This window comes from Cottoperca gobio, chromosome 9 (genome assembly GCF_900634415.1).
Source record: "Cottoperca gobio chromosome 9, fCotGob3.1, whole genome shotgun sequence".
In the NCBI taxonomy this organism is placed as follows: domain Eukaryota; kingdom Metazoa; phylum Chordata; class Actinopteri; order Perciformes; family Bovichtidae; genus Cottoperca; species Cottoperca gobio.
The window spans coordinates 27829565-27901653 of NC_041363.1; positions in this window are offsets into that span (position 1 = coordinate 27829565).

A 72089-nucleotide genomic window follows, 5' to 3' on the forward strand; every position below is an offset into this window, starting at 1 on the left:
AGGTAGTTTGTTCAGGCTGCTCTGAGATAACAGCAGACATGACACACTGGGGGATAGTGCTTTATTAGACTCTTTCCTAAAGAGAATGTCTCCTGTCCTGGTCCATAAAGTGACACAGGATTAGTTTGACATACAGTAAATTGTTGCAAACTCATCTGGAACAAGCAGGTCTGACGCTTAAAAGTGAAAAGTGCGTATTCTCCAAAAACTCTCTCAAGTTTCTGGGACACATATTAAAGGGACTGGAGTGGGAGCTGGCCCAGACAAGGCGAAGGCTGTCATCAACATGGAGGAGCCCACTGATGTGAGCAGGGTGAGAAGGTTTCTGGTTAATCATCCCTAACCTAGCAGAGAAGACACAACCACGAAAGGAGCAACTGAGTGCAACAAATGTGTGGATCTGGGTAGATGCACAACAGAGGGATTTTGTACATTGACTTACATGTTTAATCTTTAATGAATTAGTCTTGGAATTAGTCTATGAAATTGCTTCAAGGGCCATCACCAGGGAACAAGAACAAAATATTGTACAAGACCTACACTATCGATCAGTTGCCTAAGTAATGCATTCTTAAATAGTATTTCAATGAGGATTAGCTATAGGATTCACATACAGTATGTAAAGGGGGCAGCTATTACAATGATTGATGGCACACTAAATGTATTTTTTAAGGCATTTGACTTTGTAAAAATTTGGCAAGGCACTTTCTTGCTATGGAGATGCATTTGCGCATTTTCCAACAATAGTGTCAATGTGTTCTAGCCATGACTGTTGACTCTCTTATATTATCCCTCTGTTGTATTGGTTGTATACAGGAGTGGTCCGAGACAGATACAGTTAGATATGCTGCCGTTATACACCCGCTGTGTTCTGAATGAAAGATACTTAGAGTCCTAGAGTTTTCTGTCTCTTTTAACCAATCGCCAAACAAGTGGGGTAGTTGTGTGAATAAGCGTGTTGAAATATAATATTCAAACCATTACAGTTTAAGTAATCCTGCATTTGTAAATTTATAAATTATTCTCATTACATTTTACATTACATTATTCTTCCCATCAGTTTGCTGAGTACTGGGAGAATAGTGAGGGGTCTGCTGTTCTGCCCAGTATGTTCATCTTCCATCTTCAGGTAAAATACATATGTTCCCTTCTTTTCAGATACTATGATATATAACTTCCGTTAGACATTTCTTTAGTATATGACATACAAGGCCAGAAATGTAGTCAGCTGTGAGATCTTATCACTTGGTTTCTCAATTGACATTATTTTAGTCTGTCCTCCACTGAAGCTGACTTTGCAAATGTGAATTTGGCTTCACCTCTCTCAGTAGAACTGAAAAAAATAAAATAACATGTGAGCTTTGATATCAGACTTTATTAGTCTATTAACAGAGTGATAATAAAATGGGATAAGACTAATAGACCGTAATCATAATTAAACTAATAAATGACTCTGTATAAACATAAACAGTATTATTGAACCTAGAAGAGGTGATGTAGTGTCAGAGTATCTACAGAAGAGTGATGTTTCAGTACCAACCCTTTACCAAGATGTCATTATGTTGCTTTGTGTTCAATGCTTAATCAAGTTATAAATAGCTCACAACCATAATGTAACATATGTCATACATACTCAGCTGCATCTGCAGTTTATCAATTTTTATAACTATTTATTGACATTAACAACTGCAGAAAAACCCTTATACCCTTATAACTGCAGACAACTTACTCATTTTATTTGGTGGCTTATTAGAAAGCCATCCTTTAATAATTGTAAATGTAGAAGATAGTTTATTACCCTTTACATTCTGACAAGCAAAACATTTGTTTTAGTGTTGCCGTAAATGTGATAAATAAAGTATTGGTAATTGATTTATAAATAATCAATAAAGCCATTAGTTACCAAGTATGAACTTTATGTTAAGGTCCTTGTGGAAAAGCAGTATAGTTCTGGCCATAATTTAAATTGTCTTTCAAATTTTACATCCAAGCTACAACATCCAGACAAGCTTTTGATAATATGGATTATTTAATTTAGTGAGGAAAAAGAAAAAGAACTAAATCTGAGAGGAAAAATGACTGACTGAAGCTAATACTATGATGTACCTTCTTAAGGCTCTAAGATCTTTTTAATGTATTCTCCTCTGTGGCTGGGGCCTGAAAGGAAAAAGAAAAGAGGAGAGCTGAATGGATTTCATTAATTTAATTGAAGCCCTGACAAGAGATAAAACATCTTGGGCCCACATCTCTTCAGGGTTGGCGCTGGGCTTCATAGTAAACAAGCCGTGATCCGTAAACAAAGCCCAGAGAGCACCACCTCGCTCTGCAGAGACTTCAAGGCCATGGAATATGTCAGAGATGGGCTTGAATGGATACTGAAGTGCCCCCCTCCCCACTGACCACCCCTTTTGCACACACACACATACACACACACACACACACACACACACACACACACACACACACACACACACACACACACACACACACACACACACACTTCAGTATTCAAGCTGTATTCTGACCATTGTGCCTCAGCTTGTGGATATTTTGATGCTGGTAGCTAGCTATTTCAGTGACAGTACCTGCAGTGGATCAAGCAGAAAGAGGGACATCCACTCCAACAAGGGCATTGAAATATGGATAGCATTGTTGAAACCTACAGATAAGAACCACTTCCACTTTGACGTGTCCCCATCAGATATTATACACCCGCACAATAATGCCATGTAAGCTGATGTACTGCACTTCATATGCAAGCTTCATGACAAATATGTCCTCTAATTCCACAGATGTTCATTTCATACGAAGAAAGACAAGGTACATGCTGTATCTGACAGTCTATACTGGTGAAATACTATACTAGGTGAAAACTGTATATCTGGTAATCCAGCCCGCTGGTGTTGAAAGCTCTGTAAATGGGGGGTGCTGAATACTGAGCGTTTAAAGCGCATGTTGTTTGGCCACTCAAAAAGCAACTGGTATTTGGATATGTCACATTCTTCCATGAATTGTTCCTCAGCAGGCAGTGGCTTTTCACTCAGGTTGAATTGCAACACAAAACCCAGCAGAATCCATTAATGGAGGAATAGCTTTATCTCCAGAACAGTGAGAGTAGCTGGATCGGACAATACAAGCCATCTACCACAAACTGGGCCTGCATGGCCCAGAAATGTGGCTTATGAACAGAATGCCAAGGTTACAGCCTTTGTACACATTTCTATAAGCTCTGCTGGCAAATCTGCTACAATGTGAACGTGACCTACCTCGCCTCTGTAGTTTGATATTAAATGTATCCTGGTTTGAAGAATAGTTTCCTGCTTCATAAACAATAAATTGATCCAAATGACATATTTGCTACTGGCACATTAAGCAGGATAAAAACTCCATTGCTATCAATCAAATATTGTCAAATATTGTCACCAGATATTCTGTTACATAATGACAAAATGACAAATTGAGATTAGATTTCCCTATTGTGTCATTAATTACAAATATGATGCTTTGTCTCCTGCCACTTTTATCATTGTTACAGGAAATAAAAAACATCCTGCTGTGAACTAGCACTCACAATGCTTCAAGTCTTTGTGTTGAACACACTACAGAGACTACAGCCAAACACCAGCTGGACAACAACATGGACACACTGCATGCTCTTCAGCGTTGTCAAACTCCATTTCATCCCGGGCCACATCAGCATTATGGTTGTTACTGTAAGACTATATAAATATACATACTCTTTATCATATTACATAATTTCCTCTGCATTTGATTATTATTGTTTTCAGTAATAACTCTGAAAGCAGAAGTCACATGCTTGTGCCTCCACATATATGTGGGCACACACTCACATTACTATGTGTTGTTATAACATCAATCCCATGAATTTATGAGATTAGGAAACCCTCATCATTACTCCCCATCAAAGATCAACATTTTCAAGTGAATAATAAACTTCTTCTTTTTTTTACCATCATGTGTGATAGATCACAGTGGTGTGGCATTATAAAAGAAATAGTGCAGATAGCCCAAGTATTGAGGAATGGCTTTGATTATTTTAAACATGTAACTGCACGAACACACACCTACACACACACTGAGTACACATACAAAGTACTAAACTAATAAAGTCAAAATAAAAATAAGGGTTGTTTCAGTTCATACTGGTCAGGTTCTGGTTGAGGTTACTCAGACATAATGTGGAAGTGATGCGGCTTGGCCCTGGACTCACCAAGTAGCCTCATCACACCCTGAAACTCCATATTACACACCATCGTAATCCGTGGATCAATCCCTGCACATAACAACAAACACCAAACAAACAAAATGCAAGCACAACCATGATAATGCACGCATATTACATTTAACCTATTCTTGATTGAAATACATTTCATGATATTGTATATACCTGAAGGTTTTTAAAAATGCTCAACTATCTGGCTGATCCTTGTTCTGTGTTCCTCAACCAGAATACAATATTTACATTGCGTCAGTCCAATGATAATTTTTCAAATTCTATCTTCAATTCCCTACCACTGTATTGTATGTTAGTGTGACGAACTGGCAGTAAAGCGATATTCATACAGTAGTATATTAGAAAATAAATTATAATGTGCTAATTTGAAACTACTTTAAAAACATTAATGCAAAATTACTTTATATTTAGAGGTTTTAACAGAGTCTACATTTCCTTTTTTTTTCTTCAGATTTTCGTTTTCTTTTCTATCGAGCAGTAGCTAGCTAATTGAGTTGGCCAACGCAACGGTAAGCTTGTTGTAGCAGCCCTGAAGGACTGTAAGCTAACGGAGAGAATTGATTTGGAGGGTGTCACAACAGCATGATGCTGCCGGGGAGCAGATGGAGAGCTCCACAATGCTGGAACCGCCTCTGGCCTCGCTCTGTTGTCCGGGATGGACCAAAGAAGGGACTATGGTGGTGTGCGGCCAATCAACGTGCTGCTGTCCCTCCGATCACCCGGGACTGGATCCCGGTATGAGCGACAGACTGCTGCACATGCTGTACGGCTTAAGTAATCAAGTATAGTATTACAGAGTGTATCAGTTTTAGTCAGGGAGGTTTGATAATGCCTCTCTGATCTGGTTCGTTCTACAGGTGTATTTTTAAAGGTTATGTTGAATTATGAGTTATGTGCAATGTATACAGTCCCAGGGACAACATAATACTTCACTTTGCTATGGGTTTTCCATTTAATTCACAAAAAAATAGTAGATAGTGAAGTAAGAATGGGTACTGAAGGTCTGTAGGAGTGATGTCTACTAGCTAGTGTTTCAGTGTCGAGTATCTAACTCAAAAAACCAATACAATTTACATAACGCTATTCTGTTTCTCTCTATTTTCGGGAACTCATCGGGGCAATGTACATGTGCCCTGCGCAGTGCGTCTGGGATGTGCCAAGCCACACTTTTGATAAGTTCATGGCCACGCTCATCTGGCACACCTGTGGCGCACTTGGATATGGGGTGGGATCAGAAAGAATACACAATCATTCATTATGGATAGGTGTGATAGAGACTTATTGTTGTCTGAGACCTGCAGTTTCGAATATGACTACAGCGGCTCAAATATACTGCCAAGAGTGAGTAGTGACTCTTTTAAAGTTGAATTCACATTTTTGGATACTTTTAAGATCATACGGTCATCATGTTCTATGTGTTTAATGACGTATACAATTTTGCCATCTCAATGAGCCATACAATCACCATCTGCGCTTAAATACCACTGTAGCGCCATATATTCAATTAAGGGCTACAGCACTCACACTGCACTGCACATTGTACAATCTGCTCAGATCCTCTTCACTTGTTCTGCACAGGATGCAGCACTGATGTAGTTCGTATGCTCTACATTTGTTTTTGCATCTTCTAACTTCCTAGACTTAAAAGTGCAACATGTGTGGACTGAGACTAGAAAAAAGAGTCTTGGAGTGACCTTCATCCCTCTGGCCAGTGTTGAACGTAGGTTGTCAGAGGTTTATGTCACAAACTGTTCTTGCTACAATGCATATTTATTTTGTCATGTCTGTTTGTGTTATGCACTTAAGCTCTTTTGTAGATGCGTTCTGTACCTTTTGTATGAACAGAGAACTTTTATGCCAGCCGGAATTTTTTGGGGTAGTTTTTGTGGTATAAAGACAATCTGACGATACTGAAGACTTTCAAAACACTTTAGGATGTCTTGCTGACACCTGCCTCATCAGTTTGTATAAGCACGTCACCACTGCACTGAATCAAACAAGACCAGGACAGGCAAGCTCAGGTGAGCGGGAACAGCCAGTCACACTAAACGGCCAACCACTTACTTCTGTACTAAAACGTATACAGTCAGTCAATAGAGTGCTAAAATAGATGCACATGCTCACTCATATATACAGGACTGTCTCAGAAAATTAGAATATTGTGATAAAGTTCTTTATTTTCTGTAATGCAATTAAAAAAACAAAAATGTCATGCATTCTGGATTCATTACAAATCAACTGAAATATTGCAAGCCTTTTATTATTTTAATATTGCTGATTATGGCTTACAGCTTAAGAAAACTCAAAAATCCTATCTCAAAAAATTAGAATAGTTCCTCAGACCAAGTAAAAAAAAAAGATTTATAACAGCAAAACAAAATCAAACATTTGAAAATGTCCATTAATGCACTCAGTACTTGGTTGGGAATCCTTTTGCACGGATTACTGCATCAATGCGGCGTGGCATGAAGGCAATCAGCCTGTGGCATTGCTGAGGTGTTATGGATGCCCAGGATGCTTCAATAGCGGCCTTTAGCTCATTAGCATTGTTGGGTCTGGTGTCTTTCAGCTTCTTCTTCACAATACCCCACATATTCTCTATGGGGTTCAGGTCAGGGGAATTGGCAGGCCAATCGAGGACAGTAATGCCATGGTCAGTACACCAGTTACTGGTGGTTTTGGCACTGTGGGCAGGTGCCAGATCATGCTGGAAAATGAATTCCTCATCTCCATAGAGCTTTTCAGCAGACGGAAGCATGTAGTGCTCTAAAATCTCTTGGTACACAGCTGCATTTACTCTGGGCTTGATGAAACACAGTGGACCAACACCAGCAGCTGACATGGCTCCCCAAACCATCGCTGACTGTGGGAACTTCACACTGGATTTCAAGCAACTTGGATTTTGCTCCTCTCCAGCCTTTCTCCAGACTCTGGCGCCTTGACTTCCAAATGAAATACAAAACTTGCTTTCGTCTGAAAAGAGGACTTTGGACCACTCTGCAACTGTCCAGTGCTTCTTTTCCATAGCCCAAGTCAGACGCTTCTTCCGTTGTCTTGAGTTCAGAAGTGGCTTGACCATGGGAATATGGCTATTGTAGCCCATTTCCCGGACACGTCTGTGAACAGTGGCTTTTGATACCTGGACTCCAGCTTCAGTCCACTGTCTTTGAAGCTCCCCCAAATTCTGGAAGCGACTCTTCTTCACAATGCTGTTAAGGCTGCGGTCATCTCTCTTGGTTGTGCAGCGTTTCCTGCCACATTTCCCCCTTCCAACAGACTTTTTGTGGATGTGCTTTGAAACTGCACTCTGTGAACAGCTTGCTCTTTGAGACATTTCTTTTTGTGTCTTACCCTCCTGATGGAGGGTGTCAATGATGGTCCTCTGGACAGCAGTCAGATCAGCAGTCTTCCCCATACTTGTGATTTAGTTTACTGAACCAAGCTGAGTGTTTTTCAAGGCTCAGGAAACCCTTGCAGGTGTTTCGAGTTAATTAGACGATTAGACTAGTATACTTTTTCATGATATTCTAATATTTAGAGATAGGATATTTGAGTTTTCTTAAGCTGTATGCCATAATCAGCAATATTAAAATAATAAAAGGCTTGCAATATTTCAGTTGATTTGTAATGAATCCAGAATGTATGACATTTTTGTTTTTTTAATTGCATTACAGAAAATAAAGAACTTTATCACAATATTCTAATTTTCTGAGACAGTCCTGTACACACTCACATACTCAATGTTTTTATTATATATACTGTATATATAAAAATATATATGTATGCAAGCCTATACCTTCTCAAGCCCCAAAATAAATGTAGACAGTCCTACCTCACACCACCAGTAAGCGTTGGAGCAGTTCACCGGTCTCTGAGACTCTGTCTATGACTCCATCGTTGTCTAACGTGATCAGGATCTCTTTCTCTGTGCACATTAGACACTCCAGTGTCGTCCGTCTGTTTTTTACAAATGTGAGGGCAGAAAAGTCCTCTCACATCCACCTCTCCGTTCTCCTCCTGCTCATTGTAGCTGATTCAACAAAGACATATCAGCTTTCGTGACACCATCAATGTCCCTGGTGCATGTTTTTAGGCTATCTTGGGCACTCATTAAGAGCCGATTGAGCAGTGATTAGGTCCGTACTAGTCTGAAGGTATCTAGAGAGTGGTGACGTGATCTCAAAGATCCTCAAGAATATCTAACCTGTCAACCCAATGTACCCCTGAGCTCTGGCTCTGACATCTGCTTCCACTATCTTTTTCAATGTTATTATTAAATCAACAAACAAGGCATTTCCTTGGTTACCAAAACAGCCAAATATCTTGCTTAGATGGCCCACATATTCATACGCTTGTATGAGTCCTTAATAAATACAGCAACATCATTCACAATGGAGAAAATGGAGGAACTTGGCGTCCTTTCACAACACCTTTGGTTTCTCCCTGAATGACATTAAACACATGTGCATAGTATCAGATGTCACTTTGTTAGGAGACTCTGATTACAGTAAAGTATAGAACCCTTTGTATGTTGCATGTTTACGGTTCCATCTGTTGAGTTGCCTACACAATCCAAAATATCAATGCCAACCTTTTCCAGGGTTTCTTTCAGTAGCTCCACAAAATACTCTCCAGTTGATGACTCACGTACAACCACATCTCTGAGCTTCTCATGGACGACATTAGTCACATACTTGAGAATAACAGCACACTGGTGGTAACATCCTTCACTATCTCTGTACACTTGATTTCTTTCTGTGCTCTTCTATTCTCTGATGTTCATGCTTCCAGGCTGTCAATCCCTCTGTCAGGACAGAAAGACGAGGACCCAGGAGCGCAATTTCGAGATCAAGGATTTATTGAAACACACACACAACAGGGCCGAATGAGGCACGGCAGTAGTACAGTTCAGGGATATTCAAAACTTGTAGTCGTAAGGCGGAAGACAAGTCGGGTTTACCGGGGCTGGAGATCAGAGTAGTAGTAACAGGTCCGGATCACAGATCAGGAGTCAGAGTTGAAAGCAGACAGGCAGGCAGGCAGGCAGGCAGGCAGGATTCCGATGCAGGCTTGCAGACGATCTGACAAGTGTGGACAGGCAGGGAGAGGGCTCATGACACCCTCCTTAATGAGTGCAATGTCATTTTCATCTTTCCTGGTCCCATGTGCTGGACCCTGCCTCTGCCTGTGCAGATTGTACTGCTAAACCTGCCTGAGAATAAAATCAGTAATCAATAATCAGTCATTTTATCATTGGAAAGGAACATAAATATCTAATTAAGATGGCCATTAAAATAAAGGCAAAGGTGCATTGGTCTTCAACAGGGGGTCTGTGACCCCTAAAGGATCCTCAGAATTACTGCAGGGGAGCAACCAAATGATTTGATTTGGTGATGTTTGATAATGTTTTTATGTCACCCAAAAATGTATTAACCCAACCCATTCAATTTATACAACATTGATGTTAGTCTACCGCAGGGGTAGCCAACACGGTGCCCGCGGCACTTGGTCGCTTGCAGGGACTACGTGAGTCGCACACATAGCATGTTCTAGGTCACCATGAAGCTCCGTCTAAAATGTGTATTTAATTGTTTTGCTGTTCTTTTTAAATCAATAACAGTTTAATTATTCTTTATTTTAAAATGACAATATTGAATATAGAATAAAAAAAAATGTTTTATGTATATATGAACTCTGACCCTGTAAGCCAAATCTCCATTTCCCTTTTTGCAGAGACAAGCTAGCAGGAGCAGCTACGATGGGGCGCTAGGTGCGTTTTTACGCTAAACATGGCAGAAAAGCGAAAGAAAACTTTTCACAATGATTGGGAGGAAGAATTATTTTTTTCAACAGTGAAATTAAAGTGTGTATGTCTCATTTGCGGGGCAACGGCAAAGCGGCACATTGTAGAGACACTTCGGTACGTGTCACAAAAGCTACCATGCTAACTAACTAACTAACTAACTAACTAACTAACTAACTAACTAACTAACTAACTAACTGACTAACTAACTAACTAACTAACTAACTAACTAACTAACTAACTACCACCTGCAGCACTGCGGGCAGAACAAGCCGTGAGTTAAAGGCAGCTTTAGGGCAGCAGCATCTCTTTTCATGAGGCCGGTGAACAAGTCACAGAAAGCATCGGAAGCTTAATTTAGAGCTGCACATTATTAAATAAAGTACAAGAAAGCCTTTTCGGACGGAGAGGTTTTGAAAGGTGCAATGATGTTATTGAAAACACTGTTCTAAGACGAGAAAAAAGGTTCTGATGTGATCTCCACTCTCTCCTGTGTTACACAGTTGTGACAAGATGTGACATTTAAAGATAAAGAAAAAGTCCTACAGAGTAGGCCCGGTTAGCTATCGGTTGAAACGTAAAAAGTCAAAGGGAGTAAACCAGTTGAAAGGCCACAGGGGCCCATTGTTGATTTCATGCTTTCAAAATATGGCTCTGATAGTTTTCCCGACACAGATGGGGAAACTTGCCATGATTTCCAATGCTATTTTATATCATCTTTATTCTGCTATTTCATACTATTCTTTAATGCTATTTACGTTTTTTATTCTGCTATTTCATACTATTTTTAATGCTATATTATTATTAATGTTGCATGTTTAAATCTATCTGTGTTTCTTACCATGGTAAATCATTGTTAATAATTATTGTGAGGAATAATTAACATTAACATGTGATCAGACAGTCTCTTCACATATATGAATATGTATTATGATTATGATTATTAATGATAAAATTATCATTAAAGGTGAACCGTGCAACTATGTTATTCAGGAAGTTTTTATCAAACAAGTAGCCCTTCGTATTATTCAGTACCCTTGAAGTAGCTCTCAGTTTCAAACAGGTTGGTGACCCCTGGTCTAACTGTTACCCATGTATCCTCGTGCAATCATGTGTGCTAAATCACTGTGTTGCACCTTTCCATAATGTCAAACTAGTTATGGCTACATATTATTATTTCATCGGTTAGTATTGTATGCACCATAAAAAGGTTTTTTTAAAGGTTGGCACTTTAGGCTGCCATACACGTAGGCCCAGTTTTATATGCGACTACATTTTATAGATATGAAGTAGGGGGCCCCTGCGCCCTCCCTCCTTCAGCTAAGGGGTCCTTGGCCTGAAAAACGTTGAAGACCCCTGCAGCAGTGGATAGACTCCTAATTTCTATGTAATTGAACTTGGAACCTAATATATGACTCTATCCTAATATATCTAAATCTATGCATATTATGATTGCCTTCACAACCCTGCACACTGCATCCGTACCTGTATGCCTTAATTAGCTAGGCCTAGTAGCTAGCCCTCTTGAAACTGCTTTCTAATACACACAATATTGCCCACCGGCCCAATAGTGCACCTGTCGTGTCCCTGCTGCTCTGTCCTGAAGCTGCCTCATCAGTAGCCACAGTAACCTTGGCCCTTCCACCACGGAAAAGATCTGTCAATTTGGTGCATTTAACTGCTTCTTGCACCAATATTTTTAATTTTTTAGCGCATAGTTTTTTGCACCAACCATTTCGTTTCCATATTCTGTTTTTTTTTTTTTTTCGCCATTTTCACTAGAAATAACATTTACCACAAAAACGTCTGCCTTCACATGGATGGAGACTCTTCACCATGAAAATGACTCAGCCAATTAGATTTTCTTTTAAACAAGTCCAAATTGGGAGGAGTTGTCTGCGGCTGCGAGGGCCATGCTGGCTCATGACAGGGCTACAGACATCAGAAATAAAAAAAATAAGAGCTCTATGATCCACTAGCTGGTAAGTCCTGAAATGAATGCTCTGGGCTTGGCAAGCAGCGGACTATGCAATGTTCACTCACTCTTGGCACCAAGATTTCAGCATGACATTGGATTGACACGCTGCACCGCGCCTCTACTCCCACTGTAGTGCAAGGCAATTCACCGAGGTACCAAACTGGCACAGTCGAAGACATAACCCCAGGAAAAGGCTTGTTTGCTTGTGCAACACAGCATTTTGCACCGTGGGCTAACATGAGCTCTTAATGCGTGTGGTGACCAACCACTTGCTTTCCGTACTGGTAGCTGAGCTGCACAGAGGTCAATAATGAGATGTCAAAGTAAACGTAAGATAAATCCTAAATAACATGTCATCGAGGTGTGTTGGGCGACAGCCGTTCGAAAGTTCAGTTCACATTGAAAGCTTTCATGCCTCCAGTGTTTAAACCCGTATGTGTGAACAGAATGATAGAGATCTGTCGGAAGTCTTTTTGTTAGACCACTGCATGTATTGTTTGTATTTGTGGAGTCAGCAATGACAGCGAGTAGAAGATGGAACAAGTTTGCTCCCGAGAACACATCCTGCCCCTTAAATTGCACCGCAAGTTCATTGCTTGATTAATTAATCGCTACCAAATGTTTACCCCCACTTAATCTGATGTTTGTTTCTTACTTAATAATAAATACTTATCTAAATTATTATGTCATATTGATTCTGCAACTTTTCCCAAGTTCAATAAAAGCAAATGTCACATGTACCGTAAGTGCTTATTTTAATACATTGCGCTTTACAATTGATCTATTTACCACGACCATAGCTACACAGATTAGTACACTGAATTAAAGTAAAGTAAAATATTGCCCATTGTGCTTTTTGTGCATACTATTAGCCCCAAACTGTGTGGAGGTTAAAGATAGGCATTGATGCTGACAAATGTATCCGCCTCCTGATCCACTTATTTTCATCTATTTGACATCACATTCTCAGAAATAATACAGTAGGACCTAAAAGGGCTTGTGAAATCAGAGTATATTGACATTGTGCAATCATTTAGCCTTTTAGGACCTCTAAAAGTAACTTAAGAATATTGTGGTGAATCAATAATTGAACTATCTAATCTGTTTTACCGTCCACCTATGCTTGTTTTTACGTCAGATAGATATCACAGTGTGGGGCGCAGGTTGTAAAGTGGATTCTTGCTCTGGAACAGCAATCCAGTAATAGAGCAGAAGATGCAACAGAATCCAGTAATATGTTGTTCAGGTGGTAGACCCTGAGTAGTTCATATATCACTGTTAAGTGATCTGAGACGGTCTACAGTATCTCTCAAACCCTTTTTATCTTATTTTGTGGTGCGTCTTCTCTCTCTGTATTACCTCATTAGATCACATCTCTTTGTCATGCTAAGGCTGACCTTGCAGCCATTTAGAGGGAAAGGCTAACAGATCATGCATCTCAGCTGAACTTTTGTTTCATTGCATATCGGTCCTGAAAAGAACGCTGCACTATTGCCAACAGAGAAGTTGTTAGATTTTTGCTCATAAGGAATGCTTCACAGTAACCTTATCAGCATCACACTGGATAGTTTTGTGATAATCTTCCTATTACAAACAATGGAAATCCTTATCAGCAGCATTTCTTTAAACGTTGGAGTGATTACAATGTTTGCAAAGCCGCGTGTACAGTGTATCCAAAAGATAACATTTACACACCTGTGAAAAGCACAAACACATGCTGAGATTATGCCTTTTCAATGTGGCATTTTTTTTTTATCACCTCTGACGTCTAATCTCATCTGAGAACGCCAGCCTTCTCCTCTTTGCTCTTTCGTAGGATTGTTTGTTTTCCCACATCCAAGCTTAACTTACTTTTATTGGCCCTTGAATACACAGCAATGTAACATATGTATTAACCTGTTTGAAGTTATTTAAGCAGGTTATAGCGGGTCACCTCTCACTGTTTGATAGACATTTGTGATCCTTTGTCTTAACTTTTCACACATTGCAGGCAGGCCGCCTCAATAGAGGAATGAAGGTGTTTGTGTTTTACAGAATTGTTGTTTGGGTTATTCTCAGTATGTTGTCTATTTAACAAATTAATTTCCTTGTGCATAATAACTGTTTATGAAATATAAAATGTAGTGGTAATATAGTTGTTCACACTTCAGCTATGTAGGAAGAGGTTGGCTCTTTATACATGGTCAGATCAGAAATCCTGAAATGACGAAATGCCAGTACCTCTCTTTGTGAGAAACTGAAATACTTAACTCACATTCTCTGCAAGCCTTGTTGCACTGTTATTTAAATGTTTTCCAATGCTTTACCGCTACATGACTTGACGCACAACATCTTTTATCTCGGTTTGCTTGATCCTTGTATCAGGGCAAATCAAATTACAGCGCAGTGTCTTTGCAAATGTTGAAAGTCTGCGATATCTATCTGACAGGAGGACACTGTCACAGATTCAGATCTGCAGCTTGGTCATGTTGCTCCCTGTCTTCAGAGATCACTGCTCATCTTTCAAAGCAGACCTGATGCTGGTGTTGTGGAACCCCCCCCTCCCATTTCACCTGTTGGGCGTCTAATCAGATCCAACCACGCTGTGGCCCACACCTTGGCCCGCTTTATCTGTTCCTGTATCATCTGATAACCTCTTCCTCAATCAGCCTCCATAACTGGATGAAAAGGAGAAACAGATCAGTAACACTTGAATGCTTGCATGACCTTTATTTCTTGCTTAACATCTGTGTGCAGAGTGCAGCGGGGAGAAGGAAACACCAGCACTTGTGTTGATTGAGCTGAGATTGGATTCACAACCAGAACAAAGAGGAGAAGTTGAGACAGGGAGACTGAGACCAGAGACGTGTGTGTGCCTGTGCCTGTGCATGTGTGTGTGTGTGTGTGTGTGTGTGTGTGTGTGTGTGTGTGTGTGTGTGTGTGTGTGTGTGTGTGTGTGTGTGTGTGTCTGTGCAGTTTGATGTTATGTGTGTCTGAATGTAGTTGGAGAACTGTTCTTAGTTTTTTATGTGCATGTATGTATTTCAGCTACTGTGAATGGCATGCCCACTGTAATACAATCTGAACTATCTGTAATAAATGTACTCAAAAAGATGCAAAGATAAGAAAAACATTTCGTAGTGAGGGGCCATTGACTAGTTTTTACATACAAAAGTTATTTAGGTTCAAGACTAGGAAATCAGTTCTAACTGGTCAACAATCTTAGTGACATATTTGCTGTCTTACTTTCAGAACTAGGAGGAACAGCATTTTATCAAATTCCATAATTTTAAGAATTCTATATCTGCTGTTATTAAGCGGGACTCCAGAGGTGCTTGGAGATGATGTTCAAGCAGAGATAATCTGGGTGGAGAGATGTTTTGGGAAAGGTTGACGACAACCAAAACTAATATTATTTTTTGTGTCAGGTGCCAAAATCAACACTGCCTGTCTGGTCATTTGTTTTCCCTGTATATGCTTCCCCTTGGTCAAATAATTATTGGTTTTAAAAGTATATTCTATAATAAATCAATCAATCAATTCCAGTGAAATGGTATCCCAGCAGCTTCTTCAATGTGTGCACTACAAATAGATATTGAATTGCACATTTAATCCTTAAAAACATAACAAAGTTGTCTATACTGCATACCTGCGCTAATAAAATAAATGTAAGTTCAGCTGGCCTTCTCCCTAAATTGAAGGAACTCCTTTGTTCCCTTTCGTCATTTGTTAAATATTCCTTCAGGTGGTAAATTAACTAATGAGGTGGATAGTAAGGGGTGAGTAGTTGGATGGGTAAAACATTTTAAAGAAAATAAATCCTAGTAAAAATGTTGTCAAGTTTACATAGTCTTGCATTTAACACTTGTGTACATTGTGTGTGATAAGATGACCAGATATATTCCATTACTCTAACAACTACAGTTACACAGCAGTCAAATGCTGCTATTGTTGTCAGCCTCAGTCTTACCCTCTGCCCATCTCATTTGTGGTGTGCAACAAGGCTTAGTTTTAGGTCCACTACTGTTTTCTGTTTACATGACATCTTTTGGGGATCTTTAATTGCAAATATAGAATTAATTATAATATTATGCTGATGACACCTGTAACATCCGGCACATTTTGTAACTCTCATGAACAAGATCAAGTCATGGATGTACAGCAATTTCCTGCAGCTAAATGACAACAAATCAAAGATAATAATATTCAGTCTTCCAAACTCCTTCCAGATGATCCATAATAACCTTGGCAGTCTATATATTAACGTTAAACAATAGCTAGAAACTGTTTGACTGCGACCTCTGTTTTTATTCCCAAATCAAGAAGAAGATGTTCTGCTTTCCTTCCACAAATTAGGATTAACAAATGCTTTTTTTCCATCCCATTTGGACAACTGTGATTCTGTTTATTCCAAAGTAAAGCCCTTAGACTGCCTTCACATGGTAGGAAATGTGCTCTGCATTCACCGTGAGGTCGGGTGCAGAGCCTTGCGGGGAAGACAGCTAGTTTTAGTTTTGTTTCTATGTTTACCTCATCTGCTTGCCCGAGCCACTTCATACAGCTGTTATATGCTTTGAAAGGTCAGTGGCAATTGAGGTCAAAGTCGAAATTATTAGGACTTCGAGCGCAGCGATCGTGGCAAAACAAGCATAGCCAGCACAGAGTGGTTTTTACTGCTGATCATGTGAAGGTAGCTTTAGTGTAAACGTTCAAGCCTCTTCATAAGACTTATTTCTTCAGACAGGTAGTTCTCTGTTCATGATTCACAGACTGCTATTAGGCTCTGAATTTTCTGGTATGATGTTTTTTGTTTGTTTGTTTTTTTTACTTAAAAATACATTTTCTGTCTTGTGTTTTATATCTCATAACAAAACCTTGCTTTTTCTGCAGAACAAAGGTTTGAAGAAGCTTAGGTCTGATGAAACACGATGGAAAAGCCGAAGACTTATGTCAGCTCTCTTCAACTTATTTAATCACAAGGAGTGCACGGGGAAGACCGACTTTGATTAAGACCACCTCACCGATCAATAAAGTCCTTGAACTTGCATAAGTCACTGCTGGCCACTCTCAATATTACTGATAACTGCCCCCAACACACACACACGCACGCACACACACACACACACACACACACACACACACGCACACACACACACACACACACACACACACACACACACACACACACACACACACACAGTCCCTGTCTGGCCACCTCACCTGAGTGATTTTCCCATTGATGAATAGATTCTTTTGACCTCGGCTTTCAGGGTAAACACAAGTTTAAGGAATATTTCAGAATAAAAAGGGACACAGCTGCATCTGAAATGCCCTCTGCTGGCCTCAGCCAATGTCACAGACAGCTCTTGCAGCTTGCCAATATAAATATGTCCACCTCTGAAACAGCTACAGAGCTGTGACATCGCACAGGAAGAGGAGGGGGAGTTCCTTTTCCATTAGTCTGACCCAGCTGAAATGACTTAGCCTCCATATAAAGGTTTCGGACGAAGCAAAGGTTGAGGTCTTTTACAGTGCAGTGCCCTTATTCACTCTGCCACCTGTCCCAGATGTGCATCCTAAAACAAACAAGGGATTACTTTCATTGATTGAATGCAGATTGAACGAGTCCCCTGGCAAAAAATGTTGTGTGCTGTCAGAGGTGGCTAACCCTCATCATTGGTTAACACAGGCTGACAGATTCAATCTGTTTCAACCTGCCACCGGGGTTATACAGTATGTGTCACTCAAACAGGAGCTCAAACAAACAAAAGCCAAGTGTTGACCACCTATCATCCGAGCTCCGAGACACATGCTTGCTTGCTCTCTCTCTCTCTCTCTCTCTTTCTCCCTCTCTCTCTCTCTCTCTCTCTCTCTCTCTCTCTCTCTCTCTCTCTCTCTCTCTCTCTCTCTCTCTCGCTCTCTCTCTCTCACACATTCACACTCACACTCACTCTCACACTCACACTCACACACACACGCTAGCTCAGCAGACTCAAAGTTCAGAGGTCATTCCACCCCACAGTCGCCATGCCCTGAACCCCTCTGTCTAATAAAGTGGCCTGTGTTTGTTTAGCAGTCACAAAATATCTGACAGTGGCTGTTAATATATAATATATTTTATATATATATATTTACTCACACAAATCACAACTGTGTACTTGAAACATGCTGTTGAGTGTTCACCACACCTCTGTAATACCCAAAGATACCTTTATAGTGAAAATATTAATAGTGAACATAATAATATAATAATAATTTCTAAGCAATATATCACACCATTTTACTACTGCATCTGTATAGAGCTCTCTGGGAACCATCACCTTATCGTGATGGAGAGGTTTGTGTGTCCCTATGAACCTGAGAGCTGTGTTGTCTGGAACCTAGTGCTCCTGGTAGGGTGTCCCAAGGCAAATTGGTCTTAGGCGAGGGGCCTGACTAAGAATGGTTCAAAACGACTAGATGAAAAAAAGGGAAAGGAAAGGAGAGACCCTGGGCCCCCGTCTGGAGCCGGGCCCAGAGGGAGAGCCCGACATGAGCGCCTGGGGGCTGGGTTTGCCACGGAGCCCGGTCGGGCCCAGCCCAAAGAAGCTACGTGGTGCCTCCCATTCATCCATCCATCCTGTGGGCCCACCACTCATGGGAAAAACCAGACCCGGGCAATAGAGGTTGGCTCTGGGGACGTGGAACATCACCTCTCTGTGGGGGAAGGACCGGAACTAGTGCGGGAGGTGGAGCGCTACCAGTTGGATCTGGCGGGGCTTACATCTGGTGGGGCTTACATCTACGCACAGTCTTGGCTCTGGAACCGTACTCCTGGATAGGGGTTGGACTCTATTCTTCTCCGGAGTTGCCCAAGGTGTGAGGCGTCGGGCGGGTGTGGGGATACTCACAAGTCCCCGGCTGAGCGCCGCTACGTTGGAGTTCACCCCGGTGGACGAGAGGGTCGCCTCCCTACGCCTTCGGGTTATGGGGGGGAAAACTCTGACTGTTGTTTGTGCCTATGCCCCAAACCGTAGTTCGGAGTATTCAGCCTTCTTGGAGACCCTGAATGGAGCCCTGCAGGGGGCTCCAGTAGGGGACTCCGTAGTCTTGCTGGGAGACTTCAACGCACACGTGGGAAACGATGGAAACACCTGGAGAGGCGTGATTGGGAAGAACAGCCTCCCTGATCTAAACCCGAATGGTCGTTTGTTGTTGAACTTCTGTGCTAGTCATGGAATGACCATAACAAACACCATGTTCGAACATAAGGATGCTCATAAGTGTACGTGGTACCAGAGCACCCTAGGCCAAAGGTCAATGATCGATTTTGTAATCGTATCATCTGATCTGAGGCCACATGTTTTGGACACTCGGGGGAAGAGCGGGGCGGAGCTGTCAACTGATGGTGAGTTGGATCAAGACAAACCTGGTAAGCCCAAACGGGTAGTGCGGGTGAACTGGGAACGTCTGGAGGAAGCCCCTGTCCTGGAGATCTTCAACTCACACCTCCGGCGGAGCTTTTCAGACATCCCTGTCGAGGTTGGGGGCATTGAACCTGAGTGGGCGATGTTCAAAACCTCTATTGCTGAAGCTGAGGTGCTGAGCTGTGGTCTCAAGGTCTTAGGTGCCTCAAGGGGCGGTGAACCTCGAACACCGGTGGTCAGGGAAGCCGTCCGACTGAAGAAGGAGTCCTTCCGGGTTATGTTATCCGAGAGGAACAACCGACCAAGTCTTCACTCTCGCAAGGATCCTGGAGGGGGCCTGGGAGTACGCCCATCCGGTCTACATGTGTTTTGTGGATCTGGAGAAGGCGTATGACCAGGTCCCCCGGGTGATACTGTGGGAGGTGCTGCGGGAGTATGGGGGGGTCACTTCTGAGGGCCATCTAATCCCTGTACGCCCAAAGCGAGAGTTGTGTCCGGATACTCGGCAGTAAGTTGGACTCGTTCCCAGTGAATGTTGGCCTCCGCCAGGGCTGCGCTTTATCACCAATCCTGTTCGTGATTGTTACGACCCGGCTTGGCAAGAGAAAAGGGAGTTACATACAACCAGATGTTTTATGGTAAATAAAGTGTATTTATTAATATAATATGGGCAATTGGCAATCAATTGCGTAAAGCGACAAAATTGAACTAAAGGAGGGCTCTTCACACAAGAGCAGCGAGGTGGCAAAGACCTACTAACAAAATAAACCCCAACCTAAACAATTCTAAAACACAACTGGGGGTGAAAACTGGATTAATACAAAATAAGAACAAAGCATAAATAGCACCGGAGCACCTAGCGTGCTTAACAAGGCTCTACAAACATCTTTTTCCACAGGCTGACGATCAAACTATCCCAACTAACCAAAACGGACAGTTTGTACGGAACACGGAACACGAAATGCAACATTCAAGATACTTTATAAGAGTGCGACAGTCTCGGACCAAACAGAAATGCATATGCGTAGGCTGACAACACCAGCAGCCCTGACTGTCAAGCTGGCTTGGCATTTGTATCCACCGGTCTCTCCAGTGCGCCTCGGATTGGAGAGCCGGAACAGGTGCACCACCAATCACAGCCGGTCTTTATCAAGGTGGGAGGAGGAGGTGTTGCCGTAACCAATCAAGGGGCGGTGGTCACACATCCAAATCTGCATACCTAAATAGGGACACAAGGTGCATGCATCCACAAAGTAATCCCCCGCAGATATATAAGGCCGTGGCCGTAACAGTGATTTTCATGGATTTTCATGGATATCGAGGTGTAGTCGTGGAGGAGAGGGGTTGCAGTTCGGTGCCTGAGGATCTCATCACTGTTCTTTGAAGATGATGTGGTCCTTATGGCATCATCGGTCTGTAACCTTCAACAGTCACTGGATCGGTTTGCAGCCGAGTGTGAAGCAGTTGGGATGAGGATCAGCACCTCAAAATCTGAGGCCATAGCTCTCAGCAGGAAACCGGTGGATTGCCTAATCCGGGTAGGGAATGAGCCTTTACCCCAAGTGAAGGAGTTCAAGTACCTCGGGGTCTTGTTCAAGAGTGAGGGGACGATGGAGTGAGAGATTGGCCGGAGAGTCAGAGCAGCGGGGGTAATGCAGTCGCTTTACCGCACCGTTATGACGAAAAGAGAGCTGAGCCAGAAGGCAAAGTTATCAATCTACCGGTCGATCTTCGTTCCTACCCTCACCTATGGTCATGAAGGCTGGGTCATGACCGAAAGAACGAGATCACGGGTACAAGCGGCCAAAATGGGTTTTCTCAGACGGGTGGCTGGTATGTCCCTTAGAGATAGGATGAGAAGCTCAGCCACCCGTGAGAGACTTGGAGTAGAGCCGCTGCTCCTTTACATTGAAAGGAGCCAGTTGAGTTGGTTCGGGCATCTAGTAAGGATGCCACCTGGGCGCCTCCCTAGGGAGGTGTTCCAGGCACGTCCAGCTGGTAGGAGACCCCGGGGAAGACCCAGGACTCAGTAGAGAGATTATATCTCCTCACTGGCCTGGGAACGCCTCGGGATCCCCAAGGGTTCCTTACTAGAGCTGCTGCCCCAGCGACCTGACCCCGGATAAGCAGTAGACGATTCTCATTCAGGGTCTCCAAGAAGGCCGAATACTCAGAACTGCGGTTTGGGGCATAGGCACAAACAACAGTCAGAGTTTTCCCCCCCATAACTCGAAGGCGTAGGGAGGCGACCCTCTCGTCCACCGGGATAAACTCCAACGTAGCGGCGCTCAGCCGGGGGCTAGTGAGTATCCCCACCCCGGCCCGACGCCTCACACCTTGGGCAACTCTGGAGAAGAATAGAGTCCAACCCCTATCCAGGAGTACGGTTCCAGAGCCAAGACTGTGCGTGGAGGTAAGCCCCACCAGATCCAACTGGTAGCGATCCACCTCCCGCACTAGTTCCGGCTCCTTCCCCCACAGAGAGGTGACGTTCCACGTCCCCAGAGCCAGCCTCTGCTGCCCAGGTCTGGTCCGTCGAGGTCCCTGACCATCACTGCCACCCATGTGACAGCGCACCCGACCCCAGCGGTTTTTCCCATGAGTGGTGGGCCCACAGGATTTTAAATTAAAATAATTAATAATGAAACTAAATTAAACCAAAAGAATGAATAACAATGCACTTAGTGAAGCAAACCAGAAATCTATCAAGTTTGTTTGGATGCACGACACTGTTTTGAGATGGAACCAGTAAAATCTCAGTACCACTACTGTTTGTATCACCATTGCGAACTTCCGCTGCCTATCAATCAGATCATAAGAATAATGTCTTTATAGTCATATGACATACTATAGTCAGCCCCACAGTCACCTTTTTAATGATATCCAAAAAGTCCTGGTTTGTAAAATACAGTAAACATAACTCATAACAAAACTCAAAGTGCTACAGAGTAAAAACGATGTGCAAAATATACATTAAAAAAAATAAAATAAAAACATTTGATAGACAGATAAGACAACACTTTAAAATGGTTAAAGTCTAGCAAAAATGCTCTGCTAAAAAGATGCATTTTTAGGCCTGTTTTAAAAGCATCCACAGTCTGTGGTGTCCTCAGATGTTCAGGGAGAGTATTCCACAGTCTGGGAGCGGCAGAGCAGAATACGTGATCTCCCATGGTTTTGAGCTTGGTCCAGGGGGGAAAGAGGAGGTTACCCTTTACAGAACGTAGGTTTCTTGTGGAGGTTTGTGGGGTGAGCAGTTCTCTGAGGTAGGATGGAGCATTTCCGTGAATGCACTGATGGGTGTAAAGGGAGATTTTATAATCGATCCTGAGTGAGACCGGGAGCCAGTGCAGTGATTTGAGGATGGGTGTTCATGTAAACCTAGCACAAACCCCTGGACTATTTCCCACTACACAAGACCACACCCACAGGATTCACACCTAGTCTTGAGGGGTGGGGGGGTGTAGTTGCTGCTGTATAGGAAGGACATTAAACCACTATTTCCATTCCAGACCCTCATTCTTTTAAACACCTTGCCTTTAAACTATTTGGTCTCACTCCCTTGGTCACTGCCATTATCTACCACCCCCCTAAGGCAAACCCCTCCTTTTTCTTTGACTTCTTTGATTTTTGGAGCCAGCTATGTGCCATCTCAATTTCCATTCTCCTCCTAGGGGATTTTAATATCCACATTGATGACACTGACTGTAAACCTACAATAGATTTCCTGGAACTGCTTCAACTTCCCAACTCACAGTCATGGTCACAACGTGGATGTGGTCTGCTCCACTGGTCTTACATATCAACTCTCTAGCCTCAACCTAAATATCTTTGACCACCTGACAATCACTATGGACATTGACATCCCTTTCCCGTTTTCCCCCCCAAAAAAAGCACAATATCCTTCAGAAATCTCGAAACTCTCGACCCTCCAGCTCTCTTAGCCTTCATTGCCAGTAAATTGTCTGCCTCCCCTCTGCTGTTGTCAGATAATCCCTCCGATCTCATCAACTATCACAATGACACACTCTCCTCCTGTCTTGATCAGCTGGCTTCCAATAAAACCACAACAGTCTTATTCACACACTCAGCTCCCTGGTACACTCCTGAACTACACCAAATTAAATCCCATAAGTGCCTTTTGAGAAGTTCCACCTGTGTTTTGGATCCCATTCCATTCAATTTTGTTAAGGACTATTTCCCATCAGCTCTGGTTCAGTCCCCCGAACATTCAAACTGGCTGCTGACACCCCAATCCTCAAAAAACCTGGACTCAACCCTGACATCATGAGAAATTTCCAGGCGATCTCCATCACCCTTTTCTGTCAAAAATACTGTAACATGTTGGCGCCTCCCAAATCAAAGCCCACCTGATCTCCAACGACCTGTTTGAACCATTTCAATCTGGGATCCACTCACAGCACAGCACAGAAACAGCCCTCCTCAAAGTCCCTAACGTCCTCCTCTTCTCCTCAGACTCTGGAAACCTCAGTAGTCTCATCCTCCTTCACCTCACTGCAGCTCTCAACACCATCAAACACACCATTATTCTTTCCTGCCATGAATCTTCCCTCAACATCACAATTACTGCCCTCTTCTTGCTAAGGTATCTAAGATATCTGACAAATAGACAGTTCATCCACATAAACAACTGCTCCTCCCCCACACCTCTGTCCCAAGGCATCTCTCAGGGTTCAGTGTTGGGTCCTCTCCTGTTCATCCTCTACTTGCTTCCCCTTGGTAACATCATAGGCCGCCATGGCCTCCACTTCCACTGCTGATGGAAGTCAAGGACGTCCCCAACCTCTCCCTCGAACACCACAACAATCAGATTGGCAGAACTGCTTTTTTCCACCTCAAAAACATAACTAATCTCTGCCTCTCACTCTCCTTTGTGCTGCCAAAACTTTGATCCATCCCTTCATCACATCCAGAATAGACTACTGCGACGGCATTCTTGAAGGCACATAATCCAAAGTCCTAAATAAACTCCAGAACATCCAAAACTCTGCCGCCCGTCTGCTCACCCACACCAACTCCTGTAATCACATCACCCATGTCTTCCAGAACCTCCACTGGCAACTTGTTTCACAACGGATCCAATTCAAAGTAGTTCTCCTCACTCAAAAAAGCCCTCCATAACCAGTCCTGTCCTACCTCACCGGTCTGCTTCACCACCACACTCCTTACCGCAGCCTCCGCTCCTCTGATGCCAACCTCCTGTCTCCACCACACAGGACCAAGCACTGGACCTGGGGCGACAGAACATTCTCCATAGCTGCCACCTCCCTCTGGAACTCTCTCCCCAAACACATCTGTGACTGCACCAATCTGTCCATGTTCAAATCCCAAATCAAAACTCACCTTTTCAGAACTGCTTTTAACATGTGATTAATGTTGCATTGTATATTTATAGTGTGTCGTTTTATATGATAATTTAAATGTATATAAAGTATTGAGTATTCTGAAAAACACTCTATAAATAAATAATAATAAAATCTCTATATTTTTATTATTATTATAATATTGTTATTATTGTTTTTATTACTTTTTAAATCACTACTATATGAATACAGTCAGATTTTATTTAATGCACTTGAAAACATCTCATGATCCTAAACTAAACCTGCCGAATCTTTCCCTGAACAATATCTGTACAATCATTTTATGAACGTCTATGAGGTTTGTTAGAGGGAGAGAGAGAGAGGCAGTCTTGTGTGTGTATATGTGAGAAATGAGCACAGTGCCACTCTTGCCACAGTTCTGCCCCCAACACACACACACACACACACACACACACACACACACACACACACACACACACACACACACACACACACACACACACACACACACACACATGCTCACACTCACACTCCTTCTCCCTCTCCCTCTCCCTCTCCTCAAGCTGCTGGTGCAGGTGGCTTCTACTTATTTTCAGCAAGTAAACCATGCTGATAACCCTCAGCCTGCTGAGGAGCCTTTATGCAACACTTGATATCTAGCTATGACTTTCTCTTTGTTAACACCATTTGTTATCAACTGTTGATCGGTATTTAAACATCAGGACAGTGCTGCAACGACTAATATGAGGTGTCGCAATTTTTGGGTAGGATCAGCACAGATACAACAGCACAAATTCATCTGTTAAATGTTGTATTAGATACACTAATGCTCTTTGCCTTATTTGCCATGACCAAGGTCAATAATGATCTTCAGTGCTTTCAATTTTCAGTACTCTCGAGTGCATAAAGTCCACTAAGTCTGCTCCTGTTCTGGTCTCAAACTCAAATAATACACCCATACAACAAGTATTTTTAGAAAATTAGTTCACACAATAATGGTTCTATGTACTATAATCTCAAGACTTTGTGTCTGTTTTGGTAACCTGATATATGACGATGGTTGTTCAGGTTGGGCCTTGAAACACTGTTTGGGCCACATCAACCAATTAACCCATTTAATTAAAGCACAAAAACACAATACATCTTACTGCAGACTGATAGGTTTGCGTATGTTGTCATTACCTTATCAGAGTGATAAAGAAATCAATAGAGAAAATCAATAGGACATGTTTTATCTTTTCCTTTTGTTCACATGTAGGCTACATAGGGGTGACAACTTTGAGCTCGTACTGCAGTAGTATATCACAGCCTCCATAAACTATTGATTTTATGATAAAATCTTTCAGACAATCAATAGTAATCAAGGGAATAGATCAAGAGACTGTGGCATGTTAAAGTAGAGAGAGAGCTGGAGAGGATCTTTTGTCTGTGTGAGACATCATTTTATACATTCTTTGTAAGAGCATATCAATCATTTTCTAGTCAAAGGACTAGAAGAGCAGCATTTTCTCTAAAATTAAATTAATAGAATGTTTGCAAATGATTAGAAACTAAATGGTAAGTGGTACTTTGTAACATCAGAAAGCTCTGTATCATAACAAAAAAAATATTTCCCCCCAGATCGCTAATGGATGCATTTCTATTATTTCTAGTAAAATCTTTGAATATACAGATGACAAGTCTGCCCTATTGGCCCACTTAACAACTCAGTCAGCTAAATAACTGAATAAACTTCCCACCTTGGACTGCACCACAGCACAGTGGATAACTAAAGAATGTGGTGGCTAGGTGGCTACTGACATAACAATAAACACAACACTGGCCTCACTATTCTTGTCTTTGAAAGGAAACATCTATCAGCAGGCTGTGGTTCACTTGTCAATCGCAGGCAGAGCACTTGATAAAGACAACAATTGGGAAAGGTGAGGATGCTGTTTATATCCTGGGCTGCCCTCCCCCTCCAGCCACACGTCTCCATAGCCGTGATGACTGAGGAGGATGGAGTCTGGGCTGGAGGAAGTAAGAGGACAACAGTTGTGCCTTGACTGTCTGAAGCCCTGCTGAAACAGTCCATGTCTTTTCTGTGGTAAATAGTAACCTGACACCGCTCAGTGTTTGGACAGTCTCTGACAACCTGGATGTGGAGTCTGATAAGAATAGAGTTTTATGTTAGGATTTTGAAGAATTTATGGGCAAGATACTTCACTTTCAAGAGTCAAATCTGGATAGTCCTGCTAACATAAGAACCGTTACATTTATTTGTGTTGATATGAATTAAATATAGAAATAAATATAAATAAAAATATCATAAAGTTCTAATCATGTTACCCTGTGATCATTGTATTATACTATCTCTTGGTATGTTTCAAAACATAATTTTTGATATGTCAACATTAATTTTTTTCTCCCCCTTATTTTTATAACTCATCCTGCACTGAAGGGCATACTGTATACATAAATGTATCCTAATGTATCAAATGTAATGTCTGAGATAATCTGGTTGATTTTGCACACCACATAAAACCGTATTTTGCCTTCTTAGTTTGGCTATATGGCATTTATGTGGTCAGTGGTGCAGTATGCAGAAGACGAGAAAGTAAAAACACCAGGTTTTAGGAGTGTGTCATTTAGTGGGTTCAGGAGAACTGGTTTGAACATAAAAACTATTAGTGCTTACTTACATACTATAATGACAAAAGTCTGTCTATGTGTGTGTCCGAGTTTCGATTATTTCGATTATTTCGCCAACCCTCGGACAGATCAACACTCGGACAGATTTACTTGCCGTGTGTGTTACTGAGGATCCGAGGGAGTGCACCGCCTGAAGTTATTTGGATATTTGAATTCTGTAGAGAACTCTGACAACCTGGTCCGCTGACCCAGACTTTGTTTAGCGCATGTGTACAAAACAAATAAATGCAAATAGAAAGGCATCGACATCCACGTGGCCACATCCGCTAAACGTCTCTGTATAATTTCTTTCACAAGCTTGTCCGTGCCATTACGTTAACGATGATATAAATGAGGATGTTTGTGTGTGTGCGTGTGCGTGTGCGTGTGTGTGTGTCTGTGTGTGTGTGTGGAACACATTTATCTGTACTGTTACGATATAGGTGCCCAGAGTGGCTGTGTAGCACCGTGCAGCAGCTAGAGACCATCAAGGGGAAAGAGAGAAATACACACAAATCCAAAATCTGCTCAAAGTAATCTCAGTCTGCCTACAACTCTATCTCTCCGCTCGCCAGTGGCACGGTCCCGCTCTGAGTTACACAAGGAAATAACAAATCTGTTCTAATTACCGATCAAATGTACCGATACAATTTACCATCTCTTTCTGTACCTGTCCAAGCATCTCTTGTAATTCAGCAAATTCGTAAATGCGTAAAGTATTATTTTAATTCTATCCAGGTATTCATCCTTCTTCTCATTGGACATCATTGTGCTTCTCATTAACATAAAATGGACAAAACACAAGAGTGATCTTTTCACTAACACCACTTTGACACAACACAGCCTTGAGTCTTTAAAGGCAAATCCTGAGTAGAAAGCCTACCATTGACACACAGACTGCTTTTATATAGTGCTTTTCCAATCTTTATGGTCACTCAAAGTGCTTTACAACACTCACATTCATTCACATTCATTCACATTCATACACATTCATACACATTCATACACATTCATACACATTCATAGTCAGTCAGCTCTTCAGTAGTGTAACCATTCACACACAGTTGGCCAGGGAGCAATTTGGGGTTCAGTATATTGCCCAAGACATGCTGACTGCAGGGGCTGGGGATCGAAACACCAACCTTCCAACTGGTGGACGACCACTCTACCTCCTGAGCCACAGCCACCCCAACTGCCTGATGCTTTCAACCGGGCAGAGCGGTGCCAGTTCTTATGGCACCTCCTGATGGAACTAAAATGTCCATCTCCTGGGATGGAAACAGCGGAGGTTGGTAACCATCAAGACATTCAAAAGGGAGACATAGGGCGTTATTGGCGTCCTGCACCCAGGAAAATTGGGAGAATCAGGTGGCAGGGATGGTAGACACTAGACACTTAAGGGTGGACTTGAGCCGGGAGATGGGCAGAGGGTGAAGCAAATCAGAACTGGGCTGAGACCTATTGAGCACAGACGAGGCAGGCAGAGACAAAAGGACTTTTGTTTTATCTTTGTCTACGTAGAAAGACGCGGTTAATACCAGGGTAACAGGCTAGGTTGGACGAATGATCCCATTGAAGTACACGTGATTTTACAGAATCATGGACAATAAGGTGACCCGAAGGGCTGTTACCTGGGTCAGCGGTGCGGCTTCCATTTCCCCCTCAATCTTCCAAGTAACTGCAGCGACGAAACAAGTTTCCGAGATGATGGTGTCGGGGCTGTGGTTGGAATCTCCCTCCTTACTTTACTGACAGGAAAGAGCACCAGGCTTAGCATTCTGAACCTGTAGGAGAACATTAAATTAAAGCGGCCAAGGAAAAGTGCCCACCTGGTTTCCACCGGGCATTGAGTCACTTGGCAGTCTGAATGTATGCTATGTTCTTGTGATCAGTCCACTCCGGAAAGAGTTGCTCAGAACCTTCCAGCCAGTTCCGGCATTCCTCCAAAGCCAACATCACTGCCATGAACTCACAATTCCCCATTTCATAATTCCTTTCTGTGGGGTAGAGACTCTGAGACAGAAAGGCACAGGGATGCAGTTTACCATCCTCAGGATCGTTGTGATAGGACAGCCCCCGCTCCAATGTCTGAGGCATCCACCTCCCCCTCAAACTGTTTTGATGGGTCCGGTTGGATGAGGATAGGGGCAGAGGGGAAATGAGTCTTAAGCTCCTGGAATGCTGCTTCTGCCTCAGGGGTCCACCTTAACAGTTGGGAAGTGGAGGTGAGAGCTGTGATGGCTATAGTTACATACAAACCTCCTGTAGAACTGCAAACCCAGGACTTTTGTAGCTGCTTACGAATATCTGGGCTGGGCCACAAAAGGACAGCGTTTACCTTCGTCGGGTCCAATCCTTACTTTTCCTTGGGTGATAATTAAGCCAAGTAAAGACAATGATGTATGTGTGGTGAATCTCCTACTCAGAGATGAGTAAATAATGAAGTTATGGTTATGGTTATTTATCTGTGAATATTCATCCCATGGCACTATCTCAACAGGTGGAAGTGAAGTTAACTGAAACCTTCAGTTAAAATATCAAAAAATGGAGGCACTCACTGACATGAAGATACAAATATATATAGTAGGACAAGTAACAAAGAAGTACAATTGTCATGGAAATTTACTTCCAGGCCTCAGTGGAAATTCACTACAGGGTCAAAACCTGTCTAGCTAAAAACATACTAACTCAAGGTTTACATAAAAATTATTAAATGAGAGTTGGTTAAATGAGACTTAATATGATAAATTGCTATAACAGTATGAAGCTCGGCTTTTACAAACAGCCGGTTCTCCAGAAGCCGTTGGATCAAGCTACACAAAACAAAACGGTTCAGCATGTGCCTAAGGACGTCATTTACCAGGTTCAAAGTGGCTCAGAGGAGTTTTGAATGCTGTCTTCCACTCGTTGCCTTCAAGTTCAAGACACCAGTTCATCCTTAATTAGCTCACTTGTTTGTGAAACCTTGAAGAGCCTCTTCATTCCATCCACTCTCAGCAGATAGCGTGTGGAACTCGATGGCATACTCCGCCACACTCCGGGGGCCCTGATGAAGAGAGAATAGTCTTTTGGAGGCGTCTTACAAGATGGTCCAAAACCCTCTGCATCTCAGACTCCAAATAAGACTCTAAAACAGGGGACTTCCTCTCCCACAGTGCTGACGCCCACTCCAAAGCACTTCTCCGGAGGAGACCCATAAAAAAAGCGATTTTAGCCTAATCCGTAGAATAGGACTGGGTCTGCTGGTCAAACAAAAGTTCACTGCATTAGGAAAGAATGGTGCAATCCCACATCTCCATCATACCGTTCTGGAGTGGGTACCCATGGCTCCCTGACTGGCAGTGAAACCGGGGCTTACTGGGTGCGGGAGCGGACTGACAGAGTGGATTGGCTGACTCCGTAGGCTCGTAAATTGGGCCGATAGCTCACGTATACCCTCCCCAACAGCACCTAGCTGTGCTGACCAAGGAAAGCTCCCGGGCAGCAACTGCGTGACAAACATGGTCCGCGTCCATTTGGTTCATAATGGCCCGATCGTACTGTCAGGGTTCCTGAGTAGGTAGGTGAAAGGTAAGTCTTTTAAGTGTAGGCTGTGTTGGGAAAAGGGTGCTCCAGGGATTAGAGCTGGTAGGCAGGCTGGATGTGGGCTGACGTGCAGGCATGCAGGCTGGATGTGGGCTGACGTGCAGGCTGGATGAATATTTGAGACTGGCAGGTTCTCCTGGAGAGTTGAAAGCAGGCATTAGTGGAAGCAAGCACGCAGGCAAAATCACTAGCAGAGGCGCTGGAAGCATGGCACATAGACAAACCATGTATGGCAACAATCCTGCAGGTCATTGGAGTGAAGAGGAGCTGGATTGATTGATGGGCAGGTTTTATGATTGCTGCTTATGGCCAGGTGAGTAGTGAGAAGGAGAGAGAGGACAAGAATGGGGAAGGGAAACAAACAACAGACAGACAAAACCAAAACACACCAAGCACAAGGCAGAGCAGGCAGGCATCTGTCACGGAGAAACAATGACAGCCGCTCAATATGTATTTGAGCACAATTTTTTTAAAGCAAATTAAGGGGGTTTACTATATAAAATAATATAATAAAAAATATATTTATTATAATATAATAAAATTGGTTAATGTTGTGTATTTATGTTAAAATATATATTTAATAAAATATATACTATTGGCCAATCAGTTTTAAAAAATCTAAGATATTGATATCAGATAATATTGATATACTGATGATACTTGATGATACTGGCCTCAAAAATCCAGAATGGGTCCGGCTATAATATCAACATAATTTCTAGGGATCCTGGGCTGCCTCACAAGTGTTACAGAAGGCAAAGTACATATGCTTTCTTGCAATGGCTATAGTTTGAATCATTATTGTAACATTTCTAGTTAGATACTAGCAAGATGGATATGTTTTTATATGAAAACAGCTATGGTCTGGTGTAGAATTATTGATTGGGCAGTATGGATATGGATTTTAAAACCATAAGAAAATCATAATACCTTGCCTGTGCCTACTGAGTGGCCTTCCAATTTCTTTATGGAGCCTCTTAATAGCTCTATGGTAAGCAATGATCGGGGGGGGGTGGGGGAGGGGGGGGTTTAGGGTTATCACAAAATCATTTTGGAAAGCTGAACTACTCATGGCAACAAGGTCAAACGGCTTCAAGATAGCCTTTGAGATTTGCCAGGCTGTAATTGAAATGTTGTGATAAATATCTTGCACAGGTCAGATGTTATGTGCTGCCTAAGCAAGGGTCAGGAGGACAGAAGGGGGCTAGGGTGTGGCTGGAAACTGTGGGGGGTGTCTCCTATGGGATCTACTCTGGATCTTTATAGTGAGGACTTACTTATTGAGTGGAGATGATGTGCTCAGAAAACCGTCCATCCTCTTAAGACCAACAGCTGTTCTCATCTGTGAAATTGGAGGAAAAACCATGTGATGGCAATGTGAATATTGTTACAATGCAGGTTTATTATTTATCTCATTCAGGTCCAGTTAGAAAATCATTACATCATAACCTGAGGTGAAGTCAGTAAGCATGTCAGAGATGAAATGCTTTAAAGACTATGGGCTCTGGTTTCATGCAGGCGCAAAGCCAGCGCTATAGGCAAACCGTCGTTATGCTGTTTTCCCTTTCCAATTCTTTTATGTTTATGCTTAGTGTGTAAAAACACAAAACGCCTGTGAAATTTTGTTAAGATCTTTCTCCCAGAAACGTCAGTACTGCTGAGTGATGTTGTGTATGTCAGATATTTAAATCCCCCACACAGCAACACGATTGGTGAGGCTCTAAAGGTAAATAATGCTCTGGGTTTTTTTTACTCACAGAAGTTTAACAACAAAATGATTTGGAGTACAGCAGCTGTTGTCTTTGTCCAGACATTTTGAATATATGCAAAATTCCAAACTCTGCTTGGCAGATGATTTATCATTTCAATGACATGAAACAGTCCTCTTGACTCCCCCTCTTAATCTCCACCTTTGATGGATAATTTAAGGCTGAATTTTGTGCAGAATACTGTAATGAAACTACTTTTCAAGATACAATAAGAGCCAAAAGAGATTTTAGATGTCCCATTCAAAATAACCAGTTGAATAAGTGCGGCTGATTCAGCCACAGTTGCTCATTGACTCTGTGCTCTTACTTTGCATGACAAATTGCTTGACTGCTAGACTTTGGGACACCATTCAGATGTAAATGAAAAGTGTGCCCTAGTATTGTGAATTGACATGGTCAGACTGAGACATTTTATGGTCCAGCTGTGACATCTAACATAATTGTGCTTTTGTGATGCTGAGGGAACTGACTACTGGAGATAAATGAGCAGCTGCGGGATCCTCTAATACCCATAGATACATGGCTTGCCTGTAGGTCTGGTGGGGCATAAACAAGTCGGACACACATGGAGATACCCAGGCAACCAGACCGCTGGCCACCCATCAGATGGGATTGCTTGTAATTTGATGTTTAAAGGCTAGTTTAGCATGTAAACTGTCATGTTATATTGTTTTTATTGTTCTGTCATTTAGTGGGTTTAGGAGAACAGGGTTAAGTGGACGTGTAACACTAAAACAAAAAGCCTTCAGATCCAAGGACTTCCCTCAAATCTGTTAGACACACTAAAAAAAATGCATGGCTATTGTGTCAAGCTACTATCCTGTGATCATGACGTCTTATCTCAATATGTGGGCATCCCAAAAACTGACCCCAAGAATATTTGTAGGTCATTCTCAGTCATTTTTGTACTAGTATATTTGTCTTAGAATAATGGGTTTACAAAAGATAGATGCGTATATAGCTATGAGCATCATGTGTTATCCCCATATGATGAGATTTTAAAGCCATTGATGTATTTTCCTGTATCCTAAAACCAACGGTTGATATTTCTAGATAATGCTACAATAAAAATGTTATTTCAGAATAACAGGGTTAAAAAAATGACTATGAGCACCATTTGATAATTGCATGTTTAGTCTTGGTGCAGAGGAAACAAGGTCTGTACTGGACTTAATTAAGTGCCATGTAAAGTTTAATAACATCATAAATGTACATACATTTAAGCTTTTGGAAAGAAATGTATAGGACTAGCTGGAATACAATACAAACATGGTACAATACATAACAAGATATCAGACATTACAGCCCGGACTCAGCAAACTGTATATCAGTATATTTCTGATGACTATATCATCTGCCTTTCATCCAACACAAAGGCTTTTCTCATTTTAGTCAAGGTGCTTGGTTTATTATCAACTGTTCTCACCTGAATATGATGTCAGAAACATATGTTCTTCTCTTAATTTTGACACTTTTCATTTGTATTTATTATAATGTTTCTTATTAATATTCAGAATAATAAATCTCCATCATTATGTATGCCTGTTTTATTTTTACCATATGATTGTGGAGGTACTGGTATTTCCAATCTGCACATACAGTGATAGTTCATGGAGAAGACTGTACATGTGTTATGTTTAAAATGTTTGTCTTACTTCAAAACAACAATAAACTGATCACAAATCCTTCTAAACAGGGTGTAGGTATGACATTAATTTAGTTGCAACACAAATATGGCCTTCCTTTGTCAAATGTATTTTAAGTACCTGATTAACTGAAACAGCCTAATTGATTTTATTGTTAATGGTGGAAAACCAACATTTCGAACATTAACACAATTATTTATTGCAAATACCTAATAAAATACAGATAATGTTAGGCAGAAATTGCAACACGATTGACAAAAAGGGCTCAACATATTTATCATTTTTATTTATTACACATTATAGTTCATAATTTATCTTTTTTAGGATGATGAAAATAATATACTACAGCCAGAGTAAAAATAAATTTGATTCGGTCATGATATATTTTCTTTTGGTCCTGTGAATTTAAAACCTGCTAGACAGGACAGTTCACATGATAGAATATATATTGACTGGTGTTATGATCAATTATTGTTGAGAAGGCTTATTATAAAAAAATATATTTACAGCTAGATCAGTTGTTGAATTGATGGATGAGGACACATGCTTCCAAAAGCTGCTCTCATGTTCAAATAAACACTTATTTTTTCTAATAATTGAAATGCTCAAAAACATGTACAAACATAGAAGTTATACAACACACATGACATACACGTAACGATGTAATTCGGTGATGGGTGGTCCAGCTAGTTATTTGTTTGCGTTATGATAATGTGTGACTGGATAACTGCTTCAATCCAGATGACAGACACAGCACATGAGAGAGAGCACGCCACTTCCAGTGCACTACATGTCGGACAAACAGCTCAAACAAACATCAAACAGGCAGCCAATGACCCCTTCCGATTCATCCCCTTTGACACAAACTCTGACATTATCCATAAAAAATAACACTAATCCCCTCTAAATAATCCTAATCCTGTTCAAAGAAAGAGAAAAAAACGCAGAATAAATCCTTGAATAAAGATACATCTGTCAGTGGGGGTGCAGCTATTTAAACAGAGCTGCTACGGAGGTGGATGCATGTCACCCGGAGTGGAACAATCGGGTGAACAACTCCCTCATGGCCCATATTCAGCCTGCAAGCCATGTGGCACAACAAAGCCTGTTCATCCTGCTGCCGGCCTCCTCTCGCTCTCCCAGCAGCACATTGTTAGCACTCAGCAAGCTTCTGTATTGACTTTGTGACCCCTCTGTCTGGTGGCGGTATAGCCACACTATTAGCATCCCTTAAACGAGAGAAGCGGGGAGTCCAGCTCCAGGCAGATGGAGAGATTATTTTTCTTTTGTCAATTCCAACACTATTTCACAAAAGAGTTGACTTTGACAGTGACAGTATGGCCAGGCTGGTTACCTAAAGAGGTTAAAAAATAATACATGAATCAAGTTGGTCACATGGATACAGACACACATCGGGGAGCACATTCCTTCACCCCGTTATTATAGTCAGAGGTGGTTTCCATTTAGAAAAGTAACATGGACATTAATCGAGTCTGTCTGACATGCATGTTTGAATGCAGCCTTTGTTGGTTTGCTCATCAAGTTAGTGTAATGAATGATCCCTTTGAAATGAGCCTGGCCCAACAGAATGTCTGTATAAAAAGAAAATTCAATTTAATCATGTGTTGTAAGTATCTATCAATACGGCACCAATACCCCAACACAGTGTTGTTGATAGAGCATTATTTACATTTGTACTAATATTTAGAGCATGCCAAGTTTAATATATATATATATATATATATATATATATATATATATATATATATATATATATAGTATGTCTCTGGAAGTTATGATGGCTGCCTTAAGTATATAGCTTATTATTTAGGAACCCCTCCCGGGTGAATATGCCGTGGACAAACACTAGATTGCTAAACTTTGAGTTCTTCTCAGACAAAAGGTAATGTAAAAGCCACAGACACATAATGGTTCCTGAAAGTATCAATAGAGATTCACTACCTACTGGATGGATGGATGGATAACTGCTAATAGTAAAATGAAAATAAAATAAAAACTTGAGTAAAGGTGCCAGTACGCCTTCATGATGTTGCATTCTCCAAAGCTTCCCAAGGAAAGGGAACTTTCTATGACCATGCTATTTCTCCCTCAGGGAGGACTGTCATAAATTATGCCAGACCATTGTCAGCTACAAATAACTATCTGAATATGTTGTCCAGTGGCTAACTTGGAGGTCATCCCTAACATATTTGGGGCATTTTTGTAGTTTTATTACTTGACTTACAAAAGTAAGGCCAATCAGTCACTATTGTTGGAAAGCACAAGCGAACGTAACAACACCTACTGCCCTGAATGTAAAGTGATTCACAGAGGGTGAGACGTACGACTCCTCTCAATGAGTTGTCACTCAGGCTCTGAGTCGTATCTTGATAGTAGTACTTGTAGTAATTGTAGTAACAGTAGTGATAATATTATATGCTGTTATTAGTCCAACTAGCGTGCCACACAGGTTTCATCCATCAAAGTGTGGTGTAGACAGGTTCCATGGGATTAAGCATCTGCTAATGCTTGTGCTGTTTTCACATAAAACAGTTAACATATTTTTTTTTATTAAATATTTCACTCCGCAGACAGCGTATTTACAGATATTGAAAAACTACCAAAAAAAAAACAGACAGAATAAAATCTACAGTATTATACAAGGGGACATGTACAAAATCTAATTCCCCTCTAGCCTTGTCTGTCTCCTCTGATTTTAATCTGCCACTCATCTAGCTCCCTAGAGAGCCTCTAATTAGATCCTACAACTTGTGTATTTGTACTGACCTCTGGGGTGAGTCATCAATCTATCAAAGTGTCTGGCATATCAGACCAAGTCGGGTTGAGAGTCGCCCTGCACACATTTACAATGGAAAGACTGTGACGAGAGGAGAGTCAGGTTCACAGAGGCACACATTTAATCTGGAGGTGATATCCAAAGTAAGGAGAGGTGGACTGAAATATGGGCATGCATCCTATAACACAAGAGATGAACCACTACCTATTATACATTCACCACATTGAAGTATCCAGCTGATGCTTCTTACTTCCAATTGTATACAGTGAGCACGAGCATTTCATACAATCCAGCCTGGCCTGTTTTCAACAGGAAGTCAGTGCAGTCGAGTCAGAGTCAGTGCAGCACAGATGTGCGTCTCAGACTCTAACCAGCCTGCTTTGGTCAAACTGTTGTTCTGAGTGTCTAGAATGATAAATGGCCGTGTCTTTGATTGAGATTAGTGAGGTGGGGCCCGGGCCTGTTTGATGAACCAGAAAATGAAATGATTACTATTGGGCTTCTATCGACTGCACTGCTGGTGACACTCTTGCTTCATACCAAAGGTTAATTGGACTTGAACCCGGAAAATCAAGAGGTTAAGCAGGGTCAGTGTGACAGCAGGTCCTTCTGGGAACAGCCCTCTCAAATGGCTGCTAATCAGATTTGTCAAGGGGCTTTCCTTATGATAATGCTTCCTTGTGCATCTCTGTTGTTGCTGCAGCACACTACAGTATTGATTCATATATAATAACATTATCCTTGCCAACTGCAGGAGGGCAATTATATTCACTTATTTGCAGTCAAGAAAATACAGCTTCCCTGCTGTTTTTCTGATATTTCTATTGGTGTTTAGTGACCATCTATTGATGTGTGTGTGCATGGCTTAGACTTTTCCCATTGAGTCTCTGCATGAAGAAAATGTCTTTCTGTTATAAGTTTGTGATTAGGTTTCTGTGGAAAGCATGATTGTTATTGGCTCAGCTGACATGATACAAACATCTGATAATGAGAAGTATCTGTGATACAATTACCATCACTGAGGAATAAATACATGTCTGCAAGTGAAAGCCTAAAAGCATGTTTATCATTACAGATTGACTGTTGACATGGAACCTGTATAGACTTTTCTACACATTTATATTTGTTTAGCTGTTCACAACATATAGAAAATAGCATAATATCTCAATTGTGTAAAAGATGAATCAAACAATAGAATGTAATATGTATTTGGAGAATAATTTACAATCAAATCTGATTGAAAAAGTCTCACCTATCATCCATTGATCAATGGATATCAATCAAATTGTGGTTTCTTTGCATGTTGATTTATGCTTTTTTGTTGTTTGTTGTGCACCCCTATTATGAACAAAATCAACAAGATTAAGAGGCCATGCTAGCAGCTCTGTGGGTTAAAATAATAACAATGCAAATGCAGATGTTTAGCAGGTATAAGGTTTACCATGTTCACCATTGTAACATTAGTACAGCTTCGGCTGATGGGACGGGAATTAGTATTGCAGGTATTTGGTCATAAACAAAAGTATTGGACACATTAAAAGTTTGACCTGATGACAGCGTTAGATAAGAAGTCAGAGGATCACAGAAAAGGTTATTCTTCATCCTTTGGGAGAAATGAATGTGTGTACTACATTTCGTAGCCCATCCAATAGTTGTTGTGATATTTCAGGAAAATTGAGGGGATCACTACAGTCATTAGGATTCATTGTCTGGGAACCATGAATATCTGTGCAAAAATGTCCTAATCCACCCAGTAAATATTTTAATATTTCACAGGGTACATGAAAACCTTGACCTGTTTGTGGCGCCTTCCTTCCTCTCTGTTCTCTTGCTGCCACGTAGAATGAAATTGTAACTTGTCAGCTGGATGTGGTAGGATGCTTTTAGTGCTGCTCTGCCATGCATGAAGATTCAGACTTATGAAATGCTGTTCAGAGAGGCCAATGCCTTGATGTCCCTATGTTCTTTGTAGGATGAGTTAATCATTCTCACATACAAAACCAATGCTGCGATGTGGGCTACTAATAAGTCAAATTTGCAATCTCTGTCCCCTTTGTCTGGTATGCATGTTGATACTTTCAGCTGCACATATGTCTCTGAATGGTCTGTTGCGAGATAGATTGAAGAAAGGACCTGGTCACACATGTAATTAAAGCAGAGATTAATACAAATGCCACCTTTTTCAAAAATGCAAACTTGTCTTGTAAGCTCTACCAACATGTGATAATGGATGCTCCTTGTTGGTACAATGTGCAAGTGTTTTGTGGAGTTCTGTGAATTCAGAGGTCCACAGTGAAGAAGCCTTGAACTCAAAATGCTGTATTCAAATGATGCTTTAGACTTGACACTTTCACAGCAAAATGCACACACGGCTCTGTCTTTTCTTTGCAAAGAACCCATATTCTGCTGTCTAATTGAACTGAAAAGGACTGTGCGTTTTGCCATATGGCGTGCATATGGTGCAGTTTGGTGTCCTCTCTGCCAGGTGGTTACCTGCACTGCTGAAGGTCAGCGTGTTGGTGGGCGTGTGCATCTGACTCATGTAAGAGAGTGGAGTTTGTGTTTGTCACAGACCTGCAATTAAGGTTTGCCTCTTTCTTTAACCACAACCATCATCTTTATCTAACCTTGGCCGTGCTACAGCTGTCTTGCACACATATTGCAGAAAAACTATTTCACAAAATTTTGCCTTGGACATAAGTTTTTGTCCGGCAGTAGCGTCAGCAAATTCTGGAAAAGTTGGAAGCCATAGTTTTTCTGCATTGGTGGAGGCTAGCAGTTTTCCCTCGCTCGTTTTAAACCCTCAACCAATCTTTCAACTGAACTAATGGGGACTACATTATTGTAATTCTTATCCAGTCCCTCTTAAATTGCCACAGTATTATTTAAAATGGGAATAATTTGGCACATGGTCGGGGTCGGGTCTTAAGGGTCAGTGACATAAGAACAGCATTTGGCAGCAAGTGTCCTCATCCATCAATTCAACAACTGATGTCGCTGATACACATGTAAAGATTGTTCTTGTATGTTGAATGTGTCATGCCTCCACTCCTCACAAGCCTGCACGCTGAAGCACATACAGAGGAAGTGGCATCACTCACCATGCAGTGACAGCAGCTCAGGGGCTGCAGGATGATAGTGGAACTTCTTACCTTCCTTCACTTTAGTTACCAACTTTTTAACTCTATTTAAATGATATTTGTTTGCAGTTAGACAGCATGACCACTAGATGACACCATGAGATAACTTGACTTTAGAATTATATTTTTTTTAAGTTGTGGGTTGTATTAATATTTATATTTAGTAAAGTGCAGTTTATGTGTAGTGTGATGTTTTTATGTTTGCCAGGTCTATACATAGTAATATAACAGAGACGCAGTGGTAGCACCTTGCAGCCTGCTGTCTGCCACCATGTGCATCATGTATACATACAGTAGGTGTAAGCACGGTGTGAAAGGCACATTAAGTCTGTTGTATGGTGACTGCTCACAGGAAAACTCCTTCAGCTCCTCCTCAGACCTGCAGCGGACATTATCAGTCAGTAAGAACAGACCTACTCTATACTGTACAGGTAAGTGCACTGTTGTGAGGCAGATAGTTACTTTATGGGCTTATGTTCATCAAGTACACTATGACTGCCAAATTAGGAGAAGGAAAATGTGTCATCCTTGCCTGACCCGTTTTCTCTCAACATTATTTTGTGGAAGAACTGGATTTACTTTCAGGCCGTTGTTTACCGGCAATATTCTGTCTGTGCAATCTACTCTGTTTTATATGTATCTGTCTATAATGCATAATGAGATAACCATTTATTTTAGTGTTACATTTTGACTTTAAGATATCTTCAATAATTACCAATACTCTTGCATGTTTTAGCCCATTATTAATTTTTCAAAGCATGCCGTTTTGTCAACCTTACAGGCAGCAACTGCATTAATCTTTTCTTTTCTTTTTTAGGAATTGAATGAATTCTGAAGTCTGCTGTCAGTGTTTTCAGAGACTATTGTTGTATGGAAAGACACGGAGAAGTTCAGATTAATTTGAAAAGTCTGCACAGCACTGCATTATAATATTACACATACTAGTGGAAAACAGTGGTTATGTATGGTGGGAAAAATATTTTTAAATGCTGAAACATATGCTATACTTTGGCCAGTAGTGATTTAAAATACAAATTGGAAAAATAAAATAAATATCTATGATTGTAAATCATAGATATTATTATTTAGCTGTAAATAAGCTAAAACATTAACACTAATATTTTCCATACATTTTTTTAAAGAAGTCCTGGTGTATCGTGATGAAGACTATGCACAACAATCATAGCTTACTAACACAAGCCTTCACAATTGCAACCAGAAAACACCTTGGTATTAATTCAGCAGGGAAAAAACAAACAAAAACATTGGAATCACATTAAATAAACATAAAAGAATAAGCTTTTTCATTGTAAACACAAGGTGGGATAAACAAGAGCTCAGCCAAGTAGAACGCATGTGCTGGTCATCTCTGCATCATGTTACAGTTCTGTGTGTTTCTCCGGCCTGTGTGACTGTCAGGTTCATTTTCATTGTCCTGAAATACTGCTGTAAAAAGGTTACATCTGACAAACGCACGAGTTGTGGAAATTAAAGCAGTGTATTTATTCAGGGATCTGTGCATGCAGGGTGCTTCAAGCGCTTAAGCTCTCCCAATCCTTTTTCCATTCTCTGAATGTGCTGCATATAAAGCAATCCATTAGTCTTAGCTTTGCCAGAGATTTTAAGTGGACACCTGTCCATTAAGACCATCGTTTCAGCGGTGGCTCATCTCTCAAATTATTTGCCCTGAATTAAATTCTCTCAAATGTAATGGAATGCATATTTATAGTATTTTCTCCCCATTTCTGCCATCCACAACTGTCCATCTCGTTTTATCACTTTAAAAAAATAGAGCGTCTGCTTCATATTAATATTTTGTTCAATACAGCTTCCCTCAAAAGGCCAGTGATGCAGAGTGACTGGATCTGAGCCGCAGCTCCAACTACATTTACACAGGCCAAACGTGATGTGAATACTCTCAATCGGACAAAGGACACTTTACAATTCTTAAAGAAAAGGAAATGAGAAACCACAAAATTAAGATACACAGTAGGAACAAATCAAAACAAAGAAATAATATTTCACAGGACTTCTGTACTACGATGATTCTCAAACCCATTTCACACACCTGAACTTTTTCATGCTCTGATATCCATATGTTTTATTGACCATGAACTTGTTTCTGCTTATCATGCAAAACTCACAAAGTTCCATCCTGTGCATTTAAAAGACGTGGCTGTATTTCCATCAGAGCAGGAAACAAATGATGCTGCAGATATTGATTTAGTTATTGTGCAGTCTCATAGGGATTGATGTTGAGTTCAATTATTTTGTTCAATCCAAGTCTACGCTATTCTATATATTGTATTATATATAGTTGGTCTAGTCAGGAATGACATGTGAGTGGTACAACACATGGTTTTAGACAGTTTAAAGATTTAGAAAGATTTACACAATTAGAATTAGAATTACACAGATATTTGGATGTTTCAAATTTTTTCAAATAGGTGTGTTGATATACCAGTATTTAAGTGATATTTAAATATTTAGATATTGTTATCATCTAGTACTAATAAAAAATCTTAATCCAACAGTTTTAGATAAAAGGCGTCCCGGGACAATATTTTTTAATGCATGCATGTACAACAATTGCTTAGCAACTACATTGTGAACAACAAATCTGTGTTAAAATCAGCAAGAGGAGAGCTAGTTAGCTGTTAGCTGTTAGCTGCTTGGCTAAATAACAAAGCTAACAGCTAACGTTAACGAAAGTTTCATTGAGTTACATTATGATGCATTCAAGCTCCAATCAGTAAAAATGAGTATTTCTGAAGATCATTTATAACGTTCATCATGATGTGTTCAAATGTATAATAATAATAATAATAATAATAATAATAATAATAATAATAATAATAATAATAATAATAATAATAATAATAATAATAATAATCTTGTAAATTGTATTTTTTGGCAAGAAACTTGAATAAATCCAGTTGTTTGAAGGAGATGTTTTCACAACAATATATAATAGATATTAGAGAGAGAATTATGACCTGTTTAACTTCCCAGCTCTAAGCAGCTTATAATACTATTAATGCCAGGATTTTTCTAATCAAATCAAATATTTTAATAAAAAAACAATAATTAATTTCTTAATCATTTGAATTGTGTGTGTTCATGCAAATAACCAGTAACAAGTACAAGGATAACTTTTAGAATGTTTGACCGTTTACACTGACTTCAGGACGGTGGTGAAAAAAGTAAGTCTGGAGGCACCGACGCCTCTTAAATCATCATTTATGTTTACAGACTGTCTACACATCCCTGCACTTTGATAGTAATTAATTTGCCAAAAAACTGTCTAAAAAAAGTTCAAGAGGAATTTGACTAGTACATTTTCTATAGATTTCACAATTATATTGTTATCGCAAATTATTGTGGCCAAGATACTCATGTAGTGATATTCTGATATTGTGTAAAGCAGGGATATAAGACCTTGTTGATTATGTTCTCCAGGATGGACATCACTACTGCTGAAAAGAGTAAGCATGTCAGTTATGACTACGAGAAGATAGTGTATCATTTAGGTTCAAAGGGTTAAAGCACAAAAACATTTCTTTCAGCTTCACTAAACTGCTGATTGCTTTCCAAAACATCTGTGTGCTTTTAGGGGGTAGCAATTCATTTTCATTTGATAAAAATCTGCATGCAGAGTCTTTGAAGTTGCTTGAATTAGGTAATCCATCAAAGTGAACATCAAGTACTATTTTGTAATATGATACATTATGTAAAACTTAATTCTTGTGTCATAAAAAGCAGGAATGATGTTGATACTCTGATGGATTATCTGTCATTGTACGTTTATTGATTTCATGTGAAATGAACAGAAAACCGCAGAAATTGCAGAAGGAAGAAAAAAACACATTCAACAATTTATAAACCTCTGGAAATTAGTTCTCTTTACTATGTTCATATCAGATGAAAAATGTTCCTCTTCTCACAGATACATTTGCTGTGCGATCAGGCTGATAGCTTCCATGCAGTATTTCACGACATGAATGAAATGATGATGACTCGTGAGGAACCATAGGTGTGTGTGTGTGTGTGTGTGTCTTTGTTTGTGTTTTTGTGTGCATGTATAGATCAATTGACACTTTGCATATTAATCAATGACAAAACATAGACACCCACAGTCCCATCTCCACAGCACCGGTGTCGCCTTACGGGGTCTAAATCAGGAAGGAGTGGCCGTGGCAGTGATAAGATCGAGGGCCTGCTGGTTCCTCCTCTCTGCAGGGTTTTCCTCTGAGCACATTATGGCAATGAGTTTGAGGCTTAAAGGGCCGGTGTGTCAGCCCGGTGCCAGAGGCATAAGCCCCAGTCATTCCATCAAGCCTGAAATTAATTAAACAAAGCCCAGCCTCAATCACGAGAGTGCCAGCCAACACTGAATGCTTGGGAATAAAAGGTATTGCATTTTTTTTTTCATTTCTGTTGTTTTTAATGAGTGCAGTGTTTGAGGGGTGAACTTGCTCATATTATCATCTTATTTTTACACCTCATGCTTCATATTAAATCTACAAAGCACCATCATGTTTTGTTTTTTTCACGTAACATACAATATTTCCAGCTGGAACAGGAAGACACGACAAAAGCAGCCACAAATATGTGAGTGAATGACAGCTTTGTGTTTCTTCCAATTTCTGGTTTCTTATCATTTAGGAAGTGAAATGAAAACATTATACACCTTACACACACACACACACACACACACACACACACACACACACACACACACACACACACACACACACACACATACATATTTATATAAAATATACAAATATATATATTTGTAAATATACATACAGTATATACCCTTACATACCTATTGTATATATGTAATGGTGTACAGCTGTGTGGCTTACAATAGGCTTTTTAACGGTAATTAACTGCAATTTACTAAACACAATTCTGGATCAACATGTGGAATCACATGATAAAGAAAGAGAGACAGTTAAACTCACAGCTTTATTAAGACACTTGTTTTGTCCAGGGAACAAACTACTGTGCACCATGCAGGCTCAACCCAGCCCTCTGAATAATGGTGGGGGGTGGGTGTGCTGGGGGTTGATTGATAGCTGCTAACCACGGGGCCTGAACGCCTCACAATCCAGGTATAATTAACAGCAGCTATTTAATCTAGGGGCGGCTGCCAACGGAGAGCAGAGGGAGGAGGCCCAGGCTGTCTGGCCTGGGAGGGATTGCAGCTTTGTAGCCTCTGCAGGATTTGTTTCACCTCTTTGTCTGCTCAGCCTAAGTGGCCTGACAGGGAAAATGTCTCCCGACCTGGCATTGTTATCTGGCTGAAATGGACCTGGTCCAATCGCATGACAAGCCCCATCTCGGATCCCCTCCCTCTGCTCTCTCTCTTTGTGCACATTCTATTTGTTGTGATCGTGTACAATGTATGACACGCTACTAGAATATAGTAGAACCTTTATACCAGCCTCAGGAGGTCAGGACAGAAAGAACCATACTGAAGAAACTGAAATGTGTTGTGCTTCACCACATTTAATGCAAATTATGGATGCAATTATTACTGTAAATAAACATTTTCCATTTACTAATTTAGAGTATAATCAGCTTTCAGAGAGCTGACACGTTCATTTATTATTCATGTTGGCCTTTATTGTTGTCAAAGTTGGGTTATGATTGTGCATTCGAGACTGACTCCAAAAGTTATCAGTGACACACAGAAGCATGTGAATGCTTACAAATGGTTTGCATTGTGAAAGTACGGTAAAACGGCCTGGCTATTAAAAGAACAACCTCTTTCAATTAATCAATGGTATTGTGAGATTTTTAGAGTTCTACTAATGGAGGAGTTAGAAGCAGAACACTTATATTAACAGTAAGGAGAGTGATGATGGAGATCTGGGAACCACTTCTGCTTTCATAGCCACCTCACAGTGTGCACACTCGTAGGTTACCACAGATTCAAATACTGTAAATAGCAATTATAATCAAAAGCTCCTATGATATGTAAATGATATGAAACACAGCAGTGAGAAACCTGTACACATGCAGTACAGCAAAGAAATGAAATAATGTAAGAGAGCTGATTTATTTTGGGTTTTGGTTTAGTGGTATTATTACAACATCAGTTCATATTTCATGTAAATGGTTTGATGTGATGCTGTCTTCGCTGGTCATCTTATTTGATAAATGTCAATAAATGGAAGAGCATGTAGAAAAGAAGCTCTTTTCATCATTTCCCTTTTGGTGTTGGCTTGTCCTTTTGACTCCCTCTGTTGTCCTTGTTCCTCCCCTGTTGGGATTGATTCCTTTAAAGGCTCTAAGTGTATGTTTGAAACTGTCTTTGATTTGTCAGCAGGTGGGATTATCATGCAGAAAACACAGCTTCGTTTGTCAGGGAGGGGGGAGAGAGTGAGCGTTTCAAGTTACACACTTGGAAAACAGTTACTTTTAGACCCTGTTTAGATCCATGATTACCTCCCCTGCACAATCAAAGTAGTTATAATGAAAATGCAACAAATCACCATAGAATCCCCAGTCTTTTGTCTGGCCCACCTCCACCCCACCCCTTCTCTCCTCACTGAAAGAATGGCTCTGACATTTCAGCCTGGGAGCGGAGAATAGAGGCAGTTTGTAATGTGTGCAGCCTTGCCTTTTCTTTCTCCCCTTGTAGTAGTACTTAAGTGTCATGTTAAGCCCAAGGCAGGGAAGACTCTCAATGACCTACTCTGGCTCACAGTTTGTGTTTACTGTATTCTGTGGTGGCTAAAGCGCCAGTAGAGCCCTGTCTCTTATCAGCACATAAAGTCGAACAGATTGGAGACTCAAATTTCCCGTTCCAGCCAATGTTGGTTTTCCATTGTCTGTGCTTGACAATAGTTTCACATACCCTAGAGCTTGAGTTTCTCTCCTCTTTATTTTGCTGCATATTACCCTCTGTGTGAGTGCCGGGTATTTGCAAGCCAATAACGAAGTTGCCCAAAACAGGCCCCTTGCCGGGGGGCAGGATGCCACGCTGTCGAGGTGATTCCTGTGTGAGCTGTCAATGAAGTGCTTTGCAATACATCTCTAAAAGAGAGATGACTTTTTAACTGAGACCAACAGGCACACGGATCCTCACAGAACGGCACAGAGAGCTGCATATACAGTACTTCATGTATTTCAATAAGACTTTAAATTATAATGAGAACAAACCAAATTCTAATAAGTACATGAAGATACTGTATTTGTAACAGTGGAGCACAAATACATTTACTCAAGTATTGCAATTAAGTACAATGTTGAGTAGTAAAGTACTTTACTTGAGTGTTAATGTTATTCTTACTTGTACTTCCCTATATTTATATATAGGGACACAACGCTATAGTTACGTACTGGCTACTGTGCAGATTAAGATTTGACTTCATCAAAAAGAAATATATGATCAGATTACAATATACAGTATGATCGTGTATAGATTTAAATGCCAGTAAATAGATTAGTTTGAATTAGCTCCACGTTGGCCAACTACAACATTAAAATACTTCTATGTTAATGCATCTGAAAGGTAATCCTGCATATTTAGCACTTGCATATTTGATACTTAAAGTTAATTTTGGTGTAGTAAAACTTTGAATCCAGGATTGTTACCTGCAGGTAAGAGTATTGGTATTGCTACTATGTTATCAATTATTATTAATTGAATAATTGTATGTTTGGTCTTAGAAATATTAGAAAATATTGCCTATTACAATGTGACATCTTCAAATGTCTCGTTGTGTTCATCGAAAAGCACCAAATCCTCACAACTGAGAAGATGGAACTAAGTATTGGCTCTAAATATTACTCTTAATTAAGTAAATGTTCTGAGTAGGACACTGTGAGGCTGGGGAAAAACGTTTCAGTTCAATAAGAACTAACTGACCTCTTTCTATGTGGTTGAAACTATATTTTGACAATATCCACTTATTTTGCTTTGTAACATAATAGTTTCAGCCAATAGGGAAGCATGTATTCCATTGATCAAAAAACATGAAAATGATCACCTTAAAGCCACAACATTTACTTTATTTTAAACACAGACTGAAAATACAATAATATTCTTGCCCTCCATTTGTTACTTTTCATTAATGATTGAGTAAAAAAATATTCCCCCAATCATGTGTCAGACTCATTTACTCCAACAACAGGTGCAACTTGTTCCTGCTCCCCCATATTTTACACATTCTATTATATGACAGCAGCATGTTGGCACATCTATGTTTGATCTAATCCCATGGTGTGTGCTGTATACTAAAGAAGCACTGTGGGGAGCTACAATGTTAGCCAGTCTGGAATCTGTGGCTGCGAACAGGTTGGGGGGGGGGTGCAGGTTCCAAAATATTTTACCAAGAAATATAAACCCAAAAAGATTAAGCTTTGAGTCCTGGATGGTCTCATTTGCTGCCCCTTGTGGCAAATGGGGGAAAACGCAGACGACAACTATAGTTCTCAATACGGTAGTTGCATTGTGTGTTTTTCCCAACCTCCCTGTGAGGTCATGCAGACCAGGTAGAAACACCTTGCCTTCGGACGTGGTCAGACAAACTGTTGCCCTTGTTTGATTGAAGCAGATGGAAGGCTATGTTGTGACATTGCTGTCAGACAAGAGTTCCAATTTGGATTGAAGGTTAGACAAACAAACTGTGTGATAGCTTAGAGAGCTTGTAACATTTGTAGTATTTTTATGTAGGAAATGTCCTATGTTTTGTATTTACTCACCCACAAAATCACTTTATAGGTGTACAATGCAGACCACTGAGGGAGCCTGAGGGAGATGCGAAGACACGTAAACAAGTCATTGTTCTCCACACACTCACACACAAACACAGCAACAGACAGACACTTTGATCAGCAGTGACTGGCTGTGGATAATCAAAGGCAGTAAAAACAACAAAGTCCAAGCTGCAGGTAGAGTGCGTCTTCAGAACAACCCACAGCATGTACCGGAACACCACTGAGTCTCACACAATGGCATCTACGCTCTCTCTTTTTCAGGTTCACTGTGGGCTTGGACCTATTCAAACTATGCTGGAGATCTAAACCTGTAAACACTACATAAACTATGATCAGATTACAATATATAGTATGATGCATCGCGTATAGATTTAAATACCCAACAGTAAATAGCATCTTCTCATTTGACAGTGATATGCCTATATTATTATTATATTAGTTATAATAATTAAAATAACTAATATGACACATAATAATAACACTAATTATTATTATTATTATTATTATTATTATTATTATTATTGTTATCATTATTATCATTATCATTATCATTATTATTATTATTATTATTATTATTATTATTATTATTATTATTATTATTGTATTTGCAAGTTAATAAGCAAGCATCCTCATTTTAGATGCATAATAAATAAAAATAAATAGCAATTATATTTGGTATATGATTGAATAATTTAGTTACATTTATACATCAAACACCTCTATTTGTAAAGCTGAAGAAACATAAACTTTCCTTCTCTAAAATAATATCTAAATATGAGAATAGTATGTTACTCAACAGAACACACCAGTTCTCTCCTTTTCTTATAACATTTAAAACCTTTCTGAATCCAAAAGATTGTACTGAATATGTAAAGTTATAACCCAGTTCATCTTTATTTTGGACGACTGTATGACAACAGTATCAAGAATATTCAATGTTTTGTTTGTTGGACCCATATAGTATGACCCCCCTTTGGAAGTGATGTGGACTCGATCTTCAAAATATGATATCACTTACTATATTTTATGTATACAATATATAATCTGTATGTTAGTTCTCTAAATCTGATTTTGACATGTTAGAGCTTTAATCTTAACCTCTCAACTATAATCCGATCAGTGTTTTTGAACATACAACCAAAACAGATTATAGTCAACATCTTATTGTAAAAAGATAATCCTTCTATGTGTAGCCTGTTGTTTCTATTGTAACTGATAGAAACTGCTTTGCTGCTCACTAGACTGGAACCAGGACACAGACTATAAATACAATGTGTATGTGTGTCTACCTTTGAGCAGGCATTGCATTATTCACCTTTGTGTGTATTGGTTTATCTTATCCTACACACTATCTGTTGAAGGAAATTACCTGGAAGTGTCAGTCAGTCAGTTTGTTAGGACAGAGGAAGTCCAGTTGGAAGTGGTGACCAACAGGCCCAGCTGACTGAAGTGCTGCATTGTATCGGATATAAATCTTTTCAGGGTAACTTTGAACTTTGATCTTACAAGCAGTCCATGATGGACAGCAACATTCAGTGAATACACTGTAGGCCAGTGGTTCTCAACCTTTTTTGGGCCAGCGCCCCCCTATCCATTATCCAGGTCCCTTACTGCCCCCCCCCATCAAATAAAATGTAGGCTTCTTGTTTGTCTCCCCTGAATTCTAATGTTGATTATTATGCTGTTTGTATTATTCTAATTATTATTCTTAGTATTTATAATTTATATTACATATTGATTATATTAATTTAGTATTTCAGTTCTTATAATATTTTTCTTATTATTAGGTGGCTATATTTATGTTATTATAAAAACTCAAATTCTCTGAGATTGAAGTTACATAATAAAATTTCAATATAATAATAAATATTATATTATTAAACAAATGTTTTGTTGTTTTTACCTTCAATTGCCCTGATACACCATGTACCCAGGGAGCAAACAAAGACATTTTATTAAGGAGTGTTAAACAAATGCAACGGTAAGAAGATTCAAACTTTAATCTGTGTTGTGACACAGATTAAAGTTTGATTGGCTGCAGTCTGTGGACTGCAGCCAATCAGGGTCAGACATTCAAAGTGTAAAACACTGTTAAACACAGCAGCCTCAGAATGTGAAACAATTTGCACTCTCGATAAACGAGCACAAAAGAACAAGTCTGAGGCGCTGCCCCCCCAATATTTTATATAAATATATAGCGCCAAATGTGCTCTTTTATTAAATAAACCAAATGCTTATGTTATTTATCTAATTTATGTGCACGTTTCCGTGTTTACGGCGTTGCTTTGCGCATTCACATTCTCTCTGTTTCACGAACAAACGAAAGAGGAGTGGAGAGAACTACAAAGTGAAAAATCCAACACATTAATTATAAATGGAGCGACGTCGACTCCAACGTTCAGAAACTCAGGTGAAAATATCCGCGTTTTTTAAACGCACAGCCTGAATCAGCAGCAGTGATGCTGGTGTTAGCTCTGCTGGTGTTAGCTCTGCAGGTGTTAGCTCTGCTATAACGTTAGCTCTGCTGGTGTTAGCTCTGCTGGTGTTAGCTCTGCTATAACGTTAGCTCTGCTGGTGTTAGATCTGCTGGTGTTAGCTCTGCTGGCGTTAGCTCTGCTGGTGTTAGCTCTGCTGGTGTTAGATCTGCTGGTGTTAGCTCTGCTGGCGTTAGCTCTGCTGTTGTTAGCTCTGCTGTTGTTAGCTCTGCTGATGTTAGCACTGCTGGTGTTAGCTCTGCAGGTGTTAGCTCTGCTATAACGTTAGCTCTGCTGGTGTTAGCTCTGATGTTAGCTCTGCTGATGTTAGCTCTGCAGGTGTTAGCTCTGCTACTACGAGCAGCCAGAGTGCAGCTCGTCTGCTGCTGGTCCAAGTCCCGACCAGAGTGTTAGTGTTTTAACATTAATTCAGATTAGTTTTTTTCATGGTGTATCTTTGGAATAACATTAATGCTTTCGAACAGTGGTGGCTGAGGGGGACGGCGGTTGTTTTTGTTTTTCAAGCAGCACTTTATCGCTCAGCAAAATAAAAATAAAAGTCTAAAAACACACAATGTTAACTTTATTCAAACGCACTCGACTCGTCCTTTCAGCTTGTGCAGTTTGGCATGTTTCGTGCTGTAATGCAGCTTGAGAGCCTTTTCCATGACCGCAAGCGCGTCCGCACAAACACTGGCCTTTTACTTCCACAAAGAAATAATCGTTCGTCCATTTCTCCTGGAACATTCCGCATCCACCTTTTTCTTTGTTACACTTGCCATGCTGCGTTCGCTGATGTCAATGACGGTCTCGTTTAATATTGAAGTTCCGCTCGTGTTGTGTTCAAGGACCCTGACCTGTCGCCGGTTACATTCTATATCTGACTAGATTTGGATTTATTTTTTTTGAGTACATTTTGTGTTTATGAATGACATCGCGGGCTGTACACACAAACGCAACCCAAAGACACGTGAACGCCCCCCTTTCTAAAATATTGCTTCCACCCCCGTTGAGAGCCCCTGCTGTAGGCCATATGCAAACATCTTTACATCGTAAGAAAAAAATACTTCCATCTATGAGAATGTCATGGTGGACGGTTGGGTGTGCAAAACGTGTGACGTCAGCACCGGAGATTGTTCCTCAGCGGTAAATGTTGGTGTCTTTTATCCATGAGAAATCTTTCTCTAGCCCTAACCAATTAGCTTTAGATGCTTAAATCCTTAATCATAGAGGTGGAAGATTAGAAAACGCTCATATGGCACTGACTCACCAGAAAAAAGCTTCTGCGCCGGTCATTTGGTCAGAAAACCTGTGTTTACTTTTTCCTGATAAGCGACCTTTTGTGGTTGTGTGAATAATTACTGTTGTATCTGAGAAGCAAAGGAGGAAGTTGTGTGTTGTAGTACTGTAAACATCTCAGGAAGCAGGCTGGGTTGGTGTGTTTGGCGTTGCTGGGAGCTTAATGTTTTGGGAATGCTTATGCAGTTTGAATGTCACCTGTTATCACAGCTCATCTACAGTGGGCCAACACGGCTCCACCATCAATAAGTTAATGTTTAACCAGGGATGAGACCTGAGGAGTAAGCATTCCGGGATCAGTCACTCCTCACACTTCATTGTGTGGCTCCAGTTGTCCCCTCTGTCCAAACCACTGTTTGTTTGATGGCAATGAAACAATTGAGGTGGCAGGTTGCAGCCTCCAGTAAAAAGAAAGGCATCAATCACGTTGTGCAAACTCCCAATGCTAGGTCTCTTCCCGGTCAACTGAGAAGAATTCAACAGCCGGCAGTCCTCTGCCCTCCCCTCAGCCCACACTCACCTCACATGAGATAGTACCTAGGGACACAAATATGACCAGATGTCTTATAAACACATTTATAACCAAAGAGCTATGCCATGACACAGATCAATAAAAGTATGCCATCATTTTATTTCAACATTTTTGTCAAGTTTGCATTTGTGTGGAGTTTGAGAGACGTGGGTGTTTAGAAAGCAGGAAGCGTGTAACTAAGACACTACTATGCTACATTATGGGAAATGTAGGATTCCTCATGCACGGAGGGAAGGGGCATAAAGTGTGTCTGTCACAGAGCAGTCATATTTTGAGGGAAATTAAGACAGCACCTGACTGACGCAGAGGGAATGAATTTGTGTCGCTGCATTCCAGTTTTTATGGTGCTGTGGTTTTATTTAAAGTTCGGGAGGTGTAATAAAATCTTATCTCTTGCTTTCACTGTGGACAACTTGGCTCTAAACTGCCGTCTCTGGGGCGCTCTAAGTGTCTGTTTACCTCCCCGGCCCATAAACGGCAGGCCTGATTAGCTTAGCAGGAGAACAAATCAATAAAAGCAGCCCCTGCTAGCTGAGCATGGAGCATGACAACAACATCACAAATGCTAAAATGTTGAGATTTATACTGTTATGATGCACTTCCAGAATTGTATGGATGATGAGTCCTTTTATTATGTCAGATTGGGGGATTGAAATGACGGTTTTTATATAATACTGAAAATGACAGGAAATAATAGAGGTGGAATTCATAAAAACACTGTAATCCTTGGATTCATGAAGAAATTCATGCACTTTTGTAGTGAGTAGGTGTTAACATGACATTTTGTTTTGATATGATACCAAACAATAGCCTGCTTCCAGGAAAGTGGAAAAGTATTGTTGTGTAAGGTCAACAGTGTCTCACTTCTGTGACTCGTCAATAGAGATGTCTCAAATCTAAAAATTAGGATTTCATAAGAGGCACAAACGGCGGCGAAGTTGCAAACAGATAATCAGATACAGACAGATTGAAAGGCCTGCAAAACATTCTTCAAGGTATTTAAAATCAAGTGGTTTCCCTCGTGCTGTTGAAAGTGGCTCAGAGAGCCAGTGTTGTTTCTGTCAGTGATCTGTCACTGGCTCATAACTTTCCCCAGTTTTGCGTTCTGTACCCGAATGAGAGGAGGAAATGTGTTTCAAAGCTCCGACTGAGAGCACAGCATCTCTGCATGGATCCCATGGTGTAACACAATGCGAATCCAACTTCTAATCAGCTTACTGAATAAACAACTAATTAGCCGTCCGCCAGGCCCTAATGATGTGCTGACAAACACATGGAGTGAAACACTGGAGCTGATAAACAGCAGGAGCTGACAATTTATTCAGACTCTTATCTCAGTAGAGTTTAGACAAAGGCTTGATTAGAAACAGAGGAAAGTCAACAGTGTGGGGGAGGGTTGGAGGGAGGAAGTGCGTCTTGACATGCTACCTCCCATCACTGATATTAGAGGGTGGCTAATATGCTGCATCTATGTATGGACTCATTAATAGGCTACATCTGGTCGTAGTCCAAAGAACACTGTTTCTAATTCAAGGTTTATTTTTAATTACTTAGGCAGCTTTGTTTTATGGTTTTTGGTCTCCTAATGCATTTCAGATGAACTTGAACAAATCTTTTATACTAATAATGCACCAATCATGTGAAAGGAATAGGACTGTGTTGACTGCCATCTGATGCGGCTGCATTCATCGGTCCATTAGCAGCCTTAAGAAACAGTGCCCACTGAAAAGTGGGTCTCAGATGTGCAGAAAGATGTGTTGTACTTCTTTTATCTTCTTCTTTTACTCACCAACAGTAATGTATTCTGTTTCTGACCTTGCTCCATCTCTTAACATTATTTCAGGCTCCACTATTCAGCCTTCATTTTGTACACAGACTCAACACTTCTTCACATTCTTTTCTCATCAGGGATAAGGTTACCCTGTAGCATCAATATCAGAGAATAACAGCTACGCCTGAATACTTTTATCAGTGATCTGTTCAGCATAGTTCTTTATATTCCCTTTGGTGTTGTCTGCTATGCATTGTGACTATGAGGTATAAGTGCTTCACTCGTATGTGAGGACAGGGGGTCAAATCATTCAGCGGCCCTCAGCGCAACTAAACCACAACTGTAACTCAGATATGCTGTTTGCTTTGCTCAAATATTTCGATACAGTGAAACATCATCACTGTGTCACTCAAAGTTGTGGAGGGAATGTAGCTCGCTGAAGTCAATGCTGTAAGTTTGTCTTTAAGTTTTCCAGCATTCTGAAGAGCTTCTTAAAATGGGAGAGTGACTAAGATTGCACATTAACTGTTTTTGAGATTGTCCATTGAAAACAAAAACGGTGGCTAAAGAGTTTAGCATAGATGCTGCAATAGCATCAGTTATATCAGAACTGGAGAGTTTCTTCATTGAAAGAAGATCAAAGAGCCGCACTAAATGCTTTTCTAGATGAAAAATATGTTTCCATTCTTCTCCCTGCTGGTTTGCGTAAGAGTTTGATTTACAGATGGTTCATCAAGTATTTTCTGAAAGTGCCGGCCCTTTTCCAAACAGTTTCCAATGACCACTTCTCAGATTGTTCTGTGTAACAAACCATCCGATGTCAATTACTACAGTCCTGCACAGCTACATATACCGGATGTATTCTTTTATTGTCTTGTCTTTATTGTCAATGCATTTGATTCACTGATTGTTGTTGGGATGTAAAGAGAATTTCAACAAATATAACACATTTCTTTTTAAAAATACATTACCTACCCCAGCGTTAAGTGCCAGCTTATCCTTGCACATTTTACCTGTTGTTAGACATTGTGATTAAAATAATTAAAATGCAATAAAACATATTTGTTTCTCAAAAGAAGACGTCATCTCAAAACGCTTAAAATCACAAAAATGTTCTTCCTGGAGAGAACGCCCCTAGACCCCTCTACATGATGTAAGATACGTATCTTACATTCTTTTTCACTACTTTAGACTTCGCAGTTCTGACTCTTCTGTGACTCACCCCAAAAACAGTTTCTAAATATTTGATAAGAACATTTTACATTTTTGTTTGACAACAAAATATAATAAATATTTTTTTCTAGAAAGTGAGGGGATCGTTTCCAGGGTGGTGGCCAAATCTATGAAAATAAGGATTAATAAAGCAGAAATGATGCTTTAACATGACACATTGATGCCAGATGTTGAAACAGGATTAGTTTGCTATATCATTCTCTAAAACATGTCTTCTTTTCCCACTCTACGTCACAGCTCAATATGTAACATACAGAAGAGCAGGGCAACAGATTCAAAGGCTTGCCTCCAAAATGAATCCTCTATATTTACAGAATGTAAATGTGAACATTGTTAATATTGTTAAAAACATTGCAAAATAAAAAAATCCAAATTCAGGCCACAATAATCGAACAAGCTGACTGAAGTTATGGAGCACCACATCAGTGGCTGTGATTTATCAGAGTGCCCAATGAGGTAGTGTGACTGCTCCCTGCAGTCCTGCAGGAGGAGCACTGGGCCTCACATGTCAGAGCTCAGCCTCAGGGCCATCCTTCACTCTGCGACATCACCACAGGGAGACTGTGGCTGTCACTCTGCAGAGCCGGAGTGCTTCCTGATCAACTTTACTGCCTCCGCCTGTGTGTGTGTGTGAGGAGCAGCGTGTTTTATTGAGCAGTCCATTTCACTCTGTGCTTTGTTGTGTTAACAAGAAGGACCATGGACGGCAGATTCACCACACATAAAACAGCCTATCAGAGCCAATGTAGAGCCTGCTCCATTAAACATGGAGTGTTTCCTGTGCCTCCCCTTCCCCACACACAGTATATAGGTGTATGCCATCCAGCCTTCACACTGATGACACTCCAGGTCAGTCCAGCTCTGGATTGCCTGTGAATCTTTAAACCACCGCATCTGATTCTGCCAAACTGAGTCCCATAGGAGGATGGCCTGTAGCACCACATACATCCCTACATGTATGTTGATGTGTTGATTCACACCTGTGACTGTCTGTCTGCTCAACAGGCCACTGCACACACACCACGACAGACACTGAAGCCTGAGGTTTGTCTTTGACTCTAAGGCAGAGTTCAGCGACCCGATTGGAGCGCAGAGCTTTGGGCTCAGTTGCTCATTATTCTCAAATGTAACTTAATTATAAAACTAGTTGTTCCAGTATCAGAAATGCCTCCAATATAGCTTCAATTATTATTGGTTGGTATCGGTTATTGGCAACATCGTGAGTCTATGCACCGATCCGATATTACGTTATCAAATCATTTACCAGCTCATTAACACTAAACAGGAACAACAACAACACGTGTCACTTGCTACCATGGATGTATAGAGAGAACTGGAGGCAGGGCCTGTTCATTCCTTGAAAGTTGCTCAGTGGTGCATGAAGCCAAAATGGCTCGACCACCGGCAATCTTCCGCTTCTATGGGCCCGTAGAGCAAGCCCCGCCTCCTAGCCGCTCCGGTCTCGGCTCAGTCACATGAATGGAGCAGTGAAAATAACTCTGGATTAGTGCCTTTTACAACTATTAGCTCTTCCTGGGAGCTTGTTTACTACCCAATCTGCATGTGCAACTCTCAAGCAAGAAGCAAGGTGGCTCGCTCGTTAGCTACCTCCATCATCAGCTCCGGAAAAAAACTATTGCTGCGTCCAAAATTGATGATGGAACAAGCTAATGAGTGAGTTCTCAGTTCTTTAACATCTCTGTTTAGAGCTACACATGCGCAGTACCTTTTATTAAAGGAATTATTATTTATTCAAAGATTTATTTAGTGTTTAAGTTCCTGTTGCACTACTGTTTTATACTGTTACTGTAATATTATGTCACTAAATTGTGGCTGCACTTAAAGAAATTGTTATTTATTTTTAGGTTTATTTAGTCTACTTCTTTTTCAGTTATGACTGACGGTCGATCTATGCCATTCATTCTCTGTATGTATTTATTCATGTTTTACAAAGGGTTTAACAACAAGAGAACAACTGCAATGATGAAAGGAAACAATGGTATCGGAACATCTGTAGTCAGATTTGTTATTTATAATTTTGAGAGGAAGCCTTTCCAAAGCAAACATAGAGCTTTGCCTTTCAAAGAAGAGATAATAAACATATAGCCTTTATGCTGAGTTGGGTTCAGGTCTCAATTTTGGCAGTATCAGTATCTCTGGTTTTATTCTTATACAGAAAAATATATAAAATACTAACATACATGATCTGGAGGGTTGATGTTTCCACCTCACAACTGTATAAGTTGTATGTTGGCTTTTAAATGAATTGTTATGTCAGAAGATTCTGCTGCTACGTCTGTTATACTGACATTGAGGGAGAGCACAGAGAAACGTTCACCTTTCAGCAGATGAATGAAATAAGCCTCCTCATGTAAGACTCTACTCATACATCATTCTGCACAGTGAAGCTGAAACATCCTTGTGAAGTAACAATAGGCAAGACACATTATTGAGTGGAGAGGGACTTACAAGGATACTTTATCTCAAAGCTGTATCCTTAGCTGTGGGGCCAATACTAAAAGCGACCATATCACTAAGCTGTCTTTTGTGTATCTCTGTAACGCTTTAAGTGAGCTGAAAAGTCAGTTCCATCACTGACTGACAGCCAGTGAATGTAGAGCTCTCGGCCCCTTAAAGTTGTTTAGCTTCTACCTTGTCTTTGTTTGCTATGGGGTATGGGGTTGATGGGCATGTAGCTCATCGTCTGTACACAAGAGCAGAGTTTGTGATCCTGTCACATAATGTTTGCTTTTTTACTAACCATTAGCACAATATTCCGCTAACCTTAATCAAACCATAGTTGCAATTGTATTCCAAGGTTTTGCAGAAATATCCACGATTGATGTTTTTGTCTGATAGAGTTGGTCTTTTCACCTGCAGCTCACCAAAACCAAAACCTGACCTTATTCAAAGATGTCTTTAATTAGATTACAATGCAATACATTTTGGATTTATAATCATAAAAACAGCATATCTTTTAATTACAGCATTTCCTTGTGCATCTTGAGCTCTTTCAGACTGAATAACTTAAGAGAGCGTAACACATAAATTAGTGGATTAGTGGACACACTTTGAAGAAAGATAGGGGCTAACAGTAAGTATAAACCACAAGAACGTTAGTGGTGTCAGTGCTGTACGATTCACCAGGGACTGACCAAGAGCATAATATCAACTAAAATCATACAAATATTAAAACTAGATTTTGACACAGGGACTCAGGATTAGGTATTAATACATAAATCCCATTAGGGCCCTTCTCACCTCAGTTTATAACACAAATGTAAATAATATGTAGTATTCAAATGAGCACAATCTAGACGCACCTAAAGGTCAACGCCCCAGTGTAGTTGCTTATTTTGGATGATGGGTTTGTTTTCTTAAAAGTTTGTAAATGTTAAAAGTTGATTTTGAGCAGAAACATTTAATTGCATTGCAACTGTAGATATTAATATCACTTGCAAGAGAAATATTTTCTCTGCAATTTTTTTTAATAATTAGTCAAAATTGATTTTAGGAGAAAATTAGTTGTCATTTTGATTGTATTTGATTGTAAATCCCAATATTTTTGGTGTAGTCCATATTTTAATTGACTCCACACTGGGCAGCTTAGCTGCTGGCCTAGATGGTCAGAGAGCTTTCCCTCGGCCGACAGCAGCAGCCTCCCTGCTTCTGCAAACTGTCAGCCACACCACAGGTGTTGATTTATACCATTAATAATTCACAAAGTTGCTTGCTCTCTTCTGTGCTGGCCAGATGCCTCTCTGCACTGCCAGAGCGTGTCAGCTGCACACTGAACTGGGCATGTCACAGATGCAGAAATAAGACATCAATATTTTAGAAAATATACACCAGAAATAGCCAGTGGAACAGGCTGCACATCTGAGAGGACTGCCATGTTTTAGTGGCCATCTTCTCTTTTTTCTGAAGGTGGGGGAGAGATGGAGAAACGTGCCGTCCACACAGGAAAGCCACGTATCTCCCTGTTCCTCTGATTGCTGCTCTCTAATGAGCATGGCGGATGGTGAATCTTTTCAGAGCAAATTGTTGAAGACATCTGGCCAAGCTTTCTCTCTGATGCAGCTGAAATGTCCCTCTAGATGGCGTTGGCATGGCAACCCCTAACTGCTATTCAGCAGCGTTGCGGTTTGAAAGGTTTAGGGTCCATAGTTGAAAATCCATTTGGGCCTCTAGCAGAGCGCTCTGCACTCCACTCTCTAGGCTGGAGGTGCAATAAATACTCCCTTGCCCAAGGAAAAATATATTCTCTTTATGAATTGATGGCACTCATGGCACCAACAGGCCTTTGCTGTTTGCCTTTGTTATAAGGGCCTTATTAGTGGTAACACAATGGAGTGGTTTGGCAATGGTAGTATCTTGACAAATCTTGCCTAATGGAAAAGGGAAGACATTTTTTCTCAGATTCTTATATGAGGTTTTCCGTGAATTACTCTTCTTGAGTCCTCTTAAAACCCAAATACAAAAAATTGCTAGAAATTGTACACTGCTCTACAACACTGCACCCAAGTAGCTCTAGTGGAGAAGGGATGGTGGGGAGGAGTGGAGGGTGATGGGGTTGGGGGCTTAGGTCCATCCCCACTGTTAGCTCCCCACAACAACACTTAATGACCCCTGTACTTCAGCTGAGATGAGACACTCCATCCACAGAATTATCTGAAGGGCGCTGTGTTTGAGAAAATTATCTCATCCTCAGAGACAAAATTGCAGAGAACTTATCATTACAATTAGCATACTTTGGTCCTTTGGCACATTTTAAATAGGAAAATCAAATAAGCGACCATGACAGTGTTCAGATTCAGTTATTCAACACACCCACAAGGTTCATTAGCTGTTCTGCATTTGCTTAAGCAATGGATTTCATTGTTACTGATCTGAGCACAAGTGCTAAGTAACATTGCCATAATGAATCTGGCTGTAATAAATCTCAATGTATCCACCAGAAACACAGGGGAGATACAGCCATGAGGATTCAGAGCTCCTTTTGTCACACGGAGAAAAAATGGTTCACTTACAGCACCACTAATCACTAAGTCTGGAGCCTTTAATGATTATTTAACACCAGATCAATATGTAGAAAGAACTGCCTACTCATAAAGAGATACACCATGTCACATTAAGGAAGGACCTACTTACTAAGTGCTGCACAGGTCTTATATATAATCTTTGGCACATAAAGACTAGCAGAAAATCCTTCTCTTACAGGTCCTTTTGACTTTTTGTAAGGCATTGATGGCATTTTAATTCAATTAAAACTACCACTAAGTCGAGAGTTTTAATGTTGACAATGCATTCCTCTGACTTTCAGTTTACTAGGAATTATAACACTTTACCTTTGTGACAGACATTTGTCAAACTGTGACTTTGGAGCACTTCTGCCAATTAGAAATTAAAAGAAATTGTTGTGGCTAACCGTTCCTCTAGTCAGCCCCAGAAGCGTGCTGACAAATCTTCAGCAGCTAACGGGGCCTCTTTTAGAAGTATACTAACTGAAAGCTAGGATGGGTTATGTATTTTAGAATTTAGTTTTGTTTTACTTGTTGAAATAATCTCTACATCCCGACAGCATACAATAAATCAAATGCTCTGAATCAAAATAAAGCTGTTATTTGTTTTTGTAGAACTGTAATTAGTTTGTCCAATCAATGTATTTGGCCCCAATGACATGACTGGTTTCTCTACCTGCATGTCTACCTGTGCGAACTCATTGTGTGTGACCAGAGTCTTCCACAAGCTGCTAGCTGGACAGCTGTGAGCACTAACAACAGCCATGTTTGTTGTTTATGTTCATAATGATATTGATATTTTGGGGGAGTGGCTTTGGAGGGAGGCCTGAAGGGACGGGCTGTCAGGTTTGCCTCTTACCAGTTTCCTTCATGTCTCTAGTCCTAATAAATGTTGCAGTCCGTGCACTGCACTACAGCTTTTTTATGAGCAGGAATAATGCTTTTGCTTTATTTTCAGTCTGTTTAAATGTAGCTCCCAGAGATCCATGCACACCCTCAATCGCCTCTCAAATGTATGATGATTAATCTCTCAGCATTCAAACCTTGACATGAGTTATTCACAGCTGAAGAGTTACAAATGTGCTGAAGGCATATGCATCACTGGCTCATGTGACCATCAATTGCATTTCCCCCTGATCTAATTGCTTTACATTTCTCCATATTCAATACCAATTCTCTCTCTTTGCTGCGAGATGACATCCATTGTCTCGCCACCGTGCACAGACATGAAGATTGGTTCAAGATTCTGCTCATTATTATGTCTCTGCCTCTGACTATATAATTCAGCAATGGAGCAGGAAACACATACAAACACACACACACACACACACACACACACACACACACACACACACACACTCACACACACACACACACACACACACACACACACACACACACACACTGTCACCTTCTTTGTGAATTTTTCTTTAACGTAAAAATATGTCAACAATAACATTGGCAGAGTTATCATACAAAATAGTTAATCTATCCCAGAATGATATAATCTGTTGACTTCGCCACTTCATGAAAGCTGTTAGATGTGTGCTCCTGGATCCTGAGCTCTCTCCGGGGGCGTGTGTAAAGGTTTTAAACTTTGGCTTTGAAGTCAAGCCATAATGTGTTTTTGATCAGATGTAGCCGAATGCTATTATAAACACCAAAAGAGTGGCGGTCAGCTGTATAGCAAGGGAACTCCATGGTAACAGCACAATTTATTTGTGCATTACATTTATATTTGACAAATTTGCGCTGCCAACGTTCAGCATCGGGGCGCGAAGTAATGTGCCCTTTGTGGAGGTCAAACAATACCATCTGTATTTTATGGTTTTCTTTTTTCACCATATTTTATTTATCGTAACCACAATCTTTTAGCATTTGACCTTAAAAACTACATTTCATGCACTATAATTGCAGGTTTATGTGAGTATATTTATGCACATCATATATTTTTTTACATGTATCCAATTTACATAGTTTTTGTCTCATTTCTATTCTGTGGAATGTTAATTGTTTGGCATTGACAAAATTCATCCCTTTTGAATATTTATATTATATTGGTAAAGAAAACATTATTTGCTTTTGTAAAACATGCGAAAATCTAAAGTGATATTTGAAGGAGAGCAAGATGTAAAGTGACTCACTGTGAGTTAAAGCTTTTCTCTTAGGCTTCATTATGATCATTTTACTAAAGAACAATTATTCATGAGCATAATTGTGATGCAGAGTGAGTATTGGATTTTTAATCAGTGCAATAGCTTATAATTATTTATACATACTTAATATAAATGTGAAAATAATACTATATCTTGTTGTGGTATTCAAGTTGTAGCTTTACATTATTTGTATGCAAGAGGTTGTAGCAGGCACCATTATATAAATCAGTAAGCAGTAATATTTGTTCTCATGATGAAGACAAAGTGAAAGCATGTAACATGAGGGATTTCAATGTGCACTCCTTTCCATCCTTTCTCACTGCATTTGCAGGTCAGTTGCTATAGCAACCCAAGCAGAGAAAGACTAGTGTTTAATTGATCCACTAATGCATTTAGCTGCACACTCACCACTAAGTTGCCTTTGTTTCCAGGTCACATTTTAGGGACAGACATTTACATAAAAGCATTTGCTGTTGCCAGAACCAATCATTATCAGCAGTTTTTACTTTTTGTCCTTTGGCAACAAATGTGGTGTAAACACTGACTATTAAAAGCTACAATATTGCCTCATCAGGGAATTATTATAATACTAATGCTGGTGGGAGACATAATAAGTTTGGCAGGCCTTGTCTACAAACAGTTAGTAATATGGGGAATGCTAATTAATAGTTGCATTACATACAAAAGCAATCCCCAGGACTCAGTCACCATTAGACCGCTATATCTATTATGTACTTTCGAACACATCAAGCGCAGGGAACAAAAACATCAGAACACGTGCCACAGAAGGGGAAGCTGACAGTATTCTAAGTAATGGTTTAAAATAACTGATGACCCCAGAAAGGAGATTTGTACGTGTGGGTTCCAGTGGAATGTTTAAGCATCTCATGTTGGTCTAAATGCTCGTTTCTACCACAGCATGAAGAACATCCACAGGAGCTTTGAGCTTTCTTCAGCCTGGAAATGATCAAAATTGGAGGTACTGAAAATATCAGTATCAGTCCTAAATAACCCACAATATACTGTTTGAACGCTATACTATTAATTTGCAACAGCAAATTATTTTTTGCAATAAGTGTAAATGTAACCACATTTCTTATTAATTTAATAATAATATAATAATTATTTAATCAACAACGTTTTGTTCCAAGTATCCTCTAAACTGTATTCGGTAAAACTGTTTAGTAGTACATCAACATACTTTCTAGGTCAGGGTTACTGTTTAAAACCAACTCAAATATCCATATATTCACTGTCTCATCACACGGGCTAAACTTACACAACTCATCCAGGATTTCAGTAAAGTCCTCATGATTTGTGAGAGCATGTTGTTTTTTTTCCAGCCCCTGCAATATATCTGCTAAAAGATGCTCAAATTGGACTAATATTTGCAACCATCAGCACCCATTTCAGTATAAAACAATGACATTCAGAACCACTGTTACACATCAAACCACTTTCCTTTAATAATGGTACAATGATTGATGTATTATTTCCCTGAAACTGTTTTCTCAGTCAGCATTTACTCTCAAGACCAATTTGAAACTCTGTGTAACATGTTTACCTAACCATAACCATCTATGACCTGATATGTCAAACCAGACATTTGATTTATTTGATTATTTTCCGTACTTCAACCACCGCTCAAATTGACCTACCAAAATAAAGACATTTATTGCAAAGTAGACTCAGACTACTATCTCCAAACTGGAGGGACTGGTGACAATATTTAAAGATCGTCTACTGACGTCCAAATGTTTGACGCATCCCTCCATATATGAGAACCTTTATCCAGTTCAACTGCTTGTTAATTTGCCTGTAATTCACATCCCTTTATCAACCTGTGGTTTCCTCCTCTTTATCGAGCGGATCTTCTTTGTGTCTCTTCATTCAATGGGATGAAGAGGCCTCAGCAAATACCCGACGCTAAGGTCAGGATCTATGATAATGTTGCGGCCAGCATAACACCAGTTGTTGAACAACGCTTAGTTGTAACAATATTTATACTCATCAAATTAGACTGGGAATGAATGTGAAATATGTGGCATGTGACTTGCTAGTAAATAGTTTTGTAACTGTGATAAAATGTCAGAATTTGGCGCAGCTCTCTCTGAAGCTGAAGGTAAGACAGTAAGCCACAAGGTGAGGTAACATGCTGAGATGTATTTGCCCTATGTCACTGGGAGCCAACAGACTGTGTGTGCACGATGTGACCAAATCTCACCAGCTATTACTGCAATTTGGAGAAAATTGACGGCAGCACGGAGGCAGGCCTATGAAAAGCAGAAAAGTGCAAGGCCGAGTAATTTCCCTCAAAAACGGGACAGCATGAGCAGGTAAGTGCACGGTGCTTTACAAGTCCCCGGCAGATTCTGGTGTATACAGTAAGACATGAGGGGTAATTATTAATTATCCCAGACAGTAATTCTGGAATACATAATTATGTGACAAACATGACATCTTCAATCTTGCCGCTAAGTGATGAATGTCATGAGGAGACTGCAATTATGTCATCTCATTCATACGGGAGTATGGTAATTGCAAAATTAAAAGCACTTCAGCTAATTTTAGCTTATTCCTCAGAGTCTAGTCTTGAAGGTAGGCTTGTAATCACTGAAGCGCACAGGGAAATTAGACGGCTGCACATATTTTAGGTGGAAAATATCAAGCATTTTGTCATTCCTGGGATAGAGCCACCAGACACAGTGCTGACAGTAATAATTCAGATATATAATGTAAATCAGCATTAAAAATGCCTTAAAGGATTTAACAGGTGCAGATGTAAGTATATATGTGTATATATGTGTATATACCTTACTACAAATCACTGCACTCAAATGGAATATAGTTTTTATTTTAGTCTGTTTGCTGAGAATGTGTGCCTACGGTGATCTCACATCTGCAAAGCACACATTATTGTTATTATTATTATCATTATCATTATTATTATTATTATTATTATTATTATTATTATTATTATTATTATTATTATTATTATTATTATTATTATTATTATTATTATTATTATTACACTATTACACTCACATTTATATCTGTATTAGTATTCCCTGTTCTTCTGCTCTTCATCTATGACAGGGGTGTCAAACATGTGGCCCGGGGGCCAAAACCGGCCGGCCAAAGGGTCCAATCCGGCCCGCGGCATGACTTTGCAAAGTGTAAAAAGTAGTTGTTTTGATCATAAAGTAAAATACTGTTCCAGATACCTGTGACAAAATGTTTGTGCCTTTGTAGACACAATGTGATCTGTAAGGTGTAAATGATAAACTGAGGCATACTATTGTTGAAATTGCACCTTTTTTTCTTACGAAATTTCAGGTTGTTCATAAAAAAGATAAAATGTGAACATTTTCAGATTGTACTTTTTTACACTAAAATGAAGGGAAGAATTTTGAATTGTCGTTATTTATAGGTTTACAGGGGCGGGGCCTGCTGCATGGTACAGGGGCGGGGCCTGTTGCTGCAAAAATGGGGACATGTAGCTAGGATTCATAATCATATTGTTTCTCTCGCTACAGCAGTTTTAGCTGCTCTGTTTCAACATTGTTCAGGCTGGAATGTAATAATAATAATAATATATAATAATAATGATATGAATTATTATTATTATTATTATTATTACTATTATTATTATTATAATTTGTTAAGTTAGGCTAATTTATGCAAGCTAAAATGCTGTAAGCTTAGGGTTAGGCTTAGGGTTGTACCTACGTTGTACATGTACCTTGTGAGTTAAAATGGAGCTAAATTCTGTTGATTTGTTTAATGTTGTTGCTGTTAAGCCATCTTTTAAGTGTTTTAGTTGAATCAATTTAAGTTAACTCAGCTGCACTTTACAAGTAGAAAAATTACAACTGCATACTTTCCAGTTCTTTCTGCAAAGTGTAGCAACCGATTGTTTGTCTTATCTTATTTCTTATCTTTAGCAACATTCAAGCTGAACGCTAACACTGCCATTTAATGGCTGTAACTGCAGTGACTTCCGCCTACGGTGACATCATGTGCATACCCTCTTCACAGGGGCGGGAGATTTGGCTGTAACAGGGGCGTTTCCTCATGCTGTCAGAGGGGCTGGGCCAGGCACCAGCTGCAGGGATGTGAGGCTAAAGCGGATGTGGCCTTTACCGAAATTGGGGGATGGGGTACACATGGTCTCATGTCAACACTTTCACATAGAGCCTGAAGGATGGAGACAGGGCTTTTTGAATAAAATCTTTCCAAAATATAACACAAGTAATTGTGAGTCATGCTATGCTTTGCATGATTACAATATATGGAAGTAAGCCGGTTTACCGCTTTGAATTATATTTTTATATGTTTTTTTTATTTGCTCCTAAATCCGTTTCACACCACCGGGGTCGCAGCTGAAATATTGTCATACACAACATAAGATTGTCTATTCTATTCCATAAGAATACATCTAAGCAACAGATTAATTCCATGGCATTCATACATTTACATATCGTCAGATCTACTCTGCCATAAATGGGGTAGTGATATTATAAACCTGTTAATCTACTTGAACTCACAACCTTCCGGTGTTCTGTTCGGAAGCCTAACCACTAGACCACACACACTCATAGCCAAACTGATGGATTGATGTTGTCAGGGTTAGAGAAGCCAGATAAGGGAAATATGTGCTGGGTATGTTAAACTCGCTTCGTAGTACAGGCTTCAGGAGGCCGCTGTCTGGTCCCGTGTTAAACCAGAAGTCAACATTGAGTTATATGTTATGTTTATTTAATATGTTATGTTTACTTCCATACATATTTTATCCCAAAGCACAATCTTTTCTGAAACCTAACCAAGTTCAATGTTGCTAACCTCCTGTCCCCCCCATCCGGACCAAGCACAGATCCTGGGGGGACAGGGTCTTCTCCATCGCTGCTCCCACCTTCTGGAACTGTGGTTTTGATGCCCCAACAGGTTCTGCACTGCAGGAGCTCGCACAGCATCACTCGTGTTGCTGGACATTCAGAATCAGAATCAGAATATTTTTTATTGCCATTTAGGTTTTCACCTACAAGGAATTTGCTGTGGTCATTGGTGCACAAGAACAAAAATTGGTGCATAAAAAAAAAAGAAATTAACAATATATACAAAATATAGACAGTAACGACAATTACTGGGCACCATCATCACCCAGTAAGGTCTCCACAGAATCCACAGGGGAGTCAGACAGGGTGATTGGGGCAGGTGTGGCTGGGCTCTTCCTGAAGTCCACTATCATCTCCACTGTCTTTAGAGCATTGGGCTCCAAGTGGTTCACACTGCACCAGGTCAACTCCCACCTGTAGGCCAACTCATCCCCGCCAGAGATGAGTCCGATGAGGGTGGTGTCGTCCGCGAACTTCAGGAGCTTGACGGACTGGTGACTGGAGGTGCAGCTGTTGGTGTACAGGGAGAAGAGCAGAGGGGAAAGAACGCAGCCTTGGGGGGATCCAGTGCTGATGGTCCGGAAGTCAGAGACATGTTTCCCCAGCTTCGCGTGCTGTCTCCTGTCAGACAGGAAGTCTGTGATCCACCTGCAGGTGGAGTCAGGCACACTCCGCTGGGAGAGCTTGTCTTGTAACAGAGCTGGGATGATGGTGTTGAAGGCAGAGCTGAAGTCCACAAACAGGATCCTGGCATAGGTTCCTGCAGAATCCAGGTGCTGGAGAATGAAATGGAACTCACAAAGAATAACATTTTAAAAAAAAGTTTGTTTGTGCAAAGTTGCACTCATTACTACTGTAGTAGAAGTCTTATCTCTCAAGGGGCGCAGGGCTCAAAAATCTGATGCTAGCATACATAATAAATTGTTTAATAAATAATTGTTTGATTATGATTCTTTCACCAGTACTCTGGCATTACATTTTAATCTGATTGAATTGAAGCATTATATACTAACTACAAACAGCAAACTCAAATTTGCTTCTGTAATTTTTGCCTTGCAATTTATAAACGACATATTTTTATCACTAAACTTACAAAACCTGGACTGTGTTTAGCTATGCAAACCCTAATAAACTCAAACCCTTTTACATGTAAATGAATCACCCAGAGCACCACTTAAGTGGTAATTAACAATATATACATAAAAGTTAGATTTAAGTATGTTTACATCCACTTATTTTTATGCAGATTTTGAATGTGCACAAGCAATGCTGTAGGTTGGCTGACTTGGGCAGTGGTGATACATTTGTTCATCTTGGGGATTAGGAATCAAATAACATTTGTATTTTTTATTTCAGTATGTAGCACTAAATTGGTTTGGCTTATTTGAAGCTCATGGTTGAGTTTTTATTCTATCGTTTCTGTATGCTGCACTTACATTGGTTTGGCTTATTTGAAGCTAATGTACTGCACTTAAAATGATTTCACCTATTTGAACTTATTGTACTTGCAAGAGTCTTTTTTGCACTTATTGTAAGTCGCTTTGGGCAAAAGCGTCAGCTAAATGTAATGTAATGTAAAATGTCATACTTCAAGAATGAATTGCTTCCTTAATTATTATAACCTTGTTATTCACCTCTAAAAATATTTGCATGGCTCTGTTTGATGGAAAGCCACATTCATTTGAATGTATTTTTGCTGACATTTTGGGAATTCCCTTCAGGTTGCACAACAGTTGGAAAGAAACACAGCTAATGACTGTGAGAATAGGCAAACTATTTTGCTGAGCATTGGAGGAAAAAAAACGAAGAAACAATTCCTAAGGGCTTGATCAGCATTATTGCTCCAGTAGAAGCAGTGGAATAGTGGTGATCAAGACTTGAAACTGGGCACTTCACAGCCATTTATTAGGTGCAATTACATCTCAGCAACCCATGGTTAAACTGATCATATGTTCTGTAAGTGCCCCACTCTTGACTTCCTTTAAATGTCTTTTTTTTTGGCAATTAGTTTCAAATCAAAAGAATCAATGAAAAGGAGCATTCATCTAGCCCACAGTCCAGGACATACAATCAATAGCTTTCAAAATAGTTGTGAAAGCCAACATCAAAAAAAGGCTATTTACATTCTATACTCTTCTATTTCAGTGAAAGTGTGACAGTCAAAAAAGCCTTCTAAAATAAGCATTGCTCTCCTTTTATATATATGTCTGAAAATGCTTCATGTTATGCTCCCTTGGTTTTGCCCGAAAGGCATTTAATGGCACTGAGGTGTCAGTATTAAGGGAAAGGCTTGAATTGATTGTGCATTGAGGTGCAAGTGACAGAAGTTAAATGTATCCGCTAGAAGGTGTCTGTGATGGCTGCATCCCACTACCATTTTGTCATGCTGCACGGTCCAACTCCAGAGGCCAGCGGCTGCTATTGAGTGTCTTCAGGATCCTGATTTAACCAGGCGTGTGGATTTTTTTTCGGGATGAAGGGGCACATGGGATGCCCTGTCTGAAAGGTCCCAGGCTGATTGCTGGTTACTGGGGTGTGATTGGTTCTGCTTCTCTCCACAATGGAACTAAATTCATGGGACGGCACATAACAGAGTGGGATTGACCATATTGTCCAGAGGACAGTAACCAAAGCAAAGGATGAATGAGGGCTTGCGATGTGTAGTTAGTAGAGAACTTGCCGTGATTGTAGTGACTTCTGGGTCCTTCTCTTGTACCCAGGAACAAAGTGGATTTTCTTTATGTTCTTAGCTCTGATGTTCTTTGTCCCTCTCTTTGTCTCATTCTATTCTTCCCTTCCTACTCTCTGACTGTATAAATACTGCAAATACACAATGTATTGAATACTTTGTTTTCTTAGTCATTCGTCACTACTATTATTCAATTTGAACAAAGATTGGTTAAGATCATGAAGCAGCCAGAATAATCGTTACCCCTCAAATTTCCTCTTTCATTTTTACAAAAAAACATGTTTTTCAAATATTCTCGGAATATTGTATTGTATCATTTTTACACATTTAATGCTGACATATTTGGTATCTTAAACTATTGTGACCTTGTTAAGCTATCACCAAAAGTGATTTATCTTCCTAAAGTTAAGTAGTTATACATTCTTCTGGACATTGTAGCAGTTTTCTAAAGTTTCTGAGCCTTTATGTAAGCAGCATGTAACAAAGGTCCCGGGTCTGACCCAAACACGGTATGTTGTGGTTTGTGGTCACCAGGTCGCCTCAGTGACCTCTAAATTAAAGGAATCTCTTCACACTGGTTTAAGTTAAGTGCGTTGTATTTTCTCTGGATGTTCCCACATGGTTTATTTGCAATGATGGGAGAAACAGTTGGTCAATCAGAGATTTGAGGCGGGATTACTTAATTGCATTGATAAAGAATAGAGTCAGAAGCCTGCTGAGAAGGATGCAGTTGTACCGGCTGTTGTGAATTACACAGTTAATTACTACTTAATTAAAGTTAAATACTTAGTTGGCAGGATGGATCACTCAGGTTAAAACAAAACAAGATCACCCCCCCCTCTATTACTAGCGAGTAATAGCCAATCAGAGGCAGAGGAGGGCGGGTCATGCTTTCGCTATTGTAGGATTC